This window comes from Microchirus variegatus (assembly GCF_963457635.1).
Source record: "Microchirus variegatus genome assembly, chromosome: 3".
Taxonomy (NCBI): domain Eukaryota; kingdom Metazoa; phylum Chordata; class Actinopteri; order Pleuronectiformes; family Soleidae; genus Microchirus; species Microchirus variegatus.
In genome coordinates this window covers 10,459,587-10,521,241 of record NC_139804.1, presented here as the reverse complement: position 1 = coordinate 10,521,241, position 61,655 = coordinate 10,459,587, and the positions used below count along the sequence as shown (strand labels likewise).

The following is a 61,655-nucleotide window of genomic DNA, read 5'->3' as shown; positions in this document are numbered from 1 at the left end:
TTCCCTGAGCGCTACGGTATCCGCAGCTGGTCAAATGTCGTCCTCGTTGTCTTTCTCCGTGTCAGCAGATGAGGTTCGTGAGGCGAGGGAGAGGGCGAGCTACCACGGCCGTAGCAGACGAAGCGGAGAGAGAGGAGGCGGGACTTCCGCTACAAGTAAAGAGAAGCTTGTTTTGTTCTCTCACGTTTGTCCTTACAGGCTCCGGTAGAAACATGGCGTCTCGCTGCTAACAGTGGCTATGCAACCGCGGTCCGCGGTCATGTTATTTTACATGACTTTTTGAAACGCTACAAAAATGAAACAAAAACTATTATACAGCGACTAGACAATGCAGGAGCACATAATATGTATAAAAAAGTGGATTTTGGGTAATATAAACCCATAAATACTACACATTGTATCTTTAAATAAAAACTAAAAGTATAAACGTATCATTATTATTATTTTTATTAAAGAGGCACATAAAGGTTGATACTAATATGCACATATACATTTATTATTATTTTAAATCTTACAGCTATTGGTGAGTCTCTCGTCTGTGTCTCCTCTCCTCTCATTACTTTGTGTGTACCTAAGTCTGTTAATGGGGCGATTGTGTATGTGTGTGTGCTTGTTTTCAAGTGGCTTAGCTTGACTAAACATTAGCTGTTAGCTTGGAGAAAAGGACGCCAAATTGTCACCCGTTTCTGTAGAAGTCTTCTACAATAGACACACAGCAGCGCGCCGCCGCGACTGTTCCGTCGAGGACGTGAATCCGTGACAGTTCTGAAGTTCTGAACGTGATTCACGTCGTCCTCCAGTTCTCTGTGTAAGTACGTTCGTGAATCATGAGTGACTCAGTGAGTGAGTGAGACCGGCAGACACAGTTCTTCTTTGTAGTTCCTCCCCGCTCGGCGCACGTTGGCTGGCGTTGATTGCCAAAGATTCACGAGTGAGTGACGGCGTCGGCGAACGACTTCACGAGTGATTCACAGAACGCGGCAGTTCCACTCCCGGCCGCCACGCTTGCTGCTGAGCTCAACTGAACTAAGAAAGGAACGAATCAGTTCATGAAGTGATCCCAGTCAGTTCGTTCACTCAAAAGATCAGTTCTTTCGAACGAATCTGACCGGTCTAGGTGGGGAGGGGTATGGCTCTTTATGCACGCTTGATGTTGGAATACACATGGTCCACAAGTGTTTCCCCCTCTTGTTACACATGTTACATGCTGGTAAAATGTTGGTAACAGTCTTGAGATTTGCCTTATTAAAGTTCCCTGCGATGATGTGGATGCCGTTGGGATAGGCCCGCTGGTGGTTATTGATGGTATTTAGCAGCAGAGCGAGAGCTATTATTACTTTAGCGTCCGGTGGTATGTAGACTGCAGTGATGACAACAGCAGCTAGCTCTCTAGGCAGAAAGAAGGGTCGACATCTCACCGACATGGACTCCAGGTCAGGAGAACAGTGCCTGTCCAGTATAGCGCTATTGTTACACCAACCTTCATGCACGTAGATGCAGAGCCCTTGCCGTCTCCGTTGTCCCTTGACGGAGTGACAAAAAAAATATTTTGTGCACCCGGAGAGGACGGAGAGACTCTCCGACAGCCTCTCCGGCGACGTAGAGCACTTTACGCAGAAGTATACATTGGGCTTAACTGTTGTGGGTGACCCAACAATATTTTCAGCTGTAAGCTGTGTTTGTGGAGGCCTATTGGTTAACATGAGCCCAGCAGGAGGAACCATGGGAGGGCGGTAAATGATCTCCCCTTCTGCTGGTTGGATAGAAGAGCTTGAAGTGTGGGAACAGACACTGAACAGCTGAGGTTGATGCTGGGTTTATTTACAGTCATCACAGCACCACAGCTCATGTGCCTCCAAAGGTTGTGTTTGTTCTCTGTCAGTGCTCTCTTTGTCAACTCTTCATAGGACTTTCTGTCTTATCGTTGTTCAAGAGTATGAAAGTGCTAGTTCCTTTTTTATTTGGGTTTTGAAAAAGCAGGTGGCACTGTGGTTATGTCTGGGTCTAGGGGAAAACCATGTGCAAAACAGTGACACAATTCTTAAGGTTATAAAAAATCAGCTATGTGCTGACAGTGTAAGTGAGAGTGGTGCAAGAAGATTCCCTGCAAAGCTTGGTCAAACCAGAGTGTATAATATTAAGGTTAACTTGTAGAAATGTGATACACTTCGCACACAAAGTCCAAAGTACCTATAAGTCATTGAATCAGTAGCAACTGGAGTTCTAGTTTTTCCCTCACTGTAGTTGTACATGAACACCAGATTTTAGGTTATTTAGGTAAAATTTTAAATTTGAACAGTATAACACATGGAAAATGGAAACTATGTACTGGCATTTTTCCAACTTTTTTTTCCTTTCTGGCGACAAAGACGCTGATTCACTGGCTTCCTGTGAACAGCTCACGTGAAATTACCGTAATAACCACATGTTGCCAGCTTTCAGAAACCGTATAATTTTTTCCAATCGCACAAACCGTTGCATAATTGTCATAATGCAAATGGTTCTTGTGTGTAGTCTAAAGGCCACATTATACTTCTCCGACTGCGTTCTGCGTTATCCGACTGCATAACCACGGAGACCCCTCGAGCCTTCATACTTCTGCGTCGTGGTGACGGATACGCGCTGCAATTTCCCGCCCGATCAGTAGGGGTCGCTGCGCAAGGTTGTTGTGCTCGTCCGAGAGAGAAAGACTGTTGTTGTTGAAACAGTAGCCGTTTCTCACTTTTCTGTGTCACAGAACGCAGTTTTAAGATAATTTGAGGCAATAAATTAGTCATTTAGAGTCTAAACATGTGCTGTGTGTGTTAAGATATGACGTATTTATAGTTCGGCAGCGACGTTGTCGGCGGTGATCAGCTCCGCCTCTGTGGACGCTCGGTGCGCACTGTGAGCCGGCACAGAGCAGCTTATCTCGGCCTGTCCTGAGGACCAAACGCTCCGTCTCCATTGTCCCTTGACGGAGTGACGGACACTTCAAAAATGAACACTCTTAACACTGTTAAAGGGTTAACCTCTCATTAAGAGGCTACTTCAACCCTGCCACTGGGGGCCACATCCAGTGTACTCCTATAGTGCCAGTCCCAAGCCAAAGTTGTGACATAAAGGACATCTGGTGTAAAATCTTGGCCAAATCACATATATGTGCGGTGGCAAAAAGGTGATAAGGTTTTTAAAGAATAAAGAATAAACTGCTCTATCAATCAATATAAAAGTCTGACAATGCCACCCTGGAGACCAGGGAAAATATTTAATTCAAAAATTGAACTAAGAGCACAAAACCCCAATAAGGGCGCACAGTTTCATCATACGAAGGAGCTTCAGACGTGGTTCCATCCAACAATAATCTTTATTATAATTAATTTTAATATGAGGTTAAAACACCATATGAAAGCTAAAATAGGGTATGGGGGAAATGTAGGGCTGAGGCTTACCAGCGGTGAGGAAGGCTAAGGAGGGAGCAGATCTATGGAGCCACCCTGATTCACAGAGTGCACACACAGAGAGACACCACCACCCAAAAGCAGCCTCAACCACCTTCGGCTCTCAGCACCTAAGGACACAAGAGGAACAGAATTTAGTCACCGACCAGAAAAATAAACAATACCAAAAATAATATAATCAGTAAACAATACAAGTTAATATTCAGTCAAAATAATGTTAAATCTAAATGAATTGCCCAAAATAAAGTAAATAAACAAAATTGTGGTGCATGAAAAATAAAGAAATAACACAATTAACAAAAGACACGTGATTACTCAAACAATCAAAACAATAAACTAATCTAAAGTAAAGTAAAACAACTAAAGTAAACCAATTATGGTAAATGTGATCAAATTCTATCTACTCCGTTAAAAACGGCATAAGACCTAATTAATTAAAGCGGACCTCGACCGGAAGTTCCAATTAACGCTATAGTGTGTATCTGCGTCATTACCTTGTTTAAGGACGCTGTGTTTTATTGTAATCTCGGGCTCAGCGAGATCTCTGAAAAAACCCGGTCAGGTTACGTAAACAGCGGTTCTCCTGAACAGCAGATCCTCCTGCTCCGGACACTAGTCCGGGCACATCCGGTTGCGTACATTGAAGCGCAGAAGAAGAATAACGTACGTTGTGGAGGTGTTTCACGAGCGACAGTGTCTTCTGACTCTGGGTCTTCACGAGTGATTCACAGAACGCAGCAGTACCACTCCCGGCCGCCGCGATCGCTGCTGAGCCCAACTGATCTAAGAAAGGAACGAATCAGTTCATGAAGTGATCCCATCAGTTCGTTCACTCAAATGATTCGTACTTTCGACCGAATCACTCCTGACCGACACAACACTATCAGTGAGTGAGTGACTACACTCACCTGCCCTGACAGACTCCTCCTTCCCAAGTTTTGATATAAAAGTAAAGTTTAACATCATTATAATAATGATAATAATGATGATGAGAATACAAAATAATAATACTTAAATAAAAACTAAAAGTATCATTATTATTATTTTTAGTATTTGTATTATTATAGAGGTACATAGAGGATAATACTAATATGCACATATACATTTGTTATTATTTTAAATCTTACAGCTATTGGTGAGTCTCTTGTGTGTCCCCTCTCCTCTCATTACTTTGTGTGTACCTAAAGTAGTCACACTTGTGGTCTTATTTGTCAAAATGAATGGGTAAGACAATCCAACAGATGGAAAACATTCTAATAAACACATACACTCACCTTAACAGATTTAAAGGTAGGCCTAGAAGTCCAAGCCCCTTTCTTCAGATTTCCCTCCGAAGCTACGCCTCCAGACCACAGGAACGCGCAAGCTAACACGGATTCACGAGCACTGCACAGCATCAGTAACTTTCAGTACGTTTCAGTCATGCAAGCTTTTTTTGGATACTTGTTCAAAACAACAAATACTCTCAAAAGATCAGGAAGACATAAAGTTAACCTACAGGTCCAGTAGAAGCAGCCCTTTCTGAGCTTGTCAGTTCATTCAGCAATTTTCCACTCAACTGACTCCACCCCACTCTACCTGCCAAGATACACCTCCTCATCAAGACACACCTCCTTATCAAGACACACCTCCTCATCAAGTCACACCTCCTCATCAAACACACCTCCTCATCAAGACACACCTCCTCATCAAGTCACACCTCCTCATCAAGACACACACACACTTCCTCATCAAGACACACCTCCTCATCAAGTCACACCTCCTCATCAAGACACACCTCCTCATCAAGTCACACCTCCTCATCAAGACACACCTCCTTATCAAGACACACCTCCTCATCAAGTCACACCTCCTCATCAAGACACACCTCCTCATCAAGACACACCTCCTCATCAAGTCACACCTCCTCATCAAGACACACCTCCTCATCAAGACACACCTCCTCATCAAGACACCCGTGATCACAGCTGCTCCACATATCCTGCACTCAGCCCAGACAATGCATTCATTCATTGGTTACAATTAGGATGTTAAGTGGATTATAAGGGATACAGTAAAAAAAATATTAATCACCTGTAAAAGACCACACTATGAAATAAAATAAGTTGGCTTTACTCAAACAAATGTAGAAATATAATGAATGCGCCAGAAAAAAAGCATGTTACAGGAGGTTATTCAGAGTGATTATTTTCAACATAACTTTACTGAATATAAGAGCTGTTTTGGTTGAAGCAGGATGTTGTAATACAGAAGTCTTGTTTTATTGAACCTTCTACAACTGCATGAAGCATCGTTTAGTGTAATTGATACAGATATTGATTTGATGAATATGGGTGATGCAGAAAGACTGAGGTGGGTTAACAATATCCAGATTTTTTTTTCTTTATTTGTCTTCTGCTCATATTATTCTTTCTCAGAATATGTTTTTTATTTTGTGAAATGAATGGTGTTTGTAATCCCACAAGGGATTATCTGGAATGACAGAAATAAAAACACTAAGTGCGTCAGAACGCCAAGTGACTGACCGATGATTTAAGATAATACCTTTACTTCTTTTAAGTACAGCCAACTGAGTATTTCAGAATATGCCTTCATGTTTCACTGTGTACTTTAAGTGCAACATCTTGACTGTTGAGCGGCCTAGGTCGACCTTTTGCAGTGGTTAATCTGATGATGATGATGATGATAATGATGATGACGAACACTGACCTCACTTCCCACTGCAACCCCGGATGCATTAATGCAACTGTCTGAACAAAAACAAATGAGGGCACAACCCACTTCTTTTCTTCCATTTCTTTTCACTCCATGACAAGGTTGACCACCTACTTTTTTTTTCTATCACTGATTGATTCCATATTTGACTTCATCATATCTTCTTGTGAGTCCTTCCCTTCTGTGATGCTGGCTCTCCTCCTTCTCCTCCCTCTCCTCCCTGCTCCTGGGACTGGGTAGGAGAGTAATAAACAGTGTGATTACTTGTGTAAGTGGATTACATGCAAGAGTGTAACCTTGTCACTTCTATTTAAAAACAATCAATCAATCAATCAATCTTTATTTGTATAGCCCACAGTTTACAAAACATAGTTTGTCTCACGGGACTTCACAGGGTTGGTAACATCCCCTGACCTTCGACCAGAGTAAGGAAAAACTACCAGGGAAAAAACCCTTATAACAGGGATAAAAGGTAGAAACCTTAGTGAGAACCACAGGTGAGGGATCCACTCCCTGGACGGACAGACGTGCAGTAGATGTTACCCAAAACATACAATACACAATTACAAAGAATAAAGAGTAAAAAGTCTTTAAGGATCCATCTGGATCACTGGGTTTGTCACAGCCTGTAGTGAAGGCTGTTGTGGTCAGAGACTTGAAGATGACAGAGTCCTCTTTCCTGTCCTGACCTCATGTCGTTCACTGGTGTCAGCAGAACTGTAAGAGATTAAAAGTCAGTTAGAGATGTGCTACATGTGGATTTATGTGCTACATATCATGGGGGTACATCGGGTAAGTGGTGAAGGTTGAGAAATCGGGGATGGGGTGAGATAAACAGCGGCTCGTGCAAAGTCTGTGTGCTCATTCTCAGTGCATGATGGGAAATTCCCCCCAGCAGTCTAAGCCTATGGCAGCATAAGATAGACGATTCTAATCAGGACATACCTGATCTAGCTTCAACTATAGGCTATGTTAAAAAGGTAGGTTTTCAGTCTCACCTTAAAGGCGGAGACAGAGTCAGACTGTCTGACTGAAAGCGGAAGTTGGTTCCACAGGAGAGGAGCCTGGTAGCTAAATGTTCTGCCACCTATTCTACTTTTATTTATTTTCAGAATAACCAGTAGACCTGAGTTCAGGGTCTATTCGGTTGATATAAAGTGATTAAATATAAGAAGGTGCCTGATTATTCAGGGCCTTGTATGTAAGTAGAAGTATTTTAAAATCTATTCTACTTTTCACTGGGAGCCAGTGAAGAGAAGCCAAGACGGGAGTTATATGATCACTTCTTCTGGTTCCAGTCAGTATCCGTGCTGCTGCGTTCTGGACCAGTTGAAGGCTTCTCAGGGACTTACTAGGACATCCTGAGGGAGAGATGTTTCTGTAGTCTTTCTCTGTATAACTGAAACATGGCTGGAGGGCAGACGAGAGCTGTTCAGTGAATGTTTCAACTGAACTGTCAGATAAACAGCGACTGTAATAATGCTGTAACAAAAACAACAATACTTACCAGGATCTGTCTCACTGCACTTATCAAAAGCTTCTGAATGAAAAAGCAGCTAGAACATTCACAAAGATACTGTGATTTAAAGGTGCTATATGTAAGTCAGTAATTGATTCACAGGATCACTGGAGCCAATCCAATGACATAGGGTGAAAGGCGGGATCACAGCCTGGACAGGACACCAGTCCATCACAGGACAAACAAACAGAGACGAATAAACCATTCACTCTCACACGCACACCTACAGTCAATTCAACGGGTGAATTCCAATTCCTTGCTTAATCCTCAATCTTAACCCTCAATCTCAAAAAGGTGTGCTCCCTCTAGTGCAAGTGCTGTCCTGATTCTCAGAAAAATTAAGTTGAGGGCCAGTTAAGATAAGGGTTGAGCTTGAGGGTTAAGATTGAGGGTTAAGATAGGAATTGGAATTGGCCCAAAGTGTCCGGACTGTGGGAGGAAACCAGAAAAAAAAACATGCAGACACAAGGAGAACATGCAAACTCCACACAGTAAGGTCTGGACCTTGTTGTTGCAAGGCAACAGTGCCAACCACCATTTTATCTTGTGGTGCACCGGGGAAGAGGCAACAGTTAGCTATTAGAGGGAGCAGAGGCAGATATGTTGCATTTTTATTCTTGCAAACCATCAAATCATTGCTGGCTCTCTGTAAACAGTAGAGATGTCCAGAGAGACCATGTCACATTCAAAATCACTTCACCTTTAGTGCCCACGCAGCAAGGTTCCATGCCAAAGGCGCACCCTTGGTAAATTGCAGTGAGAAAATAACTCCCTCACCAAAAAATAGTTTTTTCGTCTTCTTATGTGTTGTTAAGTCAAACTTATGATTAATTTATGTCACTAATAATAAAAAAGTAGTGATTATTGGGCAGAAGTCACATTTTTCTTTTGTTTTGTTTATACAAACAAGCCAATTTTTAGTAATTTTTGTCAAGGTGTGTCAGTGAAAAAAAAAAAATCATCAGATTGCCTATAGGTCACAGTGGAAAAAAGGATATAAGACACTATATTGCACATTCTTATAGCCACTGTATACATGTTTCAACACAGTAATGCCTATATGCTCTGTTTTCTAGGGATTAAATCCCTTTTCTCACTCATTCTGATGCTCAGATATCGCTATACCTAAATGCTGCAATATGATTGGCTGAACAGATATTTGTGTTAAGAGCAGATCCGAGAACAGTGTTTAACAGTAACATCCATTTTCTTTGAGACAAAACCATCATCTGAGGGCCCGGAGAGCAAATGAACAAAACAATCTCCATAATAACAGATTAACCAGAACAGGAGCAGGATATTTAGAAGGTAGATTGACCTCAGTGTGATGAGTATCAAGGTTTGTCCTACACCTTTGCCCTCTGAGCCAAAACAGGACGTCGGAGCATCTCAGCAACAGGAAACCAACAGACAGAGCAAAACAAGTACTCTCTCAGTGGAATGTGTCTGACTCTGCTGATGGCTGCTCAAACACAGCCAAAATGTTCTCAGTGAGACTTCAGGAATTGGCTTCATGCTGAACATTTTGGGCAGGGACATGGCTTCATGTCACGTAGCCTTCATGTATATCATGACATCATTTTTAAGGGACCTTTTAAATGTGACACATACACTGCAGCTGCACTCACTTATTCATCTCAATGTGACCTTCCAGTAAAATAATAATACAAATAAAATCTAATAAAGATGTTTGCAAGGATTCCCCCCCAGTATGATTAGCTTGAAAGCTAATTTTCTCATCACTTGAGATGAATATGTTCCAAAAAAAATTTTCAGTTTCTTTTTTTTTCTTGTGTTATTTTGCTTTAGCAGCTCCATGTGTAACAGTGCTGGCCCAAGCCTTTATGGGGCCCTAAACTGGAACAATATATATATCCAGTCTCTGACTGTGTTGCATTCACAGCTCGTGTCTTCTGACAGGGAAAAGAAGTAGATCTGTCCTCCCGCCACTTTCTGTCCGGTTTAGGATTGAGTTTTAGATTTTATCTCTTGTTTCTAAGTTTCATTTTTGTGATCTGGTACATTTACTGACTCCTGCCTCCTGGATGTTCCCGGATCAAAGTGCAAAACTATAGGTTATTGAGCCTTTTCAGTCAATGGAATAGTTTGCCTTTTCATGTAAGAGTAGCTCAGATGCTAGAAACCTTTAAAAGTACAGTGTGCAACACACACACCACACACATTTATTTATTAGATTACAGTATAAAAGTGTATATTTGTTTGCCTTTTACTTTACCTGTTCATGCTGTGTGTTTGATGTGCTTGTACAACACTTTAGCAAACTGTGGCTGTTTCATAAGTTGACATTGACTTCATCAGGCATTATCAAATGTGACTTAGTTGTGTGTGTATCGTCCTCTACTGAAGCCTTGAGTCTCAGCATCTGTCTCCATCTTGTGGCAATAATATAAACAGCATCTGAGGGAAACCATCTTGGGGTGGGTCAAAAATATTGATTTGGTGATAAATCTTCGTCCTTTCTTCAGGTCAAATATAAATATATTAAACTTAACAAATGAAGGCATTCTAAAGTGAACTTTAAACTTTTCAGACGTTTTCTTCACTCAGATATCATGATGTATCGCTATATGATTGTCCTGCAATGTACTGATTATCACAGAATCGTTGTATTGAGAATCGCGTCTCGTATCGTGAGGTACCCTGTGATTCCCACCCCTATATCACACACAGGGTGTTGAGTGAATACTATTTATTTCATATTAGACCATTAAAACCATAAAGCACAGCAGGTCATTGGTGAACATTGACATTGTAAAAAATTATTTTTCAAAAAGATCTCACACGGCATTGATCAGGCCAGTGTGAAGGCATTAAATGGCAGTGAGATTTGGAAAGTAAACCATTAAAAAACCTAAAAGAATGAGCAGCAACAGAGTAATCAAGCTGTGCCTTCCGTTAGACTAATCAGTCAAAAAAAAAATCACAAACAGCTTTAATCCACCCAATTTGATGATTAAAATGACATGAGTTATATTAAGCTTTTAATAAATACCCTCTAAGGAACATACATTTAATATACATGCACTAGGATGTTGCCTATATACAGTATCACTTGGACCTCTTTGAAATGAAAGCGGTACAGTGACAGCAGAGAAAAGCGGGAGGAGAGACATGTCCTGTATTGATTGTATTCTTCAATATGCACACACTGTATGGTTTTGGAGGGGCGGGGGCTGTTTGTAGTGTCTGCGAGACCCCAACAGGGGGTGCAATGTAGAGGCTGACTGAGCCAACACTTGAACATACCTTTAAAACAACAAAGCCCTACATTCAAACTGCAACATTTCTACAGTTGAGACACAGAAAGGAGAAAGCTTGGTTTAGCTGCTTGAACGTACAAATCTCCTCTAAAGGAAGTTAACTAGTTGTACATGTAGTAACATTTATAATCTCTAAGGCCTGGGTCAGACTTTATCCGCATTCCACACGACAAGTTCCGCGTAACCCGCTTACTGCGCACTTTCCTGTCCAGTAGGTGGTGCTGTCTAGGAAGACGGAAAATGGAAACACTACGTGAGGATGTCCACTGGTACCCCACACATGAACAGCCCCGTCACTCACAGAATACACAGAGAAACTCAAATGTCATTGCAGGGGTCCTACAACTTCACAATTCAAATTCAAGGACTTTCCAGGACCAATTCCCTCAAATTCAAGGAACAAATGTACTGACACAGCTTAAGTTGGGAGATCAAGTCCGTCCTTGTCATTTTCTTTGGTGAGCCGGAACTTTACTCGCTCATTGTTCTGCATGGAATCTCAAAGAGAGACAGTGGACAGTGTCTACAACACCGCTAGTAATTACGACTCCACGTTTGTTCTGCGTAGGCCTCTATGTACATCGAGCGACGCAGGGTATGAAACAGTAGGTGGCGACATAACGAAGAAGTGAGACATTTACCTAAACATCAACTTAACTAATCACAAAATCCAAACACTCTCAATGAACAGAGGGAACCCTGTGTGAGATAGTGTGAGTACGTGCATGTGGAAACACGAAAAACGAAAAAAGGTTCTGTGGATACGGAATGCGGAAAGTATGACCATGACCTCAGGCTTTGTTTAAACAGCAAAAACTACAATCTGACTTTTTACATTTTGTGATTTTACCCAGTTTGGATTGGACAGCAAATCGGATTCTTCTAAACTCCGGTTTGAACCATGTTAAGAGGAAATTAGAGAATACAATTAAAATGAGATTTCTCCACCTGTTTCTTAGTCTGAACAGCTGCTCAAATCCGATTATCATTTGTCTTTTGCATCACTTGATACAGCACTGTACAATGCAATAGAGATGTTTGGAGAGTGAGTCATGTATATGTTGTTACCAGAATAATCTATGCACATACGTCGTGTATGTCTGATCATGCAAATCCATTTTTCATTACTTGCCTAATTTGAAAAAAAAAAATATATATATAAAATAAGAAAATCTATTTGCCTGCAGTCTGACCACAGCCCAAGATTCTGTAACAAAGCCCCTGCTGATGTTTGGAACTTCAACATACTTAAAAATATTTTTACTCCAATTAAATTTTGTTCTGACAACAGCAGCAGTTGAAACTATCTGTAACTAAACAATTACAATGTATACAAACTTTCTCTAGATGTCTGAATACAAGAACACTGGAAGCAATTCAAACTGAATACAGACACAAAGTAACATGAGCGTCCAACAAACATTTCAGCCCTTCATCAAGTATGTTGTGACCTTTATAGATCTGTGATGTGAACATTCCACCAATGTCACCTTTACACCTCATTTGTAGTGCATTTGGGTGATAAACAGAATGAGGATGAAATCAACTTTCTTTATCTTCAGCTTATATAAAATCTTAAAAAGGCCTTTTTTGCCAGAGGAAGCAACTGTTGTTGGTCAGAGAACTATGTTGGGAACATCTGTGTGTCATTAAAGTGCCTCAAACCCAAGCAATATCATCAAGAAAGTTACCAGCAGAAGCAAACTAAGAGGTAAAGTTTTCACCAGACATTACTGATTTGCTCAAGTCTATATATTACTTTGTATACTGTGCAGTAGGAATGTGGTGGTTGTTATTTCATATATGTACAACTTGATGTTTTCCCATTTATGGCTTTGCGGTGGGGTTGACTACAGGGGGCAGGGGGCTACTGACAGGGATGACTCCGGTGGCCAGCAGGATGATGATGAGGACGATGATGAGGACGACGACGACGATGACCACGACCAGCTTGACATTCTTCCACCAGTAGGAGCGAGCCACTTTCTGAGATGTTTGCTTAAAGTGCTGAGCCTGGGACGGACAGAAAGGGATGATCAATATTAATTTTTTGGAAACAACAAATGAAAGAAGTAAAGGGAGCATTCAGCAGAGGCAATCGTAGACTCAATAATAATAACTCGTAACTAAATAAATCGTAACTTCAATAATAATCAAATATTCTCTATAGCACGCACACGAACGTGTACACGTCCCGCGGGCCATATTTTGTGGCCCCCCACTTGATATCAAAGTTTAATGTAAGTGCGGCCCGCAGTGACGATATGGAAGAGCAGTGCAAGTGGGAGAGGAAAAAAAAGCTGCAGACTGTAGCAGCTGCTGATTTAAAACAGCAGTCGCAGTCACACGCAGTCACGCACACGCAGTCACGCAGTCACGCAGTCACGCAGTCACGCACGCACGCACGCACGTCTGTCCAAGATCAGTTTGGAACACCAATAAAACCATTCCAACAAGATGTGAGTACACGGTGGAACAGCACCTATTAAATGCTGGAAAGTCTCTTTGCGCAAAAGCGAAACTTCCCCGCGACAGAACTCTCTTCTCTCTCTCTTTGAGCAGTTAACTAAAGAGATCAGCTCATCTGATGCATCGGTTATTCTCTTTATTACAGCGCTAAAGCGTCTTCTAGATTTAGACCGGAGATAAAACAATGAAAAGTGCGCTCTTGAGAATCTGTAAACACGTTTTACTAAGATCTACTCTGATCTCCTGTATTTCATTGCGACTGTACTCGATCCTAGTCATAAAAAAACGTTATTTATGTGTCATATATGGATGTGGAGATAAAACTGCACATAGAGAAACTAGCCTACGCTGTCAGGGGCCGAGAGCAAGGGGTATATCCGCAAACTTGTCCAATCCTCAACTTTCCAATATACCCAAAGTATACGCACTCGCACCTGCCACTAACTGTTTTAATTAATTATTCATAAATTCAACAAAATAACTCTTAAATATTATGATATAATGCTGACTACACTTTATACATGTTCAAAGTATCCATATAAACTCGATATTGAACACAGAATACATGAACTCATACATTTCTCTCTAGTTTTTAATAAAACTAGTTAACCTATTATACATTGTTAAATATTATGAATATTAAAATGCTAACCACACCTGCCATGTCTTCAAAGTGTCCAAATGTCATGAAAAAGCATACACTATGTTTATTAAATTTCATGAAAAAGCATACAATATGTTCAAACTTTCCATTCAATGCATTAATAAAGAAATGGAGGCTTAACTATTTTTTATATGATAATTAATACATTTATATTATAATGTAATAAATATTATGAATAAGTGCTAAATAAACCCATGATATCCTCAATGTGTCCAAATGAGCTCAATAATAAAGAAAAAATTCCTTAACTATTTTTTCTGTGTTCACTAATAAGTAAACAAGTTAACTTATTATGTAACTATTACCAATCATAGCCAAAGTAATAATGATTGTACTTGTAGATAGTTGTTACATGAATCATTGTACAACATTTGAAGGCAATATCTCCATCAGTCTGGAAGATCAAGCCGAAAATGTGTTTTTAGCATAATTAAATTAATTTGCTAATTAATAATAAAGCTACAAAGATAGGGATAATTCTCAGGTGGTATGTGATGCCCATGCAAAATTTGAAGCCAATACCTGCAATACTTAATTGTAATACTACAGACGAAAATATGTTTTTTATATAATTAATTCATTAATGAATTAACAAATTAATAATAATGGTAGACAAAATCAATAGGGATCATCTACAGGGGGTATGTGACCCATAAAAAAAATCTCAAATGCCTTTCCAGTTATCGCGTTAACGGCTGAAATCTACGGACGTGGACGCGCGAGACCGATTCCATAATATCCGAGGATATAATTATCCACTCTGCGTTGAACACGAGAGCGCGCTTGGAGGTGCGCACAATGCAGGAGAGAGAGGAGCAGAGTCAGCAGGGGCGGTGCAGAGAAAAAAAAAGGTCCGCACCAGATGAGGGGCACCCTCTAGAATTGCAATGCTTTGACCTTAGTGATGTAAGTACACACAGTCCCAGTAATAATGGCCCAGCTGCGGCCCAGCTGCGGCCCAGCTGCGGCCCAGCCTCACCCAGATTGAGTTTGAGACCCCTGATTTACATGAATGATTTCAGTCAGACTAAGACAATGATTCGGTTTTCTTAATGTCAGGTAAACAATTTAATCCGACGAAAATTGAGTTAGTCTTCGTCGGATTAACATACCTGGACGATGCGATTCATAGTCTGTTATATGCATACTCCTCCAGAAATCATAACACACAGCAACCACAAAAACCATCTAACCTCCATCTAATTTGTACCACGATTAACATTAAACATACAGAACCACAGAACCATCACCACCTCACCTTTAGCTGTTTGTTTTTCTGTGATGTAAAGGTCAACAGGAAACTGATTCAATACCCACTCGCTTATAGAGAGATACAGCGGCGGAGTCAGATGTACGCGGCCAATAAATCAATTTTTTCCTCTGACAAGGACACGGCAGGTTGTCGATTGTCTGTCTTAGTTGGACTATAGTCTAAGCTCAATTAAACTGTGCGTGTAAACGTATTGACTATTTGCTAGCCTTCATGACCGCCCTAGGGAAACAGTGCCGTGGATTTCACATTCCCCACCCTGTTTGATTCAGACTGTAGCAGGAAGTTATGGCTGAAAATGGAAAACAAAACAGAGGAGTTGGTCCCTAAAGAGAACTCCACCTCTGTTATATGGTACTGATATGGCTTTTCCCCAAGGTTTGTACGTCTGACGGCTAACCTTTTTAACCACATTAACCACACAAAGAAAGAATATGCTGAGCAGTTTCTGATATGAGTGAAACAGCTAGGAGAGCAGTCACACCACAGCCAGCAGAGACAATGGGTAACTTTAAACACATACAAACGACTTTATTACAAGTCAATTGAAAAAGACGGTCTGTAAGCGGTGGAGAGAAGTAAATGGAGCAGTGACCTTTTACCTTACAAAAGTCCACCTTTTGTTTACCTTTTAAATTACATACATTTTTTAGTTAAGCAAAACAGCAAAACAGTCTGAGACTGTGTGGACGTCAACATACTTGTTAAATGTCCTTTGCACTTGGCACACATTTGCAAAATTGCACAGACTGATTAAAATCCTATCAGAAATGTACACTTTAGGGCTGTAGTTTATATAGATATAGAGCCATAGTTTGGATGCACTGTTCAGTAAATCGGGATAAAATCTTTGTCATATTGCCCATCCCTATGTGTGGATATTTTTGTTCTGTTGCCTTCACAACAAATAAAGAAATGTTTAAAAGAAAGCTTTCAGTGCAGTTGATTCCTGTATGTGTATGTATTTGTTCTGTGTTTTGGTCTGTTCACTGTGTTCAGCATATTTCATTTGAGTGTCATTTGTCCTTGTTCGTCTTTATGGGAAATGTTTTTGATCATGTTGACCTGGCAGAAGACATCATTTAAATAGGGGACTTTCCTGGTTTGATTAAAGATAAATAAACAACCCCCGCCCTGCTGTGAGACTGACCCCTGCTTGTAGGTCCTCTGATTTATCCATGAGGTCATCCAATCTCTCTCCTCTGGCCAGGATTCGCTCCACGTTGTGCGTCATGATGTCTTTCACTCCGTCGACCTGATCCCTCAAGGACTGCACCTTGTCCTGGGATTCTGGTGAACCCTCCGCTTCTCCTCGCTCCTTGATCAGAAAAGAAATGTTAGAAAAGAATTTCAGGAGGAAATGTTTTTTTTCCTTTTCTTCTAGATATGGCTCATTTGACTCTTTGCATCACGTGACATTACAATCTGATCAATGTATCTTTCCAAACTCTAAAACTCTCCATCAGCAGCGCTTACAGTCTGCAGCTTCCCCAAAAAACATCAAGTTGAATGGTCATCTCTATGGCTGGACAGTTGGATTAGGCTGCATCATTTGGGTTCTTGTTTGATCAGAATGTGGTGACAAAAGTTTGTATCAAGAACCAAGAGTTGGAGTAGTAGAGTTTGATCTTAAATCTTACCTTTTAAATATAAATGAACGGCTGTTTAGATTTACAAAATTAGTAGGAGCTATTAATTAGGAGCAACGGAGAGGAAACAGCGAATGTAACTTCTTGGTGTTCCATGACATGTTTTCTACTAAGTTGCTGGAGTAAATTGCTTGTGTTGTCGCTTCCGACAACTTCAGCGTGTCACACTTTTTAAAGCGTGGTTGATATTACTTTGTTTTTGTATATCTAAATAAACTCAATTTCCCAGGAAAGCCACAGGTGTAAGCTCTCAAATACTTTTTGAATTTTTGAACTTTTTGAGTGTTCCTATATGAAACAGAGGCTGAGAAATCAGTAATTTAGTGAACCTCAGGTTTTGGAGGCATTTTTTTCAGGCGTTTCAGGCCTTAAAGCTCACATAGAGTGGTCCTCCATAACTAGTAGACCTCCATAACTAACATAGTTAACATAGTTCGAAAATAATCGACAGATTAATTGATTACGAAAATAATCGTGAGTCGATCAGGACCACAATTTAGGATGAAATGCACTGTTTACCAGGCTTTAGAAAACTGCACATATACAGCAAACACATGATAATGTGTGTTAATGGGTGTTTCCCAGCCGCGAGATTTGAGACTCAACTCTCACCCAGAAGACAGAGTCTTGTGATTGGCCAGTACCCGGAGGTGACATATTCAGCACACCGGATGTGCCCGGACTAAGTGCCCGGAGCAGGACGATCTGCTGTTCCGGAGAACCGTTGTTTACGTAACCAGACCGGGTTTTTTCAGAGATCTCGCTGAGCCCGAGATTACAATACAACACAGCGTTCTCAGCAATGGCTGAACTGTTTGTTTTGAACCTTCAGGGCTTCTTAAACAAGATAATGATGCAGATACACACTAAAAAACAGTGTTAATGGGCTAGAGGAGATTTTCAAAGCTAAAAAAAGGGATAACATTTGTGGTGTTGAGTTTGAAATATGTGGGCATTTCGGAAGCAGTATGTCAAAAAAATGTCATTAAGCAGCAATGTGGGGAAAAAAAGCAGTTGACTCCTTCATGAGTATTAAAGTGAAGGTAATTAACTCTGAAGTAAAGGAAGAAAACTGCCCCATTAAAAATGTTCCTACTTAAAAGCTGCAGTGCATAACTTTTTGGTGATTTTTGTTGTCGATGTTATTACCCTGCCTGCGTTTGGTCTTCATGAACAGACATGATGCTGCCTCCATCTGAAAACGGGCTCTATCAAGCAAAACTATCAGACCTGACTGAGGGAGGGTTTGTGTGTACAGCCGCAGTGCAGAGACAGACAGGGAGAAGAAGTGTGTGTCCTGTCAAACTGCTGAACAGTAGAATTAACTAGTGAAATGCGACATGAGATCTTAACACCGCTGTATGGACAAACAGTCTTGTGGCGCTGATGGGCCTAATTTGCATTCTGTCAACTTATTTGTTTGAGTGTAACAGATTAGTTTGTCTGCAACCAACATTTATTTTAATAATAGATTCATCTGTCTATTATTCTCTCAGCTCTGAGCCCTACACCACAGCATTAAGTGCAACAAGTAATCACTGGAGAACAGTTTTGAAAACCTCTCAAGGTGCTAAGAGGGCTTCTGATAATTTAGTGTACGTTTTTGTTCCTTGCTTTGTTTGTTCTCCAATTGGCTGGACTTATCAGTCTAACACTACTATGAATTATCATGCTGGGAAAAAGAAACACTCACTGAAGGCTTGTGACGTCACTGCAGGTGGAGCTGCTAACTTGGGGGCAGCAGCATGTGACAGTGCAGCCTGGTAGCTGCTGTCAAACCAGTAATATTACATCAGTGATTCTGCACTCAACAGGGAGAGACACCGTGGCTTCACACAGCCACAAGTGTCCACTCAAAAGCAGAGGTGATGTGGCATAAGTGTGGGTGTGAACACACTCATTCACCTAAAGGGTTTCATAACATGGACGCAGCAGACTGTAAACAAAAGCCGTCCCTAGGAAACGGAGCAGGTTTTGCTGCATCATGTGCTGCCATCCTCCTCCTCCCTGTTACCTTCTCTTTTTTCTAGTTCTTCCTTTCATTTCTACACATTTTCTTTGTCCATTATCTCTTTTCCCTTATACACATACTGCAGCTGCAACTGTTCCACTATTTTCCATATTCTTAGCTGTATTCTGTATCACACAGCAGTTTTAATAGCTTTCTCTTCCTCCTTTAGTGGCCCTAGTAGCTCAGAGAGGTCTGAATGGCTGACAGCTATCCTATCTCATGGAGAGAGGGAGACAGAAAAACCCCTTGTACAAGATGTTCATGCACTGACGATTACACACAATATCATTTTCAAATATTTAAACTGCTGTAAGAGACTCCCTAAATGACTTTGCCATGCAAGGAAAGAAGCTTCTCATAATAAAAGTACAGATAAATCAATAGCTAATTAATTTAATACATTTTTCTGCCCCTTATATTAAAGACACAACAAACACTGAATATCTGTGGTTTGTGTACAAAACATCAGGTTTGAGAAACAATGATGAACATTTTCCTTCATTTGGTGAAATTTTACAGACTAAACAGTGACTGTTTAATCAAGAAAACAAGAGACCGATTTGTAAGCTAATCTCTCTGAAGTTCATAATGAAGGAACAACAACTCATAATTGACATTAATTGCAATATAAACACATATATTTTATAAACACATATAGTTTAGTATATACATTATATATACTAAACACACCCAGCCTCTCCCTTTAGACCCTTTTCTATTTGTGGGAAAAAAAATCAAGTTAAAAAAAGAGAAGAAAATAATTGGTCAGTCATGAAAATGTTGGCTGATGCCCAACGCGAAAGTCAGAACACTTTTAAATATGTGTGTGACAAATCAAATCTTTCCTGTGGCCGTAAATGCAAAGGATGGATTTAATTTGAATTGGAAAACCAGCCACATAAAATCTTTACTGCTCACATCCTCATCTAGTCAAATACAAGGAACCACAATCTGTGATTGTACAGGTATGAATTGATGACATGCAGCCATTCTTGAATCAAAAGTCTTTCCTTTTTGGGTGTGCTTTTACAAAAGCACTTTTGATGAACATTTCAGGCTACACAGCACGACAGTTAACACACAGCATAACGGTTAACACAACAGTTCTCCGTGGATGTTGAGAGGACAAGCCTGTGTTATTGAGAAATATCTGAAAAGATCAGTGATTAAATATTGGAATTAAGGATTGCGCAATTTTAACAAACTGACTTGAGAAATGGTCTTAAAGATTTAGTATAGTTCAACGCCCTTAAATGAACAGTTCCAGTTTCTCCAAATTCCCTGTCCCAAAAAAGTCTTGCTCTTCAGTTGAGAAAATGTGTTTTGTTTGTGTACCGGCTCCAATCTCTGAGAAATCATCATATTTGAATGTAGCATTTTCCTTAAAATTACAGTTAAGATGCAAAATTGTTGCATAACTTTTGAGTCACTGTAAACTGTCAATGACCGTGCTGTCGCATAGCTCTACATTTACATGTATTCAAATATGAGCAAAACAGCAAGTCACCATGAACTGCTACTATTAGCAAAATGTTGTTAAGAAATTAAATCCTGTTTGAGCTTTTCATGCTTCCTTGTGGAGTTCATTAATCAACAAAAACATGTACAAAATATATTTTGTACCAAGTGAAATTAAAATGTTAAATTGAATGCAAGTGCCTGTAATTGAACTCCCTAACTTTAACTGGATCCCCCCCCCCCCCATTTGTAATGTATGTCTTGCCAACACCCATGTGTGACCAAAGACTCTTTCACATTAGTGGGTCTACCCTAGATTTTTGAACATGGGTGAAGTTGTTCTGGTGTTGAGTGATGTTCTGATGTTTGTTTCTTATATTGTGTTGTGTTGTTTAAAGTAAGTTTCACTACAAACATAAATGGCAAAGGATTATGCTTATAGCAAACAGTTGCAACATTATGTCAGCAGTGATAACATCCCTGCCATAAATTAAGCAGAAGAAGTAATTAGCTCAGAGCTTGCGTTCTCACTAATGCCAATCAGAGATGAGGCTGGATGAAAACCATTGTATTGCTAACTTTCATGACCTAGAGGTGAAATGCTGATTAAACACATTCCCACAAGTGAAAAATCCAAGGATTAAGTGTGTTTTATTGAGCAAATGGGTTAACTGGGGCTAAATAAAGGAAACTAAAGCTGTAAAGGTTTAACCTTAAATATGATAGGATGTTGTCTTTGCAGTAGGGATGGTATGTTTCAGAAAGGAATTTATTGGGCTGATTAATTGTTCAGTGATAGCTATTTTCAAATAATCTACTTTATCTGACAGTTATTTAATCAATCCAACAAGGACACAATATTTTGTCACACACTTTCTGAATGCTGCAAACACACCATAACTCAATTTTTTTCATGCAAGTTTGACAAATGTAACGTTTTTCATGACCTGTTGCTTGTATCCAATATTTAGCCATTGTGTGAATCATTTGTTCATTTATGAAAGAGTTATACGTCCTAAGATGGAGGAAACTTGTTCTCCTATGGTATGTTGCTCACTAGGATAAAACACTACCCTTGGCAACTGAGGTCGGTCCACGACGCTGAAGTTAGCATCTGATTCGCCAGCCTCCGATTTGGCACTTAAGGGGAAAGTTAAGGGGAAATAAACTTGATGCGCAGTGCAACCGTTTGCACACTGGTTGTCTGTTTTTTGTGACACTTCTTGATGTGAAAACATTTTAGACGTTAGATTTAAATGTTAGGTAAAACATTAACCTTGCATGACATCCACTGTTGTATTTGTGAAGCTTTTATTTAATTTATGAAAATTCTAAAGGGGAGATTTCACCGTTTTTGTTTCATACTCAGACCTCATTAGAACAGGTCCTGATCCAAAACCACTGTACCTAGACTTCTCTAGATTAATCTACAAACCCTGAAGATTCATAAAAACACACTCTCTGATTTGTGAAACCTTTATTCTATTTGTGAAAATGCAATAAAGGCACATTTCAACGTTTTTTCAGCATATAGACCACTTTGGACCAGGTCCTGATCCAAAACCACTGTACATAGACTTCTCAAATCTGGACTAGATTAATCTACAGACCCTGAAGATTCATAAAAACACACCCTCTGATTTGGGAAACCTTTATTCTATTTGTGAAAATGCAATAAAGGCTAATTTCAACGTTTTTTCAGCATATAGACCACTTTGGGCCAGGTCCTGATCCAAAACCACTGTACCTAGACTTCTGAAATCTGGACTAGATTAATCTACAGACCCTGAAGATTCATAAAAAACACACTCTCTGATTTACGAAACCTTTATTCTATTTGTGAAAATGCAATAAATGCAACATTTCAAGTTTTCCTTTATCTTACTGTCACAACTGGTTCTCTCACTTCATTTGCTCTGGTGTTGTCCTATTTTCCTTTGCTCATTTTACTATTCCCCTTCTATTTCACCTTTCCTTTTGTTAAATTAGTTTTATTGGCGCACACTATTATTTATTATAGAAAAATGTGTTATAATACAACAATAATAACACACTTTGTGTAAGTTATCTGAAAATGTACCGGACTATACATTTAAGCAGAAGGATAAAGATTGACATTGTACATATTTGATCTTCAAAAAAAGAAAAGTACACAAATCTTTACTACCAACACTTCTCTTATGCACAAGTAATAGGAATACTGTCCTTCATGTATATAACTCCATAAATTTAAGTCAAACAGCTGTTGATGTACCTCTGACAGCATAACATTGAGCATGTATTTGATCCTGTCAGAAGACACCATGGCTAAAAAGTCATACCATTTACTGAAATTATACTTTTATTAATTTTCATGAATATAATAAAGGTTTCAAGGTTTCACAAATCAGAGAGTGTGTTTTTATGAATCTTCAGAGTCTGTAGATTAATCTAGTCCAGATTTCAGAAGTCTAGGTACAGTGGTTTTGGATCAGGACCTGTTCTAATGAGGTCTGAGTATAAAACAAAAAAGGTGAAATCTCCCCTTTAGAATTTTCATAAATTAAATAAAAGCTTCACAAATACAACAGTGGATGTCATGCAAGGTTAATGTCTTACCTAACATGTCTAAAATGTTTTCACATCAAGAAGTGTCACAAAAAACAGACAACCAGTGTGCAAACAGTCGCACTGCGCATCAAGTTTATTTCCCCTTAACTTTCCCCTTAAGTGCCGAATCGGAGGCTGGCGAATCGGAGGCTAACTTCAGCGTCGTGGTCGGTCCTCAAATGACATTTGGTTTTTAAACAAAAGTAAAGTGTCCCTGAGAACACCTTAAAAGCACCATTTAAATAAATAACCTTTCATTATTATTATTATGAAAATGTGAATTATCCATGCAACATTAGTGCAATACTGCAGACAATGCTGTATATGTATATTCCTTAGAATTTAAGTTCATAGTGGCAGATATATAAATGTCGAGAGTTATTGTTGTTATATTTATTACAGTGAGACTTGCGTGTAAAGCAGCAAGTGACTTCTATCTGTTTTAAAGATCATTAGTATTTTGAGTCTTAGTTTTATTTGATTATTAAACAATCGCATACGCATTAAAAACATACGCATTCAGTCGCATCGTATCGACAGTGAGGCGAAGGGAAAATCGTGCTTAAATATGCCCGAAATACAGAACTTTTTGTGAGTGTGAATGAAACAAACGCCTTAAGGATTAGCAGTTGGAGTTACAGGCTCCTGAATGGACCTGGGGTCGTACAGTTTCAGAAGTGAGTGTAAATGGGGCCATTTTGTTTTGTTACACCCCTGAAACTTCTTCCACCAACAATGAAAGGTTAATTCACTAAATTAACTCGTATTCAAACGCGGTTTTATCGTTACCGTTCGCTCATATGTAACTTTTTGTACCCGGAAATACACCTGTTGCATGTCGCTTTTGACGTTCGACATGGTGACGGCGGAGAGAGGCTTTCTAAACAAACAAAAGAGGGGAAAAATACAGGCGACTCGGCCATTATCATTTACCGTATCAATGTCCATCTTGTTGGTAAGAAGGCTCCCTGACCGCGAGCCAATTTATCAACTGTGAAGTTGACGCTATAGTTGAAAAGCTTTTAAAAAACCCGTCTTAAGGACTGGAAAGTTTGAGCAAATATGTTTCCTCCTCTGTTTAACTTCCTGGTTGTTACGTTGTTTTCCCCCTCCTCCTTCAAACCGAATTCTGGATCTTCAGGTGTCAGGTGGAGCGTAACGCAATACCCACTTCCGGCAAACATTTTCACAATAAAGTACTTTTCTAAATTAATTTATTTTTATGCCTGACTTTTCTTTTTCTTTGCCCGACTTATTTTTTTCTTGTGCCGGATTTTTTTTGTTGTTGCCTGAATTTTTCTTTTCCTTGTGAATCGGCTATAATAATAAGGAAATTCTCTCTCTTTTGGCTCATAAACACGGTGTGGTGATAAGTATTAGGACGCTGAAGAGACTCAGTCCCAGTCCCTTCATACTCCACTTCCGGCCGGCTGCTGTCATGGAGCCGTCTTGTTTGCTTGTTGTTTGTTCGCTTGTTGCTTTGTTGTGGTACGTGGTCAAGCCTCTGCAGTTTTCTTTTGGCTGACTTATTTTTTTTTGGTTCTACCCTAAAACTCATTCGTAGTTGTCACTATTTTATCCACCAGTTAAAATGCAATGTCACTAAACTGTGATCTTATTTTGAAGGAGCACATCTTAATGTTCACCATAATTCTGGTGTTGAATATATCAACTTCATGTTGATGGCATCGCTCCAAGTTGTGCTTGGTTCTGTTTTCTTACAGCGACTGACAACAACTTATTAAAATACTGTAATTTGTATGTTTATATGCTAAATATTCGCATGTATGTATTTTGTGTTACAGAGAAGTTAGAGCTTCTTTTAGAAAACACTGCTGACATAACATACTTTTTAAAATTAAAAAATACTCATTAGAGTATTGAAAATGTTTGAGTAACATTAACAACAACAAAAAATACATTAGGAGAGGTAATGGTAATGATTTTTGGAAATAATCTAGTTAGTTTTCCTCAAGCACTCTCAGGTCAAAGACATGCCTTTAAACATAGGAAAATAACATCAATCATGCTTTAACTTTCATATGAATCACTTGTCAGTGCGTTTTAATTATGTACTGACTGTAAATGAAAAACTTGGTCCCATCAGCTGCTCATTCCTGAACACAATAAATAAGTATCTCTACATCAACCGCCATGGCCGGTGTCACTGATCTAGTTGTGATTAGATAAACCTGTATCCGATGCACGTAAGTGGATAACCAGGAGTCATGTCTACTTAACTGCATAAATCCGTGGGTTTGACAAAAATGTAACTGCTGGTCTCCGTAATGAAGAGACCACCGGACTGTTGGAACATCACAATCTCTTTATCCCTCTCTATTTCAGGCAAATGGCTCCTTCTCACTTTCTCACATCCACTAATCATGTGATAGTGAGTCCCACCCAACCAGCAGCACCAGCAGCCTTGACCAACCGGTTCCATCTTAAACTTGGCAGGCAGTCAGTGGCGAGGCTGACTTATACTGATTACCTGCCTTTGTAGAACACAACAGCCAGAGGCTGCCCTGAATCATGAGCAGCAGAAATAATAATAATAATAATAATAATCATGAGCGAACTGTAAATAAATATCCGTTACATTCAAACATTGTCAGATAGGTCCACAGCTCCACTTATTTCTCAGTAAAGCAGTCTCTAAAGGTGAAGTAAGTAGTTTATAGTGACATCTAGAGGAGAGGCTGAAATTTACAACAAAGAACTGCTCTTCTGCTCACCCCCTCCCTTCCCTGAGCGCTAAGGTATCCTCAGCCGGTCAAATGTCATCCTCGTCGTCTTTCTCCGTGTCAGCAGATGAGGTTCTAGTATTTATTCAGACAACGAGAGGGAGAGGACGAGGGCGAGGGCGAGGGCGAGGAACAGCTCTCCGTGGCTGCGGTAGAGCTCTCAGAAGCCGGCGAGCTACCGTGGCCGTAGCAGACGAAGCGGAGAGAGTGGAGGCGGGACTTCCTTAAAGCGACGCTTGATTTGTTCTCTCGGGTTTGTCTATACAGGCTCCCGTAGAAACATGGCGTCTTGCTGCTAACAGCGGCCCGTGACCATGTTATTTTACATGACTTTTTGAAACACTACGAAAATGAAACAAAAACTATTATACAGCAACTAGACTATGCAGGAGCACATAATATGTATAAAAAAGTGGATTTTGGGTTATATAAACCCATAAATACTACACAGTGTCCCTTTAAGTCTTGTGTTGTGCTCCACGTGGAAGTGATATATTTGATGGAGACAGACGGAGACAACAGCAGCACTGTGCTAGTAAAGTGAGACGACTGGAAGCCGTTTGTCGAGTGGCTGAAAACACAAAGAAGCCACCACAAAAAGTTTCAGAAGTTAATTAACTCATGTTCAGCAGTTTGATGAGATAAACAACGTCTTTTCCCGCACGCTCCTGCTGCTGTATACACACAAACACTACCTTTGTCAGACCTAAGTTCAGATTTGAGTGGGTGCGTTTGGTCAAAAATGTTGTGTTTGGTCTCATAGTGGCATTTCACGTTGCCACTTTTTACAAGTGACACTGTCTTTGAACATATGAGAGACTGGCTTTGTGCTTCCAGGGGGAAGATTGAACATGAATGAGTCTGTCCAATCTGGGTTGAAAGCTCTATTTTTCGCTGTTCACTTTTCTCTTCTTAGAGAGCGCCATGTTAATTATTTTTCTCTGGCACACTCTTCACTACCTGTATCGCTCACTCATCTGTCTTCTCTCGCTGTAAACGCACTTTTCTCTCCGTCTTCTCTCGCTGTAAACGCACTTTTCTCTCCGTCTTCTCTCGCTGTAAACACACTTTTCTCTCTGCGTCTTCTCTCGCTGTAAATGCACTTTTCTCTCTATCTTCTCTCGCTGTAAATGCACTTTTCTCTCTATCTTCTCTCGCTGTAAATGCACTTTTCTCTCTGTCTTCTCTCGCTGTAAACGCACTTTCCTCTCTGTCTTCTCTCGCTGTAAACGCACTTTTCTCTCCGTCTTCTCTCGCTGTAAATGCACTTTTCTCTGTCTTCTCTCGCTGTAAATGCACTTTTCTCTCCGTCTTCTCTCGCTGTAAACGCACTTTTCGCTCTGTCTTCTCTCGCTGTAAACTCTCTTTTTTCTCTGTCTTCCCTCGCTGTATCACTCACTCGTCTCCCTGTCTGTCACTCGCTCCTCGCTGCCTTCATCTGTCCATATTCAGGGTCGCAATATTTATCAGGATGCACAGATTTGATTGGCTTTTAGTGGCGTCATGTGGGTTGGCTTAAGTCGAATGTAATTGGTCAGCAGATTTCCGGATTCGCTCAACCAGTACCGTAAAGTCTAGAGAAGCTGCGCCGGTCAAAATAGAAGCACCTCGTCAACATTTAAAATACTTAAATAATTTATTCACTGTAGGTCCAGGTCCGTACAGGACGACGTCTGGGTCCGGACTCAGACCGCGGTCCGCCTGTTAGCGATCTCTGCTCTACATGGTATTTAGTGCACACAAGCAGCGTAGCAACATATTTTACGGCCACAACTGATTTACTGTGAAATAAATGACAGAAGTGCCATTAACAGTAAAAGTGCTCCCTACACAGGGTTTCTGAGTTGAAAACTCGGCTCAAAACGGCTCAGTCAATCCATACACATGATTGTAAAATTTGCAGAGCAACCTGTTAAAGGTGCCGTATGTAACATTTAGGAGGCTTTATTGGCTGAAAATGACCGTCTGTGAGTGTTATCTCTTTTTATAGATTCTGCAGTCTCACCATTGGATATCACTGATTCACATACACTGGACCTTTAAAATGATCATTAATATTACAAAAAACACATTTAAATTTACTCTCAAATCTAATCTGTAAAATGTGTGTAAGTTAACTGGAAAATTTCTACATAATTATTGATGGCTTTTATGTCTACGTTACTTGAAAAAAGCCAATTATTTTAAATTGATTTCAATTATCTTGTTTTAAGACCATAAAGAATAATCTGTCAGGGGGTTGAGCAAATTTTCCTGAAAACTAGAATGAAAATCTCGACACTTTCAGATTGTAATGTGCCCTAAAAATGAGGAAAACAAACCTATAACACAAAACTGGAACATTTTTGTAAGAAATTAAAATGAATTATTAAAATGAGTCTTCCTTTTCTTGATTTAGCAGACATTAAGAATTTATACCTCACAATTTCTTATATTTGCACTCACACAATGGTGAGTCTGCATTTAACACGCAATAAATACCAAAAAGTAAGTTATTATATCTTAGAAAGATATAAAATTAGATTATCTAGTGCAAAACTTGCTTGTCAAGACTATTTTAGTAAAAAATAAGAACAATTTCCCAGAAACAAGGCTTACTTGACTCTCTTGAAAATCTATAAACTCAGTGTGGACAGTTTTTGTACCTCAGTAGCAATACTTAAGAACACCACCAGTGGGCAGTGTCAACCTATGGTTAATCTACACAGTAGTTTAAGTTCATGTTTCTTGTTTTTATTACAAACATTTGCAAATTCCTGTAAACATCCTCTGATATAAACTGAATGTGAGCACAAAGGTTACACAATTCTCCACAACCGCTTTGTCACAATAAATGAAAAATGAATTATAGAGAACATATTGATTAGGAATAAACATTGACTTTATTTTTTTATTTTTTTTGACAACATGAATGTTTTTGTTCAGTGGTTGAGCAGTTAAATTATCTACAAAAAGGATGAAGAGCACAGAATAAAAAGGAAATGACAAACGCTTGAATGTCTATTCAAGGAAATACTGTTGGTCAGACTCAGTTTTTGAATATTTCCTTATTTTATATTTGCTAGAAATGGAATAAAAACATGTACAAATAGCAAAGTGTCAGAGAGATTGGAACTGAAAAGAGATGGAAGAGGACAGAGTGTCATAAATGAATAGCAGTGATTATTTATACAACATCCCATCATTCATTCCTCCTCACTGGCCTTGTTTGATGATGATATCTGACATGTCATCAACCTTCACCAACTCCAAATTCTGTCAAGGAAAACAAAAAGAAGAAAAAAATCACATATAATTACAATGAATATATTTTTAGCATGGTTCCCACACCTTGGTTGACGGCAATTTTAAGGATTTTTCGATTACTATCGATTCTCTCAAATTCAAGGAATAAATGTGTTGACAGCTTAAAATGGGAGGGCAAATTGCAAGAGCCGCTTTGCCCATTGCGTCCACTGATTATCATATCGGATGATTTAGGTGTTTGCCGATATTCAATAATACATTTTAAAAACAATATCTGCTGACATCTAATTATTCATATGGGGTACTATGTGCAAATGAGTGATGTTTTTACACACATACACACTGACTCATACCCACCCACCCCGACCCACACCCACACATACAGCAGAGAGGAGATGAATGGAGAGGAGAGGACGGGAGCTGACAAAAAAAAGTAAAAAAAAAGTAAAAAACTGATTTCTGTAACCTGCGGCTCTAGAGCCACATGTGACTCTTCAGCCCTTCTGCAGCGGCTCCTTGTAGATAAAAGAAATGAATAAAACAAAGTTGTTGTTTTTTTTAATTTTCATTTTGGTGTTTCAAAGTGAACAGCTCTTATTTAGAGATCAGGTGATAAATACGTGTTTTAATATTTTGTGCATTAGATCTTCCATTAGATTTTCCTGTCCTCCTTTGGATCCAGGCAGGTTTTCTCAAGCATAAACTGCATGAAATCTGAATATTGCTTTATCTATTTCAAAGTGGGTTCCTTTAATGTCATTTCTAGGGATGGGAATTTCACAAATTTTTAGAGTCGATTGTCGCGGTCCACGTGTCGAATTTTTTGTCGATTTTTTTTACATCAGCAGCAACAGCATCAACAGCAACAATGCGGGGGTGTAAACTATTCTACACTGTACTACTTCATTTAAGGCTCAAAAACTTGGCTGTAATGTCCATTATTGACCATCAGAACAGCGATAATAAAAATGAGGGGCAAAAAAAAAGAAAAAAAAGCAGACTCTCCGCTGGAACGCGTGCGTCGCCACTCGCCAGACGGCTCAGGTTTTTGAACCTGCGCTCGTTAGGTGTCCACCAGAGTGAAGTACAGTGATCCTGACTGGGTGAGATGCCGTCTTCATTTGTGTAGCGCTTGTGTTATGTCCCCCACTCTCGTCCTAAACTTAAGCACAACCTCGTTGGCACTGCACGCACACACACACACACACACACACACGCTTGGACGCGCACAGCCACTCGAGAGAACAAGCCTGTGACGCGCGCATCATCATGTGAGAGCCTGGACAGCAGGATCACCTTTTCGTGCACAGCTTCTTTAACCTCTGTGGTTGTGAAATTTACGTGTTTGTGACACTTCGACTTTTTTTACTATAAATGTTTTTGTCGAGGTGCGCACGTGTCGATTGTTGATCGATTTGTCAACAAAAAAGTCCCATCCCTACATAATTCTGTGTTTTATTTCAAAGAAGTTTTTTCCCTCCACTTTATAAAAGGTTGGCTATAAACAGCAATGAAATGTCAACAGTTTTCTTTTTGTAGTTCTTAATGTGACATACTGCCATTATTTTCTATATAGTTTATCTGTATAAAAAACTTATGTGATATAATCTTAAAGCTCACATAGAGTGGTCCTGTCGCACATATATGTTAGTTATGGAGGTCTACTAACATACATTAACTTGTTTTTTATGGTCAAAAACCTCCTAGTTGCTGTAAACGAGCCTATAGAAATCTGTCTTTTCTGACGCTGTTCCTCAGCCGCGAAATTTCAGACTCAACTCTCACCCCCAGAAGACAGACTGTGTTGTGATTGGCCAGCCAGCGTAGAGCCTTCTCATCGGTCTTGTGATTGGCCAGTACCCGGAAGTGATATAATCAGCACACCCGCTCTCAGAAGCGCAGCTCCCCCCTCTGGAACGGTGGATGTACTGCTACTCATTATCAAAACATTGTTTTAACCAGGTTTAAAAATAGCTTCGTCACGACTCCCCGCCGCAGTCCCTTTTATGACTTTGACCCGGAGTCAGACCCAGAGTCAGAAGACACTGTCGCTCGTGAAACACCTCCACAACAGACGTTATTCTTCTTCTGCGGTTCAATGTACGCAACCGGATGTGCCCGGACTAGTGCCCGGAGCAGGACGATCTGCTCTTTATGTAACCAGAAGGGAGATCTCGCTGAGCCCGAGATTACAATAAAACACAGCGTTCTCAGCAATGGCTGAACGGTTTGTTTTGAACCTTCAGGGCTTCATAAACGAGGTAAGGACGCAGATACACACTGAAAAACAGCGTTAATTGGAACTTCCGGTCTAGGTCCGCTTTAATTTTATGGGTCAAATTGGTTTTTGTGGCTTCAGATTTATTTTATTTGGGTGGAGAGGGGACACAAATGATTATTTTCATACTAAAGGTTGCAGACCCCTGGTCTAAACAAATAAATCTGATTTAAAATCGATTAATCGCCCAGCCCTATGTGCCTCCTGACACAGAATGATCACCCGTTTCATATATTTAACATTTAATTTCCACTTTATAAGTGCACTGTAATGTCGAAACAAAACTTAAGATACAGACCATAATTGCTGGTCAATAAATGTTATCATGTGATACTATTAAACTTTTACACTGAATTTTTGTCAGATGGAGTGATGTGAGGACCACACAAAGGAAAAACAAATCTTTTTTAAAGTATTACTATTCTCACCTGCAGGAAATTTATGCTGTAACATTGTTAGTTCCCCACACACACAACATTAACTGCATAAATAAACAACACTCACCTTTTCGTTGGCAAGATGAAGCAACGCGACAAACGCCAGAGGTACCGACAGGTTCTGGGCCATTGTGCTTGGCAACCTGTAACAAAATAATACAGATTAATATTGATGCGTTCAGGCAGCTTTAGGGAAGATGCAAGTTCTCTTTCGTAATATTTTATTTGATGTCTCACTATGGGATGCACGCCCCTGCTGCAGCCCTCAGAAGCATTAATCTCATTACGCCAATCCTGATCACAGGTACTACCATAAATAGTGTATGCGGACGACACCACGTCATTCAAACACCTCTTCTCACTCAGAGCATAATTCGTGTTCATGGCTAACTGACTAAACTGTCCACAGACGGATCTTATTTTAGCCTCTGTCGCAGGGTGCTAGTAGCCTTGGATCAATTTGCTTCGTCAGTCACACCAGGTCAATTTTACCGAGCATTAGCACATCAGCTAATCCTTGGTCCAGCTAACCGCCTAGCTCATCACCCCACCACGGCGTTTGAGCACCCAGTGTTAGCACACCAGCTAACCGTACAGCTGGGTATTAGCATGCCAGCTACTTTCGGTTTTTCACGATTAGCACACCAGCTGATCTGATCTAATATCAGACAGGGAGTCAAGTGCCTTGAGGGGTGGAGATTTTTTTAACCACAATAATATTAAATAATTAGACCTGTTTAAAACACTCGCCCAGAGTGCCAAAGCTCCTTAGATGGAAACTTTCAGAAATTATGCTGGATTTAAAACTTTGCAAGCGCTGAACAATTCATCATATTCTAATCTAAATAAAAATTTGAAGCTCATTTTTTTGACTCAAGATTCATGCATTTCTGTCAATGAATTTACACTATTTCTTGTTATTTAAAACTATACTCATGTGTTTTCTTATATTTCAGGCTGTTAAACTATTTACTTCTCTCCTACTTGGATATATAATCAATCACTTGTTGAAACGCCAGAAAAGGTTGATCATTGTTTCCCATACGTAATAATGGTAACGTCAAAGGTCTTGTTTTGTCCACAAACTTCACATGTTAAAATAGTTGGTGATCAATTCATTGATCAATAAAGAATCAATTAATCATTGTAGAAATAAAAGCAAATATGAAATTGTGACTAAAACTTGGTCCATAAAAAGAAAGGACTAAGTAGTTTGAGAGCAGTAGAGTGTGTTTAGATCCACTGGAACAGATGCTTTTGGTAAAACACATTTGAAGTTCATTAATGCTATGTCATGGCAATTGTGGTCGGGGGGTCCGATGGTACCTTTGAAGCATCGTCTTTGTAGTCTGACTGAATACTTTCTCACCAGACACTTCTGGTTTCTCCAAAGTCTCCACCTCCTGCAGGGAACATGAAGGCACAGTTAATGACATGGACACAAAATTTAGAGAGAACAGTAGAAGACCGGAGTCGAAAACCTTTCAAAAACCAAATTGGTCAATCTAATATGATTATAGAGATGGAATCCTTGCATCTGTATATTCAGTTTGAAATATCACAACAGACATATCCATAATGCTTCATTTATGTTTAACAATGTATACATTTTGCTCCGGATGCACCTGTTGTCCATATGACCCTGGTGTAATGTGAGGTTTAAAAATGCTGCTGGCTCCAAAACTGTGGGCTTGCGTTTTAGTACAAACACGCGAGTACAGCACATGAGTGGACACCACTGTGACTGACCGCTGGTATTGTCCAAGAGTAGTCATCAACATAGCACCTGTCAAATCATCAGCGTAATGGGTGGTGTCCCACTCAGTTACCACTTCATAGTTGATCGCTAACCAACATTGTGTTAGGTTGTTTCTATAAACAAATACATGCAGAAAAACTAAAACATGGGGGAGCATCACCAGGGAATATTCAAAGTTTCTCCTGATATTTAAAAAGTTTAAACTTCAGTGTCTTACACTGAACTATCTTTTCTTTTTGAAAGCCAAAACATTCGTCACCAGAGGGCGAGATCTCCTATTGAGTTCAACTACATGAAATTAAAACTTAAAAAAGGTAATTTGAAGTAGAATCCATCACTTTTATTCAAGCTGAAGGACAGGGCATGGAGGACAAACATAAGTTATTTAGTACGGACAATGTCTGTAGACATAAAAGCTGATACAAGGCCAATCTGTCAGTGAAACTTTACCTCTGAGGATTTTTCTGGGCTTTCTGTGAGGAGACTCCACATGCTGTTCTTCAGCCTCTTCATATCCATTTTCTTTGCAGTCTTGGCATAGTTGATCTCAATCTTGTTGACCTACGGGAGGAAGAAGCACAACTGAATATCATCTGTTAATTCAACATGAGGACACTTTGTTTTATAGCTCCTAGCCTTGAGGCTTGCTGCACGTCTTGTTCTTTGAGAATAACTAATGGCATGTAACGCAATGTTTAAACGATCTTGTGACTTATTAAAAGATCATAAAACTATTTTATTTCCAGGCTTTTTTTGGTGCAAAACTATTTCATAAGTTTTCAAAAATGAGTTTGACTTGGATGTAATAAATTTAAAGCAACTGGCCATAAAATCCTCCTAATGTCACAGAGGACCAGGAATAATGTTCAATCAACATACTGTACTCACCAACAAAAATAGTACAACAAAAATATTTGGATTAAAAAAAATGTTTTTCGCACCGCAAAGTTTATTTATGTTTTGAAATTATGTTTTGGCATAACGCGCCATCTACTGCCGTCTACCAATCATAGAAGTCAGTAGAGTCTCAGCGGTTGAGCAACCATGGGTTGCCAGAAACGAAAGGAAACCTAAACGATCTCGGTATGAATGTCAAAAACACCAAGATAAAGTTTGCGGCAAAGCGAGGGTCTATATAGGACATGCTTTTGAACGCTGGAGAGAGTTTAAAGCTGAGAGGAATTTCAAAACGGATGCAGAATGGGCTACTCTCCTCGAAAGGTAAGTTCAGCTTGGCTAACTAAGTTAGCATCATAGCTCGACTGTCGAGTTCTGTGTTTTGAACTGTTCCCTCGGTTTTGGAGGCTGCCGCACTGACGCACCGAAGCGGGTATGGCAGCAGCCCGCCAGGGGTGCGGCGGGGGTAGTGGCTCCGGGCAGAACCTGTCCGCGGTGCTGCTGCTGGCTGCGTGCCACCACCACCGCCCCGTGGTGGACGGTGTTTCCCGGCACTGCCACGGGCAGGTTCTGCTAGGAGCCAAAACCCCCACCACACCGACCACCGGTAGTTCTGTTCCGTCAGCGGCTGGTTCTGTCAGCGGCTGGTTCTGCTCGGCGCGGGCTGCAGCGGCAGTTCAGATGACACAGAGATGCGTCTTTTAGTCTCTTTCTAATCTTACCAAATGGTCTTCTTCTGACATACATAGAGTGAATAATAGCGGTAGCCGAGTGGTTAAATAGGTGGACTTGTGTCGGGAAGGTTGTAGGATTGATTCCGGACAGTGTCAACATCATTTACCTTATTATTGCATAAAGCATTAATAAACTTGCGATTAATAAAATATTACCATAAATAAATATATTGGGTGTGTGGTGGTAATTTGCCCCGCATGCCACGATGTCTCACTCTAAGGTTTTGTCAGAAGTTGGCAGCCCTGCTATATAACATTGTAAAAGGGGAGGCAAAAATGAAGGACAGTTCTGTCAAATATCATGCATAAAGTTATTCCATCTGATATATCCATCCCTAGTCAACAGCTAATGTTACCATAAATTATTATACATCTTGATCTTTACTGAGAGAACAGAATTGTGTGTCTTAGAGCCACTCATTTATGATAAAACGCTCGCTCCTCGCTCGTTTGCTGACAGACTTACATGTCAACCGCTCTGGCAACCTCGACTCTGGAAGGGAGGGGTGGAATGGGAGGCGGATACGACTCGCAGCAGTGTTTTGATTTTGAGTGTAGTAACCGTTTTTGGCCACGTTGTTACAGATAACCCTCAAGCAGTTCAACTTGCAGAGAAATCTTGTGTTACTCACTCTGTGGGGTTCAGGTACCAAATCGTCCTCGCCGTAGGTGGACACGCCCTCTAGATCTTGAGAGGGTGGCGGTAAACTGTCCACTGAAGGCTGTGTGTCGTCTGAACCAGCAAACCCTTCAACATCATCATCACTGTCACCACCCTGAGGAGCAGGACAGACAAAGAGACGCCACAAGCATGAATATGTAGATCAACACCAGAAATCATCAGAGTGAGATGTTCGATTATCACAATCCACATATGACGTGTTACTTTTCACTGATACTGATCAGCTGTTATCTGCAGTCCAGATAAATAAAAAAAAATACAGATTGGACAGAAACAGACCATAAGTACATAAGATGTGTTATTATTAAACTTATATTTCATCAGATGGAGAAAACTGGCCAACCATATCAGCTACGGATGCACAATTATTGACATCAGTACCAGCCGATCTTGGCTATAAAACGGATCATCAGATTGTCACCAAACAGACCCAAGATATGATTCATGCCAAAATAGGCTGCTACCTCACTGACTTCTATCCTGGTGCCTTCTCCAACTATGACTTTTATATTTATTGATTTTGAACAATGAATAAAATGTATATCTACATCTGCTGTGAAAATAAGAACATCAGTATGAAAAGTATCGTGTTATTTTCACTACATATGCTTGTGTAAATAACCTCTCAGTTGATTTTTTTATTGATTTAGGCATCTGCATAAATACTCACATTGAACTCAAATACGGCATGTGTCACCCAGTCGGTATACATGGCAAATGCTCTGTGTTCGTGTTACGCTTTCCTTGTCTGGGTAATCACTCAGAGGAATTTACACTACAGGAGTTAAAGGTCCAGCGTCGCCTGTATATATACTGTGTATACTGCATCCAACCACACAAAGAAAGTGTACTAAAATAAAGTCGGATCAAATAACATTTCAGACCTGAAGCCCTGGACAGAAGTTGGCCGTGTCATTGGCATTGTTGTAGTCATAGTCTCCAATGCCTTCTCCAAGCTCACCAGACAACCTCTTCCGGCCCTCTTGACTCAACTAGGGAAAACAAAAATGCATACTATTACTGACAGGAAATGAAGTTAATCTACTGCAGTAATTCTGTTCAGTAGAAAATGCTGTGAATACTTGATTATGCATGAAAAAATAAAATAAAAAATATATATATTGGGATATTACTGAAAGTAAACTCTTGCATTTGTCGAGAACATGTATAACAATGAAATCTTGTGTTTTCACATGATTTTAACAAATCATGTCATCATTTTGACAAATCTTGTGTTTTCACATGTATAGTAATAGTGTATATGTGTATATATATATATATATATATATATATATACACACACATACATAACCATAACAATGAAATCTTGTGTTTTTCTATTACTATACATGTGAAAACACAAGATTTCATTGTTATGGTCCCTCCCCTAATTATACATGTTCACGACAAATACAAGAGTTCACTTTCAGTAATATCCCAAAATAAAATTCCCTGTTGGTCTGTGAAAGTATTTGGACCACACTGGCGCATTGATTCTACAAACAAAAAGAAAGTTAGTGGTTGTGCTACTCTGCTTTCAATATTTCCCAGCAGCCTCACCGAGCTGGAAGGTTTGAGGCTGAGCTGGGAGAGAGTCTCTGGGGGAAACTGGAAGTCTGCTGGTAGAGTCGACTTCTTATTGCTGGCAGTGAGGGCAGACTTGGTGATGGTGGTTGCAGCCTGTGAAGGGAAAGCAGATGATGTAATTCTCAGCTCATGATTTTGACAGATTTTTTAAAAAGGTTTCAGTCAGAGTTTCTCGTTCCAGAGTTTAGAGACTCTCACGTGAAAGCACGCATCACTGTGCAGGTACTGTGCTCAACAAGTAGCGTGTGTTGCCGGGTTAGGGTTAGGGTAGAGTAGCCTCTGCAGTCTCAGCCTACAGTCAGAGCAGAGAGAACCTCACCACTCCGCCTCCAGGCTGCTAATGAAGTGCGCATGTGCATGGCCACCACAGTTTCCACCCTGGAGGGTGGAACTTTGAGTGAGGCGGAGTTGTTAATGTTCAAATTTCTACTAAGTGCTGAGAGACATGCAAGAAAGGCAAGTATAGCTTTAAACTAGTAATTGAGACCAAAATGTTTACTGAGCTTATAAATCAAGAGAGAAGAAGAAGCTAATGTTCCCATAGACAAACATTCTGTTTGCTACAAGCAGACTGGGTGATGAATGGATTTTACTGATTAATTCGCATTTGTAGTGCATATGTAGTTTTTAATGAAAATGCATGTTCTCTTCAACTTCCACTGCAGACTCTCCTTGATAGGCTCTCTGGAAGTTTGGACATTGTTTGAAGTCAGTAGGGAGCCGGTTGAAGTTATATTTTTGTGGTCATTCAAAGTGGCCGGCAATCTTCCTTACATGCGTATTTCGAGGATTGTACTTTGTTGCACTTAAACCCTCAAAGAAATGTTGTTCAACTCCCAAAAGGAAAAATAAAAGCAAAAGCAAAGCTTGTGCTGAATAATTTAACACTCCTATGTCCACATACTTTGAGCCTTTTGTGACTAACGCACTCCGTTCAAAATTCCTCAGCTCCACTCTGATCACATACCCTGGTAAATAGGGTGGTTCCAACAGAGGAAGCTCACAGTTTGGGTCCAAATTAAAATTATGCCACATTGGTTTAATTAATATGCTATAACGACCACTCTGTGATAGCTTTACACATCTCCATAGGCGAAACAAACCGACTGTTTGGTGTTAAAGCTTTGGATTTCAAAACTGGAGCAGAAGATGAAGCAAGTCTTCATGAAATATGACAGTGACTCTTTATTGAACAACAAGATGGCACATCTTTCTCAAGGAATATAGAAGCTTTACAGATATTTTTTTTACCCTTGTGGTGCGGAAGTAGGTGTCGAAGTTGACGTCATCGCTGAAATCTATTTCAAACGCCTTCTTGGGCTTCCTCTTACGCGTCTCCTTGTCAGGCAAATGGTCCACTATAGGAGATTAAGTGCAAGAAGCGACATATAAACTTAATGATAACTATAACACACATTTAGAAAGTCATCACAGCTGTTAAAAGAAAATATGAAAGCCTACTTCATACTTGTACCAATCACAAAAAAATGTAATCTCTACAGTGAGGCGACTATTTTCTCGTCAGTTGATAAATGGTGTATACCAAAATTAAGATCTTTCTTATTATACAGTACAACCTTATGTCACATATAGTTTGAACTAAAGACACAGATTCTTATGTACAGCAGAGCTCAGGAACTTTAATATTCGCCCCAGATACCAGTGAGTCATTCTGTGGCAGTGTTAAAATTATATAAGGAATGTTCTTTACATGTGCCGATTTCTTTTGATTGAATGATTATGAGCCATATTAATTGTGCTTCAGGAAGGGAGCTCTTGCTACAGCAGACTTTGTTTGCTGAGCCAAGGACAAAATGTAGTTTAACATTGAAACTGTACTTTGTCTTTCTTTTTTACTTTGGTACATGTCACAAAAATAAAGAATCAACTAATCAAGTCAATTGATTGTCACTCACACTTGTGCTTTGGCTTGAACTGCCAGTATCCAGGTCCAGCCCATGCAGCCATGGTCCTGGGGCTGAAGTAGGAATATTCCCTGGGCTGAGAGGACAGCTGCAGGCACATAGTGGTGATGTCTCCCTCGCCAATCGCAATTACATCTCTGCATTTTTATCACGTCACCATTCAAAGCAAAGCAAGCACACACAAAGGCCTTCAATTAATCAAGGCTGACAGGTTTTGGTTTGGACACACTCTAACCAGGATATTTAGTATGTTCTAATTAAATATCTACTCCTGGTGAACAAAATTACTTTCTCCCAGTGACTAGGTGAAGCAAATCTTAGTCTAACACTTCAATGGGTATTAAAGAGAGTAGACTATTTCCTGAGTAGAGCTTAATGAAGGCATTTCTTTCATCTTAAATAAGGGTCTTAAGACAACAAGGAAGGAAAAGTATGAAACATACACAAAGAGAAGCACTAGATGCTTTTGCCCATTTGCCTCCTTAATCACTAGGTCTACATAAAAGGCTAAGTTATTGCGTCTTTCATGAAGAAAAACTAAATTCTCCATTCAAATGCACTGGAGTTCACAATCTCACCTTCCTTTACCAGACGTAGAAGCCTCACATCCCTCTTTGTGCTCCTTGGAACCTTCCTCACAGTCACCGGGTCCGTCCTCATAGTCAGCATCAAAGTCAGGGCAATTGTCTTCTTCTGGTTCAAGCTCGGGCTCAGCATTTACATCAAACACATGCTCACCTTGCTTCATCTTTTCCAGCAGCTGATTCATAGTCTGAGAAAAGATGCAAAGAATATAATAGAATATCACTTTATGGAAATGATTTGTGTTTCAATAAATATACAAATACAAACAATAAATATGATAAGATTGTGGATGAGTGTTTCCATTTCTTTCAGATCACCACATGTTAATGTAAATCAGGGTTTTTTTCCCTAAGGGTAGGGGCACTACAGCTTTTTCCTGGAGGATCTCCCCTGGAGACACCTGGATGAAATATCTCCTCCAATTTCTGACCACAGTCTATCTATAAGCTAAGCTTCAGCATCAGTTCTGGTGAAATAACCAGACATGTCTCTTTGTGAAACAGGCTGCTGCCTATATATATGTGTGTGAGTGAGACAGCAAATAATCTGATTGTGCCCTGTACTGTTAACAAGACCATTAATAATAATAGGGTATTTCAAAATGTAGCCCCGGAGCCCGCTTAGTAGCAGGTGTCGGGACCCATCACCAAGTCTAAAGTAGCAATGAATAACGAAGGAGCATGAAAAAGTAAGAGGGCACAGTGCCCCAGTTTAGAAAAAAATTAGACATAAGTCTGCACCAGAGCAGCTGTGGCTTATGTAGCTTACCACCACCAGCAGTGAGAATGCGGCAATAGAATAATGGGTCATTTGTATGTGCTTTGGGTGTCCAGAAAAGCGCTATAAAAAATGGAATAGAAACTGTTAGAAAAGCAATAAAACTGCTGGGGATTTTTTTTTGTTAAAGGAAGGCAAATTGGTAACAGGAGGATAATATACTAAACCAATGATAAGACAATTCTGGGTTGTTGGCATTGTGTTCCTTTCCCCCAACATTTTAGTGCTGATAGGGAATGTAGGAAAGGTTGTGATATGCATCAAGGCTTCACCAGCCAGGAGCTGAACTATGGATGATGCAGGGTTCTGTGCCTTAACCAGAGAATAGCTGCTTCTGCTACCATTTCATCAAAAACTATGGAAGACATGGTGCTGATGTGGATCTCTGACCTGCTCGGGGTTCCAGCTCGTGAAAGAGAAGTCCTGCAGTGAGGGGCAGATGGAGCTCTTCTCCTGGGAGCGCTGTAGTGCAGCTGGAAGAAGCACAAAGCAAAGACATATGTAGATTACACAAATACTGAACAATAAAAAATAAACGCACAAACTTTAAATGGTGAATAAAAATAGAATGTCATGACTTTTGCTCAGATTCTTGATGCATTTGTTTATGGAATGATTTGTTTTGCTCAAACCCAATACTCCAGTGTCACTTGGCCACTCCTATTGACTACAATCTCAGATTGAGTATTTTAACTTACAAGAGTCATGGAGCATGGCAGAGTGGTGGTCAATATCCGTGACCAGTACACAGACACTCCTTATGGTCTGGTCAATAAAAGGGCACACCAAAATGTGGACTTTTGTCACTTGTCAATATGCCACAGATGTCACAAATCATGAGGGAGCGTGCCATTGCCATGCTGAGTGCTGGGTTGAGCGTTACAGCTGTGGCAACACAACTGAATGTGCATCATTCCACTGTCAGCCGCCTGTGGACTCGTTTCAGAGAGACTGGAACGACAGCGAATCGTGCACATGCCCGGTGAGACTGTTGGTCTGCACAACAGGCGGATTTCAGCGCAGACAGTCAGGAACCGCCGACGGGAGGTGAATCTCTGAGCATTTCAACCACACCAGGGTCTTGACCTAACAGCAGCCCAGCAGAAATTGATCCTAATGCTCGCAAATTAAAGCCACTTTATTGATAAAGTTGTACTGTTATTTTTGGATAGTTACTCTGTTTTGTCACATCACAATAACTACAAGTTTTTCTTTGTGCATTTATATATTTGTTCAGTGTAGCTAGGTGGTAATAAGCGGTGTTGAAAAGCTACCTAACAACTAGTACAAATGGAGAAGCCTACATTTTCCCAAACATGGTAAATTATTTTTACCCTTGAATGGGGAAGTGGAGACCGTTTGTGGAGGTGGAGGAGAATAAGAGGGTCTGGACTGCAGAAGCATCATGTAGGAGGGGAAGAGCAGCTCGCAACGACTGTTTTCAGTAAAGAGAACAGGCAGGAAGACGCCAGCGGTGCTGCTCTCATCAAAGGATGAGGCCATCCGCTGAAACATGGGGTCCACCTGGGCAAGAGTATGGGGACAACAAGGACATGATTGATCATGATTAGACTGATAAAGATCAGGTCAAAAAGAACTTAAAAAGTGTGCGCACTGAAATGGAAATAGAAACACATTTTAATAAATCAAAGTTCAAATTTAAATGTGGCTTGATCTTACTGTGTTACTTTAAAATATAACCACCAAAGCTAGTTTCCACCGGGTTTGGTACGTATTTTTACATTTCCATGAGGAATAATGCCAAAATAACCGTCACCAACTGTTCCATTTCTTGGCCTTCCTTTGGGCTACCAGAGTAAAATGGTATTATAGAGTCCAGGGGCCTCGTGTACAAAGACTTGAGTGGATTTCCTACTGAAACTTGGCATACACCAAAACCCAGAAACTGTTGTACGCATAAATAAATTCAGATGTATCAAAGTGTGCGTACACATGGATCCAAACATGTTTCTTTTGTACATCCCAAATCAACTTAGAATTGAGCGCACATGCAGAGGTGCCAAACTTCTCCCTGTCCACGCCCCCATTGATGCCAGGATATTAAACGCTTTAACTCATGTTTAATATTTTTTTTCTTCTCACAATTAATGAATGCAGAAGTGCACCACGGCTGACATTTCCAACTTTACGCCCGCTTTTACCGAAATGAACACAGGGAGACGATCAGGGGCTTGTTAGAAAGCTCTGTAGCTCTAATTTCACCAGCAGAAAATAAAGAAAAACAAAAACATGATATTTGAATGCGCACATGCCCATATGTGCATGGCGCTGGTTTACATACGGGACAATTAAAAGAATAAACCATGTACTCACAGAAGCTACCCATCGCGCACTGTGCCAGCCTGTTCCCAACCATGCTGTTAGTCATAATGAATGAGTCATGTGTTGAACCAGGCCACCTTGCCACAATGTTAGTTAGCTGCATTTGCGCATCACATATGATTTGAACATTGATGGAATTAAAATGTTTCCGTAACAACATTAACGTAAACAAATTCATCCTGTGATTTTATAGCAATGTGTGTGCAGTCAATAGCTCTGATTACATTAGGGAAACAGATTCTCGCTGAAAATTGCACTAATGTTGGCCTGTTTAACAGCATTGTATGGGAATCTGATGTACCTGGAAGACATTGGGATGATTCTGTCCCACACAGCTGGCATGGCTCAGCTCATGGTTGACTGGCACACTCCTGACCAAAATCGGCTTATGAGCCAATTATCATCATTTGCAAGTAAATCCTTGCTTTCCCTAAATACTCGCTCACGCCAGATTCCACCATTTGCAAGGTGTTAATTGTTCGTAAGTATGTCCCTGATGTGCAAATCACTCTGACGACTACTTGTTTTCACATTATCAACCTTTGTACATGAAGCCCCAGGTGAAGCTATACCGGCTCCATTCATGACAGTCAGCTGATTGAGCGACAGAATAACCTAACTTCCTTGCACCTGTTGTTTCTTCAGTGCCCACAGTCTATTCTCATACAAAGCTTGACGTTTTGTTGAGACAAACATCCGCAAGGTGAGCAGGAAAAAAAGAGCTGCTGGATGTCCTCCATTGTTGTCCGTTGAGTAGCAAACCTAACCCAGGTTTTTACCATTCCAAACAGTACCATGCTGTACCAAACTGAACCATATCATAATTGAAACAAAGCACGAGACTATCAAGGTTTCTTGTCCCAATATCAATTCAATTTTCTCAATCTTTTTCTTTTAATCAGGTGGGTCTCCCTTTACGCTGTTGAAAAATCACACCTTACCTCACACTTCCTTTCAGACTCTGCACTATTGATGTTGCTCAGGTTCTGCTCCACTGTCTTCTTAGGAGGCCGCTTTTTCTTCGGCTGCTTGGTACTCACTTCAGCTCCTTCATCATCTCTGTTCTCATCATTTGCGTCTGTTGGTTGGCAAAAGAGCAGAAAAGTTAAGTGGAAATGCCTTCTAGTACAGTGATAATTCAGTGGTAAAGAATTTCTTACCCTCTCCTGGTTTGGTCTCGGCTCCCAGGCCACCGAGCACCCTGTACGCATCAGCATGAACAGCATCCACCCTCACAGCATAGATTTTTGTACTGGCATCTAAAGTACCTGCAGCAACCTTCAGTAAGAACACACAAATACAAGAATACATCATACACCATACACACTAGGGATGCAACGGTACAGTTTCTCCACGGTTCGGTATGTATCACAGTTTTGGGGCCAAGGTATCGGTACGGTTTCGGTATCTTAATATAAAACTGCTCAGACTAGCAAAGGCAATATTGCATTGTAAAAATAATTAAAAGCACAGATATAATCACACCACAAATGTTATTTAAACAATAGTGCACTATCAGATCAAATGAAACGGCAAACACGAAACCACACACATTTAAAATAAATAAAGTTTAGTGCTATTCAACAAAAATAAACACAATTTTAACCCACTCACAGAAACTACAACTACATGATGCTGCTCCAAGTGAAAGAGACGGGTGATGACGATGTAGATGAGAGGCTTGCTCTGGATGGTGCTGGAGAGCTAGTGTCTGTCCAACATCCAACTTCAAACCAACTTCACTGCGCTGCATAACAGATGCTTGCACACCATGGTTTGTTTGTTGACATTCATTTTCTCATTCTCATCGTAGTCTACTCTGAATCCTAAATGATCTCACACAGTAGACTTATACGAAGACGATGGCGCTTCAAACTTCCTTTTTTCTTCCTTTTTTTGTTTTTGAGTCTCGTTCACTCACGTTAATTTACGCTGAAGGCGGCATGAGCAGAGCAGCGCTGAGTGTGCAGCTGCGCTCATGTCTCTGCTCCTGAGTGGATCTAGTAATCACGCATCATTGTGTACTTTAATACATTTTTGACGGACTGAAACGTACCAAAATACTGTTGAATGAACTTGAATGTTCTGCTCAAAACTTCGGAATGGGATACCTTTAATAGATAATTATCATCTGGTATTTTAAATATTCAAATATAGAGTAAACCATTCACACTTATTATTAACCAGGGCAACAGCTACAACAGATAATGTATGTATGTAAAACACATTTGATTCAAATTGTCATTTAAAACTGTAATGCCCAACTTTAAAATAACAAAAATGTCTGCTACATTAAAACACTTGTCAAATGGGTTCACACAATGCAGGCTAAATCTGCCAGCCCCTGATGATTTAATCCATATTAGCAAAGCTGTAACAGCAAAAGTTCAGCCTCTGACGGAGGCGTTAATTAGCATTTAGACAATAAGTAGATGTTGGTCTGTGCTCTGCTCTTAGTGAATGTTAACAAATGCACAAAGAAAAACGAATTTATAACACGAAAAGCAAAAGGAGATTGTGAGGCTCAGGGGGGAGGAAGGGGTGAAGGCAGAAGACAACAAAAAGCAGAAAGAGACAGCAGTGAAGGAGGATTGTTCAAGGAGACAATGATACAAATAAATGAAAAAAGACCTCATGCAGCTGGAGGACAGAAAGAGGCTACAAAATCCCAGATAGCGATGTTTGTTCTTAATTACATGTCGTTACTGTTCAAAAAGACAAAATGGAGGCAGAGCAATAACGACAACAATTGGCAGAAGTTGCATTGCAGATTCCTAATGACGTTTAATAAAGAATATTCATACCTTAAAGTTTGTGAGCTCTGAATCCTTCTGTTTGAGAATATCTGCCATGTAATCAATCAGATGCAGACCAAAGGCATTTTTGGTGGTGATTTTCTGACACAAAGGGGAGAGAAAAAAAGACATTAATGCAATGTATTAATCTTTTACTATTCCTTGAAAATTGATAACTCACTTAAGCAATGCCCAAAAGGGAAATTAAATTGTCATGTTTCATCAATTTACTTCAAAAGTAAATTACTTTATATCTAAAAGAAAGAAAACACAGGGAAAGAAGGAGACAAAAGGGAGAGGGCTGGATCACATCTTAATGCCAAAACAGGACATGACAATACATGACACTTACATTCTCAGTGGAGAGTTTTATGCAGGTGGAGTAATGCTCCGAGATCTGTGCATTTGACAACTTGGGCACGGCAGCAGGAGTCCCTGTGGCGCTGCATACAAACATGAGATTATACTCAGGCTTTCAGGAGGAATATTACACAGCAGCAAGTCATGATTAATTAATTAATTAATTAATTAATAAATAATGTATGAATAGCTGCAGCACTAATCAATATATGCAATACATTTAGTTAATAATAATTTTACAAAGATTCAATATATCAATATGATGTAGGGCTGCAATGATTATTTAATCATCAACTATTTTGACAATCCATTATTACAGTATGTTGTTATTTATTAATAATTAAAACAAACTTTCAGATTTTTCAGCTTCTTAATGTGAAAATATTCTGAATTCATTGCTCCATTTGACAAGAAAATCATTATATAATTGAAATATTTTGGTTTGGGAAACACAAATCGACATTTTTCAACATTGTGTGGGCCCAGCGAGAAAATAATCGACACATTAATCAATTATATTCATAATAATAATCAATTCCCATAATGTTAATGCAGAGTACAAACACACTTTGATAAACAAAACATAATAAACTGCGTTGTTCTGTCCATAAATAATTTTAATTAACAGTTTCTTCAACTTTCACTCAAAACTTAACCTTTTATTATTTGACATTTTGTCATTATAAGCAATGTTTTGGGTCATATCGTCCAGCTCTAGTTGAAAGCTTTAAACTCTGCAGCATACCTGTGAGATGCAGAGTCGTTAAAGGAGGAGTCCGTAGCAGTTTGAAGGTCAATGACTCTTGACCTTCTGCGCTGACGACGTTCCTGCTCGTCATCGTTGCCGGGGAAAGCTGCCAGCAGTGGTGTGCTGCAGGCTACAGGGGAGAGACCCTTGTTCTTCCAGGATGATGCCCATCCCTGACGAACCCGGGAGACGGGCGTGGAGGCTGCGCTCATATTAGCTGGGGAATTCAAGAAAAACAGTAATTCAATTAAAATGTCATTGTTTTGAAAAGATAATAAATGAACAAATGAAATGAAATTGAATTAATTTATATCGCCCACAAATACAAAACAAATGTTGTCTTACGGGGCTTCAGAGGGTTGGTAACATCCTCTGTCCTTAGACCCTTGACCAGGGTAAGGAAAAACTACCAGGGAAAAAACCCTTATAACAGGGGGAAAAACCTTATAATAGCTGGGCCACTGTGTAAATCATAAATAAAACAGAATGCATCACAGTGGATCACCTACTATCACCTCTATCCTGCATTTTAAACTCTTGTAATTTTTAAACTCCAACTACTGTGTTGATCCTGTTCGTTTTATTTCATCTTAACTTTTTAATTTGTCCGTTTTATCTTATTGTAACTTTTGCGTGTTTGATTTTATCTTCTTATTTAAGATGTAAAGTGCCCTGAGGGTTTGAAAGGTGTTTACAAGTAAAATGTCTTATTCGTATTATTTCTACTACCAACAGTGGATATTTAAAAATCTAACAGATTTTTTTTTTTGTAATTATACTTTTAACTTGATGCCTGCAATACAGTTCAGAAAGTTGGGCCAAGGATGACAAATGGATGAGAAATACTCACACCTAATCGGAACACCTGACCGATTATCCTATGAATAGATGTAGACCAATGAATCGGGCTGATATTCGCCTTTAAAAAAAAAACAAAATTAAAATAAAAAATCCTTACAGGTCCCAAATAACACTTACTAAAAAGTGAATTTGATTACCCGTTTGATACATTAATACTTATTCTACACATTTAAAACATAAAGTGGTAGACACAAAATACAGATTGTAAAGACAGCAAGTGCTGTTACTTGTATATTATAATATGTGTACATATGTCAAGCAACTTTTGTGTCATTTATTGTTAAATTGCTTTATTAAATATAAGCATTTATATTATATAGAGGAGGGGAAGAAGATATTATCCACTTATATGCAAGAGGTGATAAAATTATAACGACGAGGAATGAGAGGGCGACACGTCCATGGTGTACCGCACCTTTTGCTATGTCAGCAGGGATTGGAACCAGCTCATCGGGAATGAATAAAGTGATTTTTAAGCTCCCAAAATCAGGAGAAATCCCTGCACAAAGAGGACAAGGATTTAAACCTCTAATCACATCACAGCTAAATTAAGTCATGTAGTTATGGTCAAGACAAGCTGCTGAAGTTCAAAATGAGCATCAGAATGAAGATGTGCGATATATTAACGGGATATATGTGACTCTGGAGGGGTCGTGGATGTTAGTGCCAGACAGCTATAGGATTTTCACACACTGCAAACTCCAGTCAGTGATTACAGCAAATGCATTTACTGTGTCAAAAAATAAATAAATAAATAAAGTGAATGACCAGAAGCAGCCAGAGCAGCAGAAGACCTCCTGTGTACCTCATAGTGTAGCCACTATCAAAAACTCAACAACCAATACTCTTATAACAAAAAGGAATACTGTTTTTTAAGATTAATCTAATCCCCTTAGTCCTGGTTTGGGAATTGCATTCAAACTTGTGAAGTTTAGCAATGGACTAACAAAAAATGGACATGAAAAACATTCAAAACAATGAAAGATTTGAAACGTGCAGCACATATGGTTATATGTATATGAGACTCGTCTCATATGGGAACAATCTGTTTTGCTAGATCACTGACCACGTTTTTACCATTGTGTGAAATAAATAACGAAAAATACTACTTTACGTGTATTCAATAACTATTCAGCTATTCAACCTAGTACAGGGGGCACATCTCACCACGAATATTGACATATTTAGTATCTCTCTCCGCTATTAAATGTTTTTCATGAGAGCATAACTGAAAAAAGTAAGAACGTCTGCTTTGTGTGTTCTACGTTCTACAATCTCCGGTCGTCTAATGTAACCCAGAGCCTGAATCTAACGTAAACAAAAAGTCTCAGTGGAAAAACGCTTCAAACGAGCGATGTAAGTTATGAGTTAATGTAAACCAGTCTCGGTGCGGAAGACATGATATTACAGATGGTGAAATAAGTGAATTGCCGAATAATATAGATATTCATACATACAGAAAACTGGATGCAGACCCACAATGAGCAGCACATCACAAACACGCTCGCCCCCGGCTAGCATTAGCTAGCTTTACCGTGTTTACACTATAATTACAGACATCGGCACAAACAAAAGCTTATCCGCGAAACTTTCTTTGTGCACTCAACATACCTGTGAAAGTCTAATGTCCGCTGTGGCTTTATCGTGACTCCTTTTAACCTGCAATGTGTAACAGGAGAGGAGAGCAAGCTGTGGTTTATCGCCCTGTACAGCGTTTGAATTTTTGCGCCGAACGGTTTACGTTTCTCCACCATACGTAATGACGTTAAACCACGCCCATTTCTGTGTTCTCAATCATAGGGTAGATGCACAAGTACAAAAATCAATTTCCCTATTGACCGCAATAGTAAAAGAGACGCCTGTAAAAGTGTCCACAGGACACCTCGAGACATGGACACGGGCTTTTATAGATTTTTATATTCTATATTTTTAATTCATTGAGTTTCATATTTGAAAAACATTCTGAAAGGCCATAAAAAACCCAGACAAATCTTATTTCCCAGAGTGACGTCACAGTTGTGTACGAGCACAGCAAAGCGCGGTCATGTGGCGTCTCGGGAACGGCGCTACTGTCCATGTGAATAAATGAAGACAATGAGGGGGTTTCGTTTACATTTTTAAAACTAGCATTATATACCTTTAAAATACCTTTAAAACTAGGTATATCCGCGAACTTGTCCAATCCTCAACTTTCCAATATACCCAAAGTATACGCACTCGCACCTGCCACTAACTGTTTTAATTAATTATTAATAAATTGAACAAAATAACTGTTCAATATTATGATATAATGCTGACTACACTTTATACATGTTCAAAGTATCCATATAAACTCGATATTGAACACAGAATACCTGAACTCATAAATTTCTCTCTAGTTTTTAATAAAACTAGTTAACCTATTATACCTTGTTAAATATTATGAATATTAAAATGCTAACCACACCTGCCATATCTTCAAAGTGTCTAAATATCATGAAAAAGCATACACTATGTTTATTAAATTTCATGAAAAAGCATACAATATGTTCAAACTTTCCATTCAATGCATTAATAAAGAAATGGAGGCTTAACTATTGTTTATATGATAATTAATAAATGTATATTATAATGTAATAAATATTATGAATAAGTGCTAAATAAACCCATGATATCCTCAATGTGTCCAAATGAGCTCAATAATAAAGAAAAAATGCCGTAACTATTTTTTCTGTGTTCACTAATAAGTTAACCAGTTAACTTATTATGTAACTATTACCAATCATAGCCAAAGTAATAATGATTGTACTTGTAGATAGTTGTTACATGAATCATTGTACAACATTTGAAGGCAATATCTCCATCAGTCTGGAAGATAAAGCCGGGTCTGAGGAGAGCAGACTGACATGCTGCACTTTATCACTGTGTTCAGTCCCAGCCATCGTGACACTGATGATGGTGTGGACTATGGAGTTGTGACCGTGTGATGCACTGAGACCTGCGGTCACTTCACCACTAATTCCCGGGGGAGGCTGTTTGTCTTATCGTCACTATCAGTTCATGAAGTTACTGTTAAATGTGATGAACATGCAACTTAGAGTTGAATATAAACATGTTGAATGAAAGAATCGGGATTTATAAAACTACTTTAACACGTTGTTGTTGTTCCTAATAATAATTATATAGGTGAAATCAGGCAAAAACAACATGATTCCTGTAACACACATAAACTAATAGCTACGGTCCTAACCCAAATAAACAATTTTTATTGATCGTTTTAATCTTTAACTACAGGAACAGTTACACAGGAACAGTGAGGCTATCACATAATAGTATTGCAAGATTGTTGTTGATACAAGGCTTTTTAGAATATGTTTGTTTACACAATCACTGAATGTGTCTGTTTTTAGTGTGGTTATCTTTTTCTTAAATTACATACATGCATACATACATACATACAGTGGTATGCCAAAGTTTGGGCACCCCTGTAAATTTTCATGATTTTCCATTATAAACCATTGATGTTTGGATAAGAAATTTCAGTTAAATATATCATATAGGAGACAAACACAGTGATATTTGAGAAGTGAAATAAAGTTTATATGATTAACAGAAAGTGTGCAAGAATTATTTAAACAAAATTAGGCGTGTGCATAAATTTAGGCACCACAGAAGTGCATCCTCCTTTTGCAGAAATAACAGCCTCTAAACGCTTCCTATAGCTTCTAATTAAAGTCTGGATTCTGGCGGAAAGGTATTTTGGACCATTCTTCTTTATAAAACATCTCCAGTTCAGTCAGGTTTGATGGTTTCCAGGCATGGACCGTCCGCTTTAAATCACACCACAAATGTTCAATAATATTCAGGTCTGAGGACAGAGATGACCATTCCAGAACGTTGTATTTGTTCCTCTGCATGAATGCCTTAGTAGATTTTGAGCAGTGTTTAGGGTCGTTATCTTGTTGAAAGATCCAGCCCCGACACAACTTCAACTTAGTTACTGATTCCTGGACATTGTTCTCCAGAATCTGCTGATATTGAGTGGAATCCATGCGACCCTCAACTTTAACAAGCTTCCCAGTCTCTGCACTGGCCACACAGCCACACAGCATGATGGAACCACCACAACATTTTACTGTAGGTAGCAAGTGTTTTTCTTGCTGTGTTCTTTATCTGCCATGCATAACACCTCTTGTTTTGCCCAAATAACTCTATTTTGGTTTCATCAGTCCACAGTACCTTATACCAAAATGAAGCTGGCTTGTCCAAATGTGCTTTAGCATACCTCAAGCGACTCTGTTTGTGGCAGGTGCAGAGAAAAAGCTTTTTCTGCATTACTCTTCCATACAGCATCTCCTTGTGTAAAGTGCGCTGAACAGTTGAACGATGCACAGTGACACCATCTGCAGCAAGATGATGTTGTTGGTCTTTGGAGCTGGTCTGTGGGTTGACTGTGACTGTTCTCACCATCCTTCGCCTCTGCTTATCTGAGATTTTTCTTGATCTGCCACTTCAGGCCTTAACTAGAACTGTGTCTGTGGTCTTCACATTCCTCACAATGTTCCTCACAGTTGAAACTGAGAGCTTCAATCTCTGAGATAGCTTTCTGTGTCCTTCCCCTAAACCATGATGTTGAACAATCACTGATTCACCTCTTTGATGGAATAACGCAATGAACAATGGAAAGAAAAGGACAAGGTCACACAGCCTGAGCAAGAGATTCTAGTGAATGAATGAAAACCAGAGGGAGATTTGTTTGGTACCCTAAATTGACGCGTTTCAAGTCACAGTAGGGCAAAATTGGAAAAGGGAAAACAGATTTTTTACAACTGAGTGGAAAACTGAGGGAGGGAAGCACATTTAAAAAAAGAACAACTGCTATTCTAGCAATACAAACCCACATGCAAATCATTGAAGTATCCCTTTAACAGGAATGACATGAAAGTAAAAGCTACTGCGTGCGCATGTTTATAAATGTCTATAAACTTTATTGGAAATGCATGCTTATTGACCTCTGTCAGGAGGTAAATGTTTTTGCTGGAGTTTGTTTGTTTGCTTGTCTATCTGTTTGTTTGTCTGTCTGTCTGTTAGCAACATAACTCCAAAAGTCACAGACGGTTTTGGATGAAATTTTCTGGAAATGTCCACAATGGGACCAGGAACATGTGATTACATTTTTGCGTGATCTGATCAACCAGGGAAGCTCCAATGGCACCACGTCTGTCCGTGACAGACAGGTCGAGCTGTGCCTGGGCACCGCCCCCTTTCATACTATCACAATCGACCCGTCCGTCAAAATCATTCTCGCTTTCTTCCCGTGAAGAAACTGTTGAGTAAACAGATTCAAGTTCTCCCTTGTACCATTATCAATTAAGCTTCTCAATGATGAGAGCGTTCCCTTTCCCTGATGGAATAATGCAATAACCGGTGGGACAATAGTGCAATTATTAGTGGAGAAATAGTGCAATAACTAGTGGCAGTGCAATCATCCTCATGGACTAATCTTCTTTTTATACCATTTACCTGATGAGCTGTGGGTGTGTGTGTGTGTGTGTGTGTGGGGGGGGGGGGTATGTATATGTAGAAATGTGTTTCATGTTTTATGTATGTGTATGTTAAAATCTTTGTGTATTGCCGATGCTCCCTGTGTGCCCAAGACAAATTTCTTTTGCGAGAGAGACAATTAAAGACTTACTTACTTACTGGAATCTCTCTCAGCCTCTCCGGCTAGCTTGGATCTGATAAACTCTTCACAGACGTACCGTTAAGGTCCTCGTCGCCAAACGCAGTCCCTGGCGTATGTCTAAAATAGCTGAGTTAGTACTTCGCAAGAAGTTTTCCACTTTATCTTGGTGTAGTGTCCGGGTCAAGGCGAGCTGCTCCGCTGGCCACCCCGTATTAGCCTAACGGGGGTCTGCTGATTATACACAGACTGATGTGTCGCGGCGAGTCAGTGTGTGTACGGTTGACATTCGTTTGTTAGCAGTGTATTTACTGGGAGTGGAGCTAACGTGTCACGACAAGCTAACTCTACGGTGTCTTGTTAGCCGGTATTTTAGACTCCGGGTGCTAACGATATTTACCGAGCAGGGAATAGCGTCACCGCTAACCTGCTGGGTGCACGGTGTCCTAGTCCATAAGCTACATCAGTCACCGGGAGTGAAGCTTACGCGTTACAGTGAGCTGCCTTTTTGGTGCTCAGTGAACTATCTTTGTGTGCGACTAAATGTCTCTCTCATCGCCAGCTGCCATGTCCTCGACGGCGACCCCCGCCAAAGGGCTGGCTTTGAAGGTCAAAGAGGCTGCGTCCCGCCTGTACAGGGTTTCCTGTTTTCCTAATTGATATTGAATTGATTTATACCTTGTTTTCATGTTGTTTTATGTTTATATTAATGTAAATTATTGTATGAAATGTGATTTTGGCACAAAACATGGTTTTTTTTTTCGTGAAATGTGACGCTTCACTGCAAATAGCCGGCTCTTATTTTGAAAATCCAACACCGAAAAAATCCTGAGTCGGGATAAATGTGTTATTGATTGGTTAATACAGGATACGCATTATTTCTATCATTATTTCAGAGAGATTCTTATTTTTATTTTATTTTTGTACCACTGACACTTGTTAAAGAGAGATTATAGTTTTGGCCTAACAAAGCATGTCAAGTCTTTGGTTATACCGTAGAGAGAGATATTATTTTGTTGTAGATTAATTTTTAACTGTAAAACTTAATTTTCTATTGATAGAGGAAACCTGTTACATTTCAGATACACGTGTTGAACTGCACAATATAACGTTAGCTTAGGTAATGCCCAGGTAATTGTTTTAAAGATGTTTATTTGGCTGTATTCATAGACTAGTTATTTAACTTATATTTTAATTTGTTGTTGTTTTGGCCGAATGATACTGCAAGATCCTGTTTCTTATTCTCAATTCATGTACCAGAACCCCCCCCCCCCCCCACCAACTCGGGCAGACCTCCCCTGGAGGAAGAAAATCCTGTAGGAAACCCTGTATCGGGACAGGGACCCTCATCCCATGTGGGTCATAAAGATGTGGATGTGGGGATAGAACTGCGCATAGAGAAATGATCCATTCTACGCTGGATACGGAGCATTTCCGTTGTGTTGTCTGCTTCAGTGTTTGCGTTTTTTTGATTTGCGTTTCCGTTGTGAGATAAAAAATGTTTTGCTTGAGGTGGGGTATGAGGAAGTGTGTAGCTTAAAACTTATCCATTTTGGTGGCAGGAGTTTTAGTTGTCAGCCTGCATATGGGATGGACATCGATTACCGTCATTTTCAGTAGCTCCTTGACCGAAGCACTACAACACGTTACGCAAAATAACATGCACCGAGCATACACCTGTGGATGTTATGAACAATGAGCGATGACCCTGGTCGATCGTGGGAAACAACGTTTTCCGTTAATGTTTTTTATGTTTTGTGCTTTTATTTTGCGTTTCCTTTTGACATGCATTTCCGTTGTGTTGTCTGCTTTAGTGTTTGCGTTGTGTGATTTGCATTTCCGTTTTGAGTTAATGTTTTTGTGTTTTTTGATTTGCGTTTGTGTTTTTGATGTGCGTTTGTGATTTGTGTTTTTGATTTGCGGTGTGTTTCGTGATTTGCGTTTTGTTTTGCACCTCAGGGCCACTGTACATTCGAGTGTTTTTCTTGCTCGCACACGCCTGGTTCACTTGAGCAGTGCTCGTTATAATCCTGCAGGATCAGGCACAGCAGGAGTTGCCTGAGGTTGGAGAAGAACACTCAGCTGTGACTCAGTAAAATAGATTAAAGAAAGTGGAATTAGTGTCTTGGAGCTTCCTGCCTCTCTGAAAATTCATATAGTGTGTGATTCACAAGTGGATAGATCTGATGCTTATCTTTGAGGGAATTGATGCATTGGTGTTTCTCTATCTGGTGTGTATGAAAATACACAAATTAATAATATTAATTTGTGTATTTTCATATACAAAGTGGGAAAGGATGCTATAACAATTACAGCCTGGAATGACGGTAGATTATTTTCCAGCCAAGCGGTGATACAATCCGATGAAATGGAGGTTGATAGCAAGATAGAAATTGTGTGCTAGAACTATATTATGCAAAAGCACCATAAGTAGCCTTCAGTGAGCATCAAAACTCAAAAGGTGTTTAGATTGTCCATTGTGAGCTACTGTAAAAACAACAAGGGTTCAAAATGGTGGTGTCTGTCAAGCTGAACTGACTCCTGATATAAATATAAAAGGCTCATTCAGGAAATTAAATGAAATCATGCGATCCGGTGATTGTATAATTTTTACTATAATTTCTAATTGTACACAGTGGATTTTTAGTAACATATTTAGTACAAACTCTCTTTATTGTTTCATGTTTCCGTGACTGCCTCATTTTCAATGTCAGGCTCATTACTGTCTCTCTCTCAGTTGTGATCATGCAATGAAAGGAAAATAATAAAATACAAATAGTATTGTAAACATTTCTGTATAATTTCAAATCCTGAAATATATTTTATTTATCATGCTCAGAGAATGTTCATGGATATTGGACATGAGGACAATTGGTGGAAATGAATAGGACAAGTGATAGGACAAAATGGAAGCAGATGGTCCACTCATGGCGACGCCTTAAGGGAAAAGCCTAAAGAAGAAAAAGAAAAAGCAGCTCATCCATTCTGTGATATCATTCAATCAGTCAGTTATTTACTTTTCATGCACAATAATTTAATTCATAGTGATTCTTGTCTGGCCTTCTATCTAAGCAAGTTGTGTCTGTGTGTGTGTGTGTGTGTGTGTGTGTGTGTGTGTAAGTGAAGGGCATATCTCTCTGACCGTTAGTCAGATCGACCTAAGATTTTGGATATGGGTTGAGCATGGCCCGATGGTGTCCATCCTTGATTTTTGTATTTTGGAGTCATTTTAATTTTTGTTGATTTATCACGCAACACCAGGCAGAGGCGCTGTCAGAATTGTCTTTCATAGTAAGCACAGTCCACCAGGCTATACTTTTAAAACAATGCATCTGCAAACACTGTCAAAAAATGTGTTTGTTGTATAGACAATGTGTACAAGCTCATAATTTTAAGGACTTATTAGTATTTTATTGTGACAAAGCATAGTTTTACTGTGAGTGAATGTTTTAAAAATGGATGGATTTGGCCACAATGGACACAGTTCTACAGGTAGTGAATAGCCTACTGCTCTCTCCATACTACTACCTGCTGCATCTTCTCAATGCAAACATCATTTTATTTTTCTTAAAATAACTATTTCTGTGTCTCTTTATATCTCAATGTACATCCATGTCTTACCCAATATACACTTTGTATATTAACACTACACAAGAGTACTCCTCTTTGTACATCCAACCTTCACACACAGCCTCATTTGGCCATAACTGAAAAATCTTCAGCTCCCACTATAGGAGTACATACTTCCTACGGGCACTGCACTAGTAGGATAAAAAAGAAATACCACCACCTATTGCCCATCCCTACGAACACATAATAATAACATTTAATTATGTAACAAATAAAGCAGATAAAACACATGTGAGGAAATACTATAGATCCCAATGATCAGGGTCTGAGGAAAACACAGCAAACTATAAATACTCTGAATAATACAGCATGAAAATAAAGAGATAATAGAAATGAATAATAGTAACACAGTAAACAAAATGTAATTAATAACAGGGTAATATAAACAATGTATTTGCTTGTTATGTGTGCATACAAGTTAGAAACAGTGTCTTCTCAGACTGTACAGTGAAACTTGCTATTTTTTATTCCTTCACATTTTGACAAAAGCATAATTTCACCTTCTTGTGAACTGTAAGCGCAGATAACTTGTTTTATTTTGTTTAAAATTTCAGAATGATGTACATTATAAGAGCACAGACAGAGAGATTGACATGAGCCTTGTTAACAGTTCACTCTGGTTCAGTAAAAACAAAATAAAAAAAACGACACTATCATGTGGGAAATTTATACAGCGTAATGGCTAGAACTCATGTAGTTAAACTGGTAAGACATGTGACAGGAAGTTAAATCTGAACTGGGCTTAAACAGAACCAGGTGTATGTAATTAGGGCGTTTTTACAAATCACTGACAAAACATAACCTGGGACAGATGTAACAGAAAGAGCATAAAGAGAAGGAGTTGAAAAGTTAAAAACAAAAGTTTAAAATGAGTCATGAACTGTTCGCTTGTGTGAAGGATGTAATCAGTATAATATTGGATCTTTTATTTCAGTGAGCGTGCGTGTGTGTGTGTGTGTTAAAACGTGTGCTGCCCCCAAAGAGGAGCAATTCAGTATGATATATGATTATGGCATTAAAACTGAAATGACAATATACGTATGTATACAAACACACACACACACACACACACACACACACACACACACACACACACACACACACACACACACACACACACACACACACACACACACACACACACACACACACACACACACACACACACACACACACACACACACATGTTAATGTAAGCATGCAACCATGCCTAACAAATGAAAATCATTTATCTCTCCAGCAGAAGCCCCAGTTTGTTGAAACTCTCCAAGACCTTTTGATTAATTACTTCCCGTCTGGTCACTGATTGGAGATGATGAGTTTTTATCAAATGACTGTATTTTTCTCTGCACTCTCTGCTCACTCATCCTAATTCGCTCTTCTCTTCTGTACTAAAAAATGGGGCCTTGAACACATTTTGTTCAGGTTACTTTTAAAACTCCTTTATGCTCTTGTTAGTTCTGGATTAATGATGCTTTTAATAGGGAGGAGCTATATGTGCTAATGTGGCTTTGGCAGAGGAAGATGAAGATGGGCTTCCGTCCATGTCAGTAAAGGAGATATGACTGTATAAATATAAATACCGTACTGAACCAACACTTTTACTGGAATTACAAAGCTGAGTAGTGCAGTGAATGTGTAGACAGGGCTGTTAAAATCTGACTCCACTGAAGCAATATGTAACAAGGTCAAAGAGGAGAACGGGTCGTTAGATTTGACATGTTGGCGAGGACAGATGGACCAGGGTCAGGAAGAGAGTGAATCACAATAAGTAATTGGTTATGATTATTCTGCCAAAGCTGCAACAGCAATTGCCCATTTTGTGATGTAAGACACTTACAGGGAATTGCTGCTTGCTCTGTGGTAGAGTGAGATTCTCATTCCTCCTCACCTCCATTGTGGTTTGTGTCTCACATTTCATCACCTTTTCACATCATCCTGCTCAGACCTGTGCCTGTCAAAGAACCAGAGGAAAGTTGTTGACCTGCTGAAATTAAATGATATGCGATTACCTTTGGACCACTTGGAAGAATATTCCTCTCTCTCTTGCACAGGGAGCACAGTGACACACACTAAAATGTAAGCAAACAATCTCCACAGCCTGTGCAACATACTCACCAGCCACTTTATTACGTACGCTGACTTAAAGGGACAATGTGTAGTATTTATGGGTTTATATAACCCAAAATCCACTTTTTTATACATATTATGTGCTCCTGCATTGTCTAGTCACTGCATAATAGTTTTTGTTTAATTTTCATAGTGTTTCAAAAAGTCATGTAAAATAACATGGTCGCGGGCCGCGGTTGCATAGCCACTGTTAGCAGCGAGACACCATGTTTCTACCGGAGCCTGTAAGGACAAACGCGAGAGAACAAAACAAGCGTCTCTTTACTTGTAGCGGAAGTCCCGCCTCCACTCTCTCCGCTTCGTCTTCTACGGCCGCGGTAGCTCGCCCTCTCCCTCGCCTCACGAACCTCATCTGCTGACACGGAGAAAGACAACGAGGACGACATTTGACCGGCTGAGGATACCGTAGCGCTCAGGGAAGGGAGGGGGTGAGCAGAGCAGCAGGTCTTTGTTGTAAATGTCAGCCTCTCCTCTAGATGGCACTATAAACTACTTATTTCCCCTTTAAACGGTAACTCAATCCATCTTCTTGGACTACCTCCATCCAATGCCTGGTTTAGAAAAATACCAAGAAGTGGGCTGAGAACTGACTTCAGAGGCCCGTTCCACAAAAGTAGGATAAGGGATTAAGCTGGGCTATGTTGCTTATCCTGGCTTAATTTATCCGTGATCCGGTTCCTCAAAAGCAGGATAGGGGAAAGCAGGATATGTTATGACATAAGTTACCATGGAGATTTATCCTGTGGCCTTAGCCTGGTCTGGAGCAGGCTAAGTTCCAGGATTTATTAAATCTCATCCCTCATCACAGCAGCAGTCACCACAAATGGAAACTAATAGTTATTCCACTGTCCACTACACTATGTTTTCACATTCAACTATACCCACGGTCATTATCTAAACATTTGTAATCATTGATTACAATAATTCAAAAATAATTAATAATAATTTTATATTTATACACACGATAGAAATTTAAAAACACATCAAAGAGTAACACGATGCTGCTTTATTGAATAAGGATAAATCAAAGCAAGTAAATCAGCTCCTTTCAAAACTGAACTCTGTCTCTGCAAAGACATAAAACACCAATTCAAAGCATATTATAGAACATAAGAATATTATAGAACATAAGAATGAATGCACATTAAAAGGTCTGTATATAATACACGCACGCACACACACACACTCCCATACGCACGCGCGCACACACACGCACACAGACACACACGCTCGCTCACACACACGCTCGCTCGCACACACACGCTCGCATATGCACGCGCTCACACACACAAAGTGTATTTTACAATCTCAAGGAAGTGACATTTACACATTTTCACTCACAAGTTCAACTCATTATCAGACTACAACTACGTTATCGGAGATGTTAAATAACTTTTTGGATCCTAAATGTGACGGTTTCGGCGGAGGAATTGACGTGTATTTCCTTCATCATTCAGGCGATCGCTTTTTCTCGTTGGTTTATTATCGTGTTTCATTTCTTTTTTGATTTGGTCTTTCACTTCCTCCATGAGGATTTCAGCCTCCGAGGACGAAAAGTACGCCGCAGTTGTCATGGTGAATCTGAGAATCTGTGATCGACAGCGAGGTCTATTTGAGGAAGCTGTGTACACGCACTGATCCAGGATAGGTTTCACCTGGCTTGATGAAACCGTGTCCGATCATCCTGGCTCGGTCTTTGTGGAACCAACTGAGCCTGGACACGCTTGTTTTGGATTTGTTGAACCAGGCTCAATCATTCATCCTGGATATCTGAATCCTACTTTTGTGGAACGGGCCTCTGGTAGTGAAATCTTCACTGAAGGAGCATTCACACCAGCCCTTCTTAATAAAACCCTAGTTCATTTGCTCCAAAAGTGAATGTGCAACCGAACTCTGACGGGCACCAAAGAAGCAAACTCTGGTCCACCTACAAATGTAGGTCTTGATTTGCGTCAAGTGAACTGAATGCAGGAAACAAACTAGAACGCAGGACATTGTTGGTAAACACAGCCAAATCATACACGCATGTATAACGATGGCCAGGAGAAATGGCTGAGCCCATTGTTACAGTGTATCCTGTGTTTGCATAAAGCTAAATAAACAACCCAAGACCTCTTATGTATCGGAAAAACAAGTTGCCCAGCATTAACCAATAGATGCGCAAGTTTTCTTGTTAATTATTAGTCTTCTCCTTCAGTAATTCTTCATGTCATCATGAAACATTTATTGATGTATTTGTATATATAAATATTGCAAACTACATATCATTCCCCACCCATTTTACTTTCAAATTCAGTTAAATATCACTGAAACATACATGTATTTAAAATACGTATATTTCAAATACAAAATATACTTTTCCAATATTTCTATTTTATCAAAATATATATATATATATATTTATATTTTT

At 39.6% G+C, this 61,655-nt stretch overlaps 2 protein-coding genes across 2 annotated transcripts; both read right to left on the bottom strand.

The window, feature by feature from the left end:
- Positions 1 to 10,493: 10,493 nt before the first annotated feature.
- On the bottom strand, positions 10,494 to 23,923 carry vamp8 (vesicle-associated membrane protein 8 (endobrevin); the record flags this gene model as incomplete). Its single annotated transcript, XM_083886812.1, has 3 exons — positions 10,494 to 12,968; positions 16,509 to 16,676; positions 23,882 to 23,923. 3 exons carry the CDS (start codon positions 23,921 to 23,923, stop codon positions 12,783 to 12,785), a joined length of 396 nt encoding a protein of 131 aa, XP_083742938.1. The 3' UTR covers positions 10,494 to 12,782.
- Positions 23,924 to 29,004: 5,081 nt separating this feature from the next.
- ncaph (non-SMC condensin I complex, subunit H) lies at positions 29,005 to 47,174 on the bottom strand (the record flags this gene model as incomplete). Its single annotated transcript, XM_083887388.1, has 17 exons — positions 29,005 to 29,064; positions 31,838 to 31,913; positions 33,097 to 33,173; positions 33,980 to 34,090; positions 35,793 to 35,936; positions 36,727 to 36,834; positions 37,403 to 37,522; positions 38,681 to 38,787; positions 39,346 to 39,491; positions 39,933 to 40,126; positions 41,107 to 41,189; positions 42,051 to 42,240; positions 44,001 to 44,137; positions 44,220 to 44,337; positions 45,864 to 45,956; positions 46,207 to 46,297; positions 46,960 to 47,174. 17 exons carry the CDS (start codon positions 47,172 to 47,174, stop codon positions 29,005 to 29,007), a joined length of 2,070 nt encoding a protein of 689 aa, XP_083743514.1.
- Positions 47,175 to 61,655: the final 14,481 nt, after the last annotated feature.